This window comes from Lactuca saligna, chromosome 4 (assembly GCF_052625555.1).
Source record: "Lactuca saligna cultivar CGN05327 chromosome 4, ASM5262555v1, whole genome shotgun sequence".
In the NCBI taxonomy this organism is placed as follows: domain Eukaryota; kingdom Viridiplantae; phylum Streptophyta; class Magnoliopsida; order Asterales; family Asteraceae; genus Lactuca; species Lactuca saligna.
This window is the reverse complement of record NC_136420.1, coordinates 225,908,008-225,980,096: the sequence shown is the minus strand read 5'-3', so window position 1 is coordinate 225,980,096 and position 72,089 is coordinate 225,908,008. Positions and strand designations below refer to the sequence as shown.

General features: G+C 35.1%; 4 protein-coding genes across 4 annotated transcripts; 2 read left to right on the top strand and 2 right to left on the bottom strand.

Annotated features, from left to right (window-relative positions):
• The first annotated feature begins 8,663 nt into the window (after positions 1 to 8,663).
• On the top strand, positions 8,664 to 10,644 carry LOC145039033 (uncharacterized). The gene is made up of 3 exons (XM_078987182.1): positions 8,664 to 8,901; positions 9,119 to 9,393; positions 9,491 to 10,644. Exons 1-3 carry the CDS (start codon positions 8,742 to 8,744, stop codon positions 10,637 to 10,639), a joined length of 1,584 nt encoding a protein of 527 aa, XP_078843308.1. The 5' UTR covers positions 8,664 to 8,741; the 3' UTR covers positions 10,640 to 10,644.
• An 18,302-nt stretch (positions 10,645 to 28,946) lies between these two features.
• On the bottom strand, positions 28,947 to 32,609 carry LOC145040506 (uncharacterized). Its single transcript, XM_078988421.1, has 4 exons — positions 32,547 to 32,609; positions 32,337 to 32,404; positions 29,022 to 30,289; positions 28,947 to 28,951 (listed from the first exon to the last, which is right to left on the bottom strand). The coding sequence occupies exons 1-4, from the start codon at positions 32,607 to 32,609 to the stop codon at positions 28,947 to 28,949; spliced, it is 1,404 nt and encodes a 467-aa protein (XP_078844547.1).
• A 21-nt stretch (positions 32,610 to 32,630) lies between these two features.
• LOC145040505 (uncharacterized) lies at positions 32,631 to 34,644 on the top strand. The gene is made up of 3 exons (XM_078988420.1): positions 32,631 to 32,867; positions 33,085 to 33,359; positions 33,457 to 34,644. The coding sequence occupies exons 1-3, from the start codon at positions 32,708 to 32,710 to the stop codon at positions 34,642 to 34,644; spliced, it is 1,623 nt and encodes a 540-aa protein (XP_078844546.1). The 5' UTR covers positions 32,631 to 32,707.
• A 27,663-nt stretch (positions 34,645 to 62,307) lies between these two features.
• On the bottom strand, positions 62,308 to 65,688 carry LOC145040503 (uncharacterized). Its single transcript, XM_078988419.1, has 3 exons — positions 65,596 to 65,688; positions 62,719 to 62,897; positions 62,308 to 62,614 (listed from the first exon to the last, which is right to left on the bottom strand). The coding sequence occupies exons 1-3, from the start codon at positions 65,686 to 65,688 to the stop codon at positions 62,308 to 62,310; spliced, it is 579 nt and encodes a 192-aa protein (XP_078844545.1).
• Positions 65,689 to 72,089: the final 6,401 nt, after the last annotated feature.

Genomic DNA, 72,089 nt, shown 5'->3' with positions numbered 1-72,089 from the left:
CAAGTCACCATTCAAGAAAATCACATAACAGTTTAACACACCAGATAACAAAACGAAGATTTTATTATTTCTTGAAACTATTACATAGGTGTTGAAATTCACCCTAGACTATGACTCTAATAGGCTACATCATATGGTTCTATCTCTTTGGCTACCTCATAGCTTGATCTTTGGGTATGAATTCCTCATCCTTGGTTCCTCGCATTGTTTTCTGCTTCGTCGAGGATCATGTGGAATGCCCTTGGCCTTGGTGGCGTTTCTGGTCTTGCTACTTTATTTTTCTTTGGGCAATTCCTTGAAAGATGCCCCCCTTCTTTACAATCATAACACAACCTCTTGTTGGATGTACACTCATTGGCGTAATGCCCAGACTTTCCACACTTGAAACATGTCACCTCTTCACCGCATTTTCCAAAGTGTTTCTTCTTGCATTTATCACACCATCTTGCTTCACCTCCTCCTCCAGGCTTCGAGAATTTTCTCTCCTTGTTTGACCTTGAAGATCTTTCAAACTTCTGCTTCTCTCCTGCCTTATCTTTTTCTAGACCATTTTCCCTTATCTGGGCCTCTACATCCTTAGCTGCCCTAACAGTTGCTTTCAAGGTAGTTGCCATTTTGACCATTGGGCTAAAGTCAGTGGGTAATCCGTTAGCAAACCTATCAATCTTGGAGAGTTCAGTAGGCACCAAGTAGGGGAATAGCTTCATCCTCTCGGTGAATGTGGTGGCATACTCATCAACACTCATCTTCCCTTTCTTCAGGTTCTGAAACTCGTTGTTTAGGTCTATCAGATCTATCTCTGAGTAGTACTGCATTTTCAACTGTTCCAAGAACTCTTCCAATGACATCCTTAAGGCTTCTCCTCGTGGCATCGTATCTGCCAATAGCTTCCACCAGCTCAAAACTCTAGTTTTCAGTTGTCTTACAGCGAAGACGGTCTTCTGTTTCTTGCTACAGTCACAGCTCTCAAACACCATCTCCATCTCGGAGATCCAATCCATAATCTCAACAGGCTTTGGGCTTCCTGAGAGACTTGGTGGTTTCGCACCCAAGAAATTCTTGTACATTCGCTCATACTTGTTGTTTCTCCTGTCTGGGCCATCCCTTTGATCACCTTGAGTCCCCACTTGACTCACTTGGCGGCTGTAGTTCCCTTCCTCCGATTGCTCAGGAATCAGCTCGGGTTGCTTAGTGGGAATAGTAGGTTCGTACCTATTCAACATCCGCCTCATTTCTTCCCTTTGTTCAGCTAGCATAACCCGAATCATGGCTTGAACTCCAGCCATGGTGACTGGATCTTGTGCAACTTCTTCTACAACAGGTATTTGCTGAACCACTGGGGGTTGGTTCCTATTCTCATTTGCATTCACGTTTCAGCCACGGGTCCTTGCCATCTTGATCTATACACCGAATAAGGTGAATCTAGACCCTTACATAGGATTGACGTTTAAATCATCCTTATCGCTCCGAAACGTTTATATGCTACTTCTAATATCGTATTCGTACATTTAGAATCCTAAACACATAAGGTTTCCAGATCTGGTCGGCAACATACCATAGATCCGATCAAACTATAGCATAACAAATCATTTAGCACATAAAAGTAATTTAGGCATCATTCCTAAATTAAGCTAGTGCTCACACCTCACAATCATCGCTTAGCATTTTAAGTTTAAGTCTAGAAATAAATCCATATTCCTAGTTCGCTTAAACTAATGCTCTGATACCAACTGTGACATCCCCATTTTTACGGCCAGAAAAGACCGATTTTGTTTATGCTTTATAAAAATCAGAGTTCTTATTTTAATAAAAATGTTGCGGAATTTGTTCCCAGAAAAACATGATAAATACGTTATTAAAACATTTCCGAAGAAACGTACTTTATTCATTTTAAAACGTTTGGGATGTCATTGTCAATACAGGAACATAAGCATAAACAGAACTTACATTTATTTACACCAGTGATCTACATCTCTTTAAATCTCTCAGTGTAAAGTGACTTCGTATCAACACCTGTGATATAAATAAACTGAATGGGTCAGGTTGGGAAACCTGGTGAGTACATAGGGTTTTCAACCCACAATAATATAATTATTATATTTAAACAATCAAACAATCAACCTAATTACCTATCCCCATTATCTTCTTTAGTCTTAAGGATCTACCCTAAGAATCAGCTATTCCTCGTTTATTTATTCCTAAGGATCATCCTAAGGAATCGACACGAAGTCCATCATTACCAAGGCTTATAGAATATATCTGGTGAACACGTAGTCCGAAACATATGGTAAACACTTAGTTCAAAAGTAACTAGTGAACACACTTAGTTCAAAATACCTAGTGAACACACTCAGTTCAAAGATACGTAGTGAACACACTCAGTTCAAAAATACCTAATGAGCACCTAGTTCAAAAATACCTACATGTTACGAACCTGCTATCGTTCCACTGGACCGTCTATTATCGTCCATAGTCATCATCTATACTCCACTAGATGACTGGATCACTGACAACACTGATGTCTCCCATCGTGTTATCACAAAACAACTATTACATCTACCCATGTTTTACCCAACACATTTGGTAGATATAAAATACATATACAGTTTAAATCATTTAAAACATGTATAAAAATCTTTCACCCAGCATAGACAACAAGTATTCAGACAATATGCACACACAACACGTAATTTATATTAAAATACTTCATAACTATGTGCAAGATGAAAGGGAACTATGCACTCACAACACGTAAATTATATAGTAAATACTTCATATATATATGTGTAAGATGAAAAGGACCATGCACTCACCTGAGAAGGTGGCGACTCGGTACTCGGACAGCGCTTCGTTTACTTTAAAATAATATCCTTCGACGAAACCTAGTATTATCACCAATAGATTTTAGTGTATTATTCGCCGAGACTAATTAATAGTCTAGCTATTATTACTATTATATAAGCGTTAAAAAAATACTTATATAACCCATAATAATAGCCCATGTATTTATAATATGTTCTTAATAACGTTAATATAATTAAATAAAAACTATATTAAAAATAGCGTAGGCGTAGCTCACTTACAGAGGGTTTTATAGAAAACCAAGATTTGCTTGGAGCATCGTTTCCGAGCCGAAAAGCTCTTCTTCTTGGAGCCGTCGAGCACTCCGGGGCTTCCGCCTCGTGCTAGGGAGGTTCCCTAGGCTTTTCGGGGGATTTCGGGGCTAGAGAGAGGTTCTAGAGAGAGAGAGAGAGTAAAGAGAAAAAAGAATGGGAAAGGTGTGAAGAAAATAAGGGTGGGAGAGGTGGTATTTATAGGGTGAAAATGGCTGAACCTGGTGCCACATGTCACCATCTAGTGGCAAGACTTGGGGAGAAAGCAATGGCCAAGATTGTGCCACATCACCCATTTTCGCACATCACACTTCCGACTTCTAAAATCCGTAACTTTCACATACGACCTCCATTTTTGATGTTCTTTATATCCACGCGTAGGTAAAAATAATGTCTACAACTTTCATTTTGACTCCGTCGGCTAATTCTCGACCGATCTTAAGTTTAACAGTACGAGGCGTTTAGACTGTTAAATGACCGCGAAGAATTCGTAACTCCTTCATATGGACTCCGTTTTCGTCTATCTTTTTACCGTTGAGTTCCTATTAATGATATCTTCAACTCTCATTTAGGTCGCATAAGCCAAAAACCGCTCGAACTAAAATTCGAGTTTCAGGCTGTATACTGCTAAGCCGAATCTTAGAAAAATCATAACTTCTTCATACGAAGTCAGATTTGGGCGTTCTTTTTATGGATTTTCTCGGTTTAACATATTCTACGACTTTCGTTTAGATCACTAAGGCTAAATCTCGCTCTATCGTAAATTCACTTTTTACGCTTCCCGGTGCCGTGCCGGTTTTATCGCGAAACTTCAACGAGTCATAACTTCTTCGTTATAACTCGGATTTCGGCGTTCTTTATATGTATGGACACCTTATGACATATAATACAACTTGGTTCAAATTATTTATTCTAAATAATATTTTGTCGAAAATTCATTTTCGACCACTATTATCTCTAAATTGACTAGCCCGAATCTGCGGGCGTTACATCATTCAATTAGCATGATTGCACTTACAAAATCTGATTGGATTAATAGCACATCTAAAAGAAATCATTCAATTATCTTCTCAAGTCTCTAAAGAATCATTCAATTAGCATGATTGCATTTACAAAATCTGATTGGATTGATAGCACATCTAAAAGAAATCAGAGAAGAAAAGGGATGGGATATTGATTTTTTTATTTTTTCATACTCAAGGCTTGATTATGAAAATCGAAGGTAGCCTTGAGTCCTTGTCTTCTCTACCCTACTAGGCCGATATCAATTTATGTATTTTAGTTTACAGCCAAACGACTATATACTACGTGCCTCGAGTGAATTCTGTCACACCCCCAAACCAAGGATGGCGGAAACGTCCGGGGGTGGAGGACTTCATGTATAGTATCACAACAACGTATATAATAGTTCTCAAAGTAAATACAACCATCATAAATATAATTGAAAAAGTTACACCAATGTATATGTTTACATGTTTCAAATCAATTACATTATGATGACAAAATGAATTGTTTGACGGTTTATCGTCCCATCCGCAAAACGCTGTTTAATTCCTGTTTCACTGAATTCCTGAGAATACAAGTAGTTTGAAAAAGTGTCAACACAAAAGTTGGTGAGTTCATAAGAGATTTTGTTAGAGAAGTAAACCGTTTTCCTTGCAAAAGCGATAGAGTATGTATCCAGAAAATCTAATATTTTCTTTATAAAAGTTATGTGGTCCTAAATCCCAAGACCGAGAGATAAAAAGTATTTGCCATACTTAAAGATATAAAAGTGGTTTTAAATCGGCATAAAACCCTTTTTGATTTGAAGGAAAGTCCCATAACGAATGATATGTAGTTTTAAATACCAAGAACGAAGGTGTACAGTAATATCCGTACTTATTGATATAAAAAGTGATTTTAAATCGACATAAAACCCCTTTTGTTTTATAAAAATCCCGTAAACTTTATGTATTGTTAGCTCCCTATGTGAGTCGCTATAACCATACTATAACTAGAGGTAACCTGCACAACGTCTTTTAGACGCCCCGATCCTATGACTCTTGTCACCCGCAGACCTGCCGGTCCGGCTGTAGCTAGCAGTGAGGTGTGGGATGTCAACTCCAATATAGATCTACACACAATTATCACGCTATCCCTACAAGAGATTTTGGTTATAACTTATAGGAATTTAGATCCCGTACTCGGACGTATGGGGAGAGATAGTGTCACATCCCGAGTTAACAAGTTTTCGTGTAGTGTGCGTGAGTGTAGAACCTTTTTGTATTAATGTACCCTTTTTATATGAGTGTGTTATGTGATGAATCATAAACCATACCTATTATAGTTTATCCAAAATGTTTGTAATGTATAAGAACTCTTTTATGAGAATTCATTAGTGTTAAGAATCCATAAACTATGCTTATTATAGCTTAATATACATGTTCTAAATGAATGAATAATCTTATCATGAATGACTAAGTTTCAGTTTATGATGATAAACTAACAACGAAACACATTTAATATTTAGAACTTATTTTTATACACTTTGCTCAACATAATACAAAGTGTTATGAAATTTATATGATGTTCAGTAAATTGAACCTTTCTGTGCTATTTTAGAAAAGTCATAGAAAAATCATACGAAGTCAAAAACTAAATCCGTAAATTCTGAGAGTTCCCAAAATATGTCTACTTCACTCATAATTTTTATCATGATTTTTAATGACCTCCAACTTGGGTGAAAGGGTCCATAATCACAAATTGGTCCGGATTGGTGTTTGAAATGATAGACAGTTTTGTAAAAATCACCATAAATTGTAGAAAAATTGTATGGAGATGTGCAGGTACTCATTTTAAAGCCAAGAACTGGAACTAACTACACCTAAAACAGTTTTGAATAAAAAAATGTTTAAGTTTCCCAAAACAGTCCGTGAATGGAGTTGAAATTTTCTGATAAAGGCTGTTAGAAAATTTTAGTTATGTTCTTGGTGTTTTAACTTGTATTCCCCCCCCCCCCCCCCCCACCTAAAAACTTGAGAAATCATGAAACTGTAGGGGTATGAACTCACTTTATGTGATTTCAGAAGATGAGTGTTGGAGATGAGAAGTGTTCAACTCAAGAACACTTGAAGATTGCTTGAAGATTCAAAAATCTAGCACAATTTATGATGGAAATTTGTGTAAGAATCAATGATTTGAGTAGAAGGAAATGTATTAATCATGAGAAAGGTGATAAATCTTACCACAAATGAGAGAAAACTTGATGATCAACCCTTAAATTTCGAATTTGAGGGAGAGAATTTGAGAGAAAAGTGGGTTTGATCTTTGTTAGAAATAAGAGAAGTGAGTGAGAATGAGGAGAAAGAGAGAGAGAGAGAGAGAGAGAGAGAGAGTTGTTCCAGCTCTAAAATGTGGGAGAGGCTGAAAATTGAGTGGGAGAGGACTATGAAGTGACTAGGGATGGTGGGGAGGTGTGTGGGTTAGTCATGGAGTGGGTGTGGTGGTTGCTTGTGTCATAAATCAAAGATAAGTCAACACTCCACCTTAAATATTCACCCACTAGATTTTATTCTTAAATAAATATTTTCATAAAAAAATGATTAAATTATGAATATTTAGGGTCTTATATGTTAAAATATAATTTTTGGAGAAAATGCGGCGTTAAAATAATTAAAAACGGGCTTAAAACGGAGAATTGATCGAAAACCGAGTGAAAAATGGTGAAATCCGAAGTCAGCAGGGGGCCTCGGTCTCAGCAGCTTTAGAACCGGATGGAGGGCTTGGTCGCTGAAGTGAATCTAAAGGGAAGGGACTGAGGTCCAAAGAGAAACTCGCTGCGCGAGGGGGGGGGGGGGCTTGGTTCCGGATTTGCCGCTGCGACTCGCTGACTGCGCTCTCCTTGGCTGCAGCTTCGGATGGCTACTCATGGGGACTCCGGTCCTCCCCATTTGACCTCTGTTCTAGAAGGGTATGGCCCTTATAGAGAGGCTTCGGCCCTAAGAGGCTTATTTCCAATGAATCTTCCCTTTTTAAGTGGTTTTTCACCAAGTCGAGTGTCGAAATGCCCCAGAAGCGCATAAAAAGTTCAAGAGAGATTCGGAGAGAGATTTTGGAGAGATTTTACAATCTTGGAGAGCTTTCTCATACAAAAAGAGATTTCGGAGAGATTTCACATATGGAGAGAGATTTGGGAGAGATTCCACATTCTTCGAGAGATTTCTCATACAAAGAGAGATTTGGGAGAGATTTCACATATGGAGAGAGATTTGGGAGAGATTCCACATTCTTGGAGTGGTTTCTCACACAAAGAGATAGAGTGAAAACAATTGAGAGAGGCTTCATGAGTGACAATTGTGAGTGTCCGGCTTCGCAAAGCAAGGTCCGTAAACCCCGTTAAGCCTTGTTTTGAGGATCTTACACACTCTCGATGAGTAAGAAACATTGTTTTATCGATTTGGTTTGTCACTTACTACCGTTTTAGGTTAAGGAGATCTAGATGTACGTACTATTCGATTTATGATCTCTCATTAGAATAGCGAGTTGTTTAGTAATTATATAACGCAAGCCCTAGTTCACAAGGGTTAGTTGAGTCGATCGGTTTGACTTGTTGACTTTAGTTGACTTTGACTTGACCGGAAATTAACGGTTGTAACAAATTCAATCAATGCTCAAGAACCGAAGCGATTCTCGTCTAGCGTGCATCCATCTCTCAAATCTAGCGCCCACCCTGAAATGATAAAAAGCTTTGGGGCACGTTTTAGTTTGCTTTAAGATATATACATACTACAAGTAACAGGCCCAAATTGATGCCCTTTCCCATGTTGCTGCCTTGGGCCTCCGCCCAACTCGCCCATGTGTTGGGTCGGGCTGTTTGGCCGCACTATCCGAGTGTGGCTAATAAGTGTCACATTTGTTATGTTTAAGCATAACTAATGGTTTCAACTATGTTTCAAATGGTCATTAAATTCAACTTAAAATGTGGCTAAAACAATGGCAAGAGTTTAGCAAGAACCTTTAGTGGTGTTTGGCAAAAGTGTGGCCATAGGTGATTTTTATACTATTGTAAATTTTATAATCAACTAAAACAACAAACGCCTGTTTTGCAAAAAAGAAATATTGCTAGCCACGTCAAGTTTGGCAATAATAGAATGTGAAAATTATAGCTATTTTAGTTCCTTTTCATTTATTGACTATTAATTTGTTTAAAAGAAGAAGTCTAAAACTATAATGGTAATTTTCATTATCTGTAATCATTTTATATATTGTATAAAGATGATAAACTTTAATTTGTAAAATTAAGAAAGTTAGATTAATTAAATATATTATTTTTAATCATCATGTCCTAAAAATAAGCGAGTTTTGAGTTGTATACGTAGGTTATAGTTTTTCCTTTCTATTTCTATCATCTTTTAACTGAATAAACAGAAATCCCCATTAGATTTCATTCTAGCGAACCTTTCGGGTCAATCAACAGAGGATATACCTTTCCTTTTTTTTTCCCCTTCACAGCACTATATAAATAGACTTGCCCAGTACTCATACTCATCTAATTCATTCTGAGTTTGACACTAGTACTTGTGCTCAATTCTATCGATCTCAAAAAATACTTTTCCTTTCTATTGTAACGGAGGTAAGCAAGTTGCCATGGATTTTGCTGATCAGCTTCCCTCCTACTATCGATTCTGTCCCACAGATTCAGAGCTCATCGTAGACTGCCTGAACGCCAAGATCGAATCAAGAGAGGCCGCCAAGTGCCGGTTACACGAGGTCAATATTTACAACCACACGCCGGAAGAACTCGCAGGTTAGTACGTTATCAACTAACTAACTAATAAAAGATACATGCATGCATGAGTCTTGTTGAATGAATAATAATGGTTTCTTTCTTGAGTTAGTTCTGAATATTCTAAATAGTTGATACTTGTGTTTAGTACGTACGTAAAGATGCATTCATGCTTTCTTTCTTGAATGACTTGATGCTAATATATATCATATCTTGTGTTTTAATTGGTTGCATGCAGAAACATATCGGTCCCACGAGAATAAATGGTATTTTCTGACTTCTCGGGATCGAAAGTACCCAAGAGGGAATCGACCTAATAGACATATACTCGGAAAACATGGGTACTGGAAGACTACTCAAGTACAAAAGCCGGTGTATGATGCCACGTCTGGAGAAATGGTTGGCTACAAGGGAACTCTTGCGTTTTTTGATGAGAATGACGACAAAACTATGTGGCTAATGCATGAGTATACAACCAACGAACCCAATCTACCATTCGAAAACGGAGACAAGGTATGTAGTAGAAATTAATTATCAGAAATACTGTTGTTATTATCATATAATCCTCAATGTTGTATGCTTAAGTAATATATATCCGGTCTTCTTGTAGTTGAACGAATGGGTGCTGTGCAAGATTTATCGGAATCCAAAAGAGGTGATGGAAGAACCCAACATACCACTGCCCAAGAGACGAAGAGTATTAAAAAAGAATGAAATGAGCTTTTCAAATCACCAACCTGAACAAGTTGACGTTCAAGAAACTAATATCTATTCAGATACCTCTGTTGATCAGATGGTGGCACCTTCCCACGATCAGTCTGCTCACATATGGGTTAACAATGGCAACACCGTTGGCCAAATCAGAATGAACTCCAGCCCCTATCCAATTCCAATGCAACCGATGACTACCTTTCAGGATTGGAGTTATTTGATACAAGCAACAACACCGTGCAATCAGAATCAGTTTACTTCGAATGCAAGCAACGGTTGTCAAATTTCTTATCATAGTGCTTCAAATTCTGTTTCTAATATTGGACCAGCTGCTTCCTCCTCACAACCACTTGATGATGGTGCCTACAAAACGCCTACTACTGAGCATGGTTTGAATTCAATACAACCGGTGCAAATAAGGGAGTCATGTTATCAGAAGAATAGGCTTTCATCGACTAATGCATGCCACGATTTTCTGTTTTCAAACGGTGCTTCGAATTCTTCTTCTATGGAACCACTTGATTGCAGTGGCTACCCACCAGTCTTGGTTCAAAGTTCTTATGACAATGCGCCAACCATTCTCGACGTGCAAAATGTTTGGGACCAATCCGCTCAAGGTGACGCTGCTGCTGACGATTTTCATTTTCATCATCATGGTTATGAGGTAACCACAATATCTGCTCCTGTTGATGAAGTTGAATTGAGCTCGAAAAGTCTGGACAGTTTTATAGAACAATGCATGGGGAAGGCTCAAGATGCTGAAGATTTTCATTTTCGTGATAGTTGCGAGGCAACGATATCCGCACCTGTTGAAGTTGAATGGAGCTTGGAGAGTATGGACAGATATATAAAACAATGTATGGGGGTGTCTCAAGATGACGATGCTGAAGATCCGAAAACCCAACTCAATGTGCAAACTGGTTCGAATCATTACATGGTGGACGTATGTCACAACGATACTGCTGATCACCCTATGCCCCAACCTCTTGATGATGCAGATAAATGGATCTTGAATACCGTTTCTTTTGATTTTGAACAATCCATTTAATGTAGTCCCACTAAACTTGATATCAACTAGTGAATTTCATACATTACAAAATGTAACTAATGTTTTATATTCATTACCTCACGGTAGATGTAAATAAAAGTATCAAAATAGTAACATGTTAATTCTTCAATTTTTTAACTAAAGTAAAATAGTTTTTTTTTTGGTTAATTAGGATTACTTCTATTATTCAAGAAGTTATAAGAGACTAATAGTAATTTCTTGTTGCTATGTGTTGCTATTAGAATGATAATTAAAAGAGAAATTAAATATCCTCCTATTTTTTGTTCCTACATATCTTACTACCTAATGAAAGGGTGACATGTGTAACATTTAATGCTCATTTAATGAGATTTAATTATATTTTAGGATACTAATATCGCACATGCCATCAATTAAATGGGTAGGAAGATTTATAGGATTAAAAGGTAGGAGGATATTTAATTTCTCTAATTAGAATATAGCATCTAATATGGTGATCAACCTTTAGTAATAGGAAACCAAATATCGTTCGTGTCATTGTTGAGATTTGGCTATAATATTTACGATTTAGTATGCAAGGGTTATAGACCAATTTTCATTAAACCGGCGTGGTGGTTCCTCTAATGTCGAAAACCGGCTATACATTAAGTTATTAAAGCTTGGTATATTAAGGGATACTTGTACCTGGTAGCAAATCTTGAAAGATATATAGTTACAAATAAAGTAATTAATCATTACAAAACATGAACTGATCTCTAATTACAAAATAAAATAATTAACCATAACATGAACAACAAATTAAATTAACTATTACAAACATAAAAAGGCAATGTACATATAGAAAAGTTAAATAATAGCAGGGTCGGCCTAGGCCATGGGTGAACTTAGCCATCACCCAGGGTACAACATGCGGGGCGTAAATTTTAGAACAATTACTTTTGTAGTGATGTTATTTTAGGTCTAACTCTATTCCAAATATCACTAAAGATCCGGATGAGAACGGTGATGTCAAAGGTGTTTGGCGACAACCTAAATTCAAGGTGGTGAAACGAAAAATCAAGAATCAACCTTGTCGCATAAACGACAAAGAGATCTTTGACCCTTTCTAGGATTTAATTGATAATCATAAACGTTTGTGAGACTACAACAATCTTAAAATATGTAATTTTTACCAGCTCAAAGTCAAAGTAGATGTGCATGATGCTACCCCCAAATTGCAAGTATAACTTAAGATTATAGATCACTAATTATGGAATTGCATCTATGTTTATGTGTCATTATTTCTGTTTCCCACCATCTCCGTATAGACTAGTTAACTGCACGAAGGGATCAACTCTCAATGATCTCTCCCATATATTGTATAGTCGTTTAATCTAACTAGTGTTAGTTCTTTTTAATAAATCATCAAAATAAATAATTAGTAAATAATAATACCGATTGACTAAGGCTCGTGTTTGACAAATTCTCTTAAATAGAATCGTCGTGTTACAGGTACAACAACATAAGCTGTATTTTTTATATATAATAATTATATTTTATAATTAAGAATTAAGTCAATAGAAAAAATATAATGATCTAAAATTTTGATTGAACAAAAACCTGTTTTAATTTAATGTATTATGATACAAAATGATATTATTCAAAAATCAAATGATCCAAAGTACTATGATTCAAAATGATGTGATCCAAAATGAAAGGAGCCGAAAATATTATGATAAAAAATATTGTGATGCTTAATATCTTATAATTTGAAATTTTTATAATTGATAAACATAAAAAACTTGAACTGATATTTAGTTAAAAAATATAAAAAGTATAAAAAAAATTCAAATAAATCAAAAAAAAAAAAACAAAAACAAAAACACAAGTTTTCTGATAAAAAAAAAAACCATTACATTCATGACCATTAAAATAGTCACTAACATACCATTCATACATTTAAATACTCAAAATACCATTACAAAACCAAGAACTAGTCAATAACATAACATTAATTTAATGTTCTAAAACAAAAACTAAGAACTACTTGGTGGATTACGGGGCAGATTGATTTGTTTCATAAAGGCCCCCAATTGTCGTTGCACTTGCAATTCCATTTCATTTCTCATTTGTTGCATTTGCAAATTCATTTCACTTTGCTTTTCATCCATGGCTTGTTGCATGTTTGACATTTGTTGTTTCACCTTATTTACCAAAATATAGCAAGACAAACACATGCAGTTAGTAAATGTAATTCAACTTTAAACCATGATAGCAATGCACTTTACATTTAATTCAATATAAAAACACACTATTCATAATAACAATGTACATGGTTTTTAATATCCATAATAATAACCTTTTTAATATGCATAATAATAACATACTATATTTTTATCCATTATACCATTGTACTTTACATTTCCAATCCATAATATCAATGTTCTTCAATTATTATCAATAACAACAATTTACTTTACCAAATATCAATAATAGCAACATACTATAATTTTCACCCATTATAGCATTATGTTTTACCTAATTTAATAATAGCAACATAGTATCATTTTCAACTATAATAACAATGCACTTTACCTAATATTAATAATGGCAACATATTTCAATTTTCACCCGTAACAACAATGTACCTTACCAATATGAACATATTTTTTTCAGCCATATTAGGTACCTCTTTGCTTGACTTTTTTTTCTCTATAATATATTATGTAAATAATAGTACCTCCTGCTGTGACTTTGCAAAGTCAGCAGAAGTTGAAGTTGACTCATAAGCCCGTCATCAGAAAGTGAAGATCCGAGTATCCTACCCCATAGATAGGACCTTTTTGTTTTCCGCCTGTTGTAAGCAATTGTGTTTGGGTCCACAATTCAGGATTATTCACATTCTTTTGAGTCGGATCATCACCATATTTTTTAGATAGAGCTTTGTTATATGATTCCTACAATATACCAAAAGAAAGCTTTTGTTATTTTACTAAAAAGTAAAAACTAATATTATTAAATATATAAAAAGATGAAGACAACTTACGATCGCCACCCTAGATGTCTCATTCATGAAATTCAATGACGCCTCTTCATCTCCCCCAAAATATATTTTCTTTGATTCGGCGATAAGGTGTGTCCGATAATAAAGATAAATGAATGAGGGGTCTTCACCCGTCAACTGTTTCTGTATAAACCGCACAACATAATTGATGTAATCAGTGTTGAAAGAAAAATGTATCACTTAAATCTATAATTATGATTAATTACCAATTTAAGACGGTGCTCCTCAAATCCAATGCTACCACCCGTATGTCTGGCTGCCCCCCCCCCCCCCCCCCCGAATCAGTGTTACGGTTTTTCTGCTTTTGGACAACTTTTTCCACTCATTCGTGTCCCATTACTATAAACACACACATATATATATATATATATATATATATATATATATATATATAATACAAAATTAAAAACAACAAAATAAGCAATAATATAGTGGATTCATTTCCCTGCACAAACGTTGCCAAACATCTGTATGTATTTTAGCAAGATTGTAATTTGCAAGAATCTCAAAGTTATCATTAATCTTTGCGATAATGTGGCCAGATTTTCTTGCAGAATTTGCCGATGCTTCCCTAGCATCCCTCATTCTACCCCTGTAGCAATCTTTCAGTGTATTCTCAAAACCTTCAAGAATTATCCCTTCTTCATTTGGATCCCACCGGTATTGAGTCTGTAAAAAAATAAAAAGTAAAAGTTTAAAATGCAAAATAAGAGTGAATGAAAAATAGATATTAAATATAAATAAGTAATATATTACCATGAAACTCTCAAACATTTGAGTGACAACTTCCTTCAGAATTTTTCTATAAGTAATGCAAGGTTCATTTATAGACTGCCAAAATATCTTTAAGATCGCCCAATGAATACGTTGTCTCCCAAACCTACAAAATTGAAATAACCATATAAGGATAATTATAACATCAAAAATTGTAAATTTATATTAATTAAAAAAAGACTTACTTGTACCCCTTTCGTGTGATAAATGGCCTACGAGAGCCATTCGAATCTGCATCATTTGATCCACCATGTGTACCCGAATAATGGGGCGTCTGAACCATTGGTGACTCAGGCTCATGCACAGACTCATACCCACAGAGTTTTTTGCAAAAAGGGGGAAGTTTTCAAAAAGCCTTGTACAAATGGAACTCTTTTAATTGTGTTTGTAGAAATAGGGTTCCTACCTTCAATACGTAAATGAAAGGAGCCCTCACAAAATTACAACATTGGTCCTTTATCTTTTAAAATATGTTAAAATTTTATCCTTCAATATTTTTTTTCTACATTTACCTAATATATATATAATATTATCTAGCTTAAATATGTTATTAAATTTTATAGATAACATTTAATTGTTTTTATGACACAAACGATCTCATTTATATTCCAAAATTTTGTAATATTAAATATTAAATATTATTTTATTTATACAAATACAATTAACATATAAATATTTTTAGAATCATATAAATAATAAATAAATAATTATTTATATTTATATATAAATTATCCAATCAAATAGTTGAACTTGTAAAAGCTAACACTCTATCCAAAACAAAAATGTCATTGTTTATTCAAAACTCTTAAAATAAAGCTGCCTGAATTGTCATATTTAAATTTTTTTAGTTGAATTTATTTTACTTTTAGATGCTATAAATTTGATCTTACGAGCTAAGGTTCTTCATCACTCTTTTAAAATTGTTTCCACTCAATCACACATTTCTCAGTTCTTTCATGTGTGACAACCCGAAATTTAATCCGTCATATTTAACCCCTCCTTCCGTTAATAAGCCTTGTTTTATTAAACCATCCGTTAGCCTTTTCGAAAGAGGTTAATTAATTTGGGACTTTTATAATGACTAGGTAAGGATTGAAAACAAATTTGAAACACCCTCATTAATTCCTCGAAAAGTTATAGTTTCAACCAAGTCGAAATACGACCACTTAATCGGGTGCGACCAAAAGCCCCGTTTAGCGACAGTATCGGGTAGATTTCCACTGAGCCCCAACTCAAGCACCTATATAAGGGAGATTAAACTTCATTTACACTCTTTTCACTCTCTATCTACACTCTCTCTCTACAACTTGTTTTCGAGCCAAAAACGCCCGTTTCGAGCCCCAAACTAGTAAGAACTCTATCCTAACTTGTTGTATAGCTTAGTTAACATGAAAATTCGTGTTTAAGACATCAAATAGGGGAAAAATGATGTGTTTACGGCCCAAGAACACTCTTGGACCGTGAACACCCTTAAGTGGGGTTTTTAAGCCCCAAAACCCCTCCAAACTACCCCTAAGGCTTAGATATGGCTAAATGACTTATGGGAATGGAATTAGAACACCTTGAACTTAACTTTTGGGGAGTAAACTTGAGTTTACTGCCCAAGAACATGCTTGGGCCGTAAACTCCTCTTCATGGGGAGTAAACTCAAGTTCAAGTGTTAGAAATGCCCTCAAACACCTCCTATGGCCTTGGAAAATGTCTAGAAGCAACCACCATTGAAGTAAAGGCATTAAACATCAATAAAACCAAGGAAATAGGAGTTTACAGCCGTAAACCCCCCTAGGATTGGTCCATGGGCCGTAAACTCCCAAATGGTCCAATTAAAGCTTTAAACCCCTTCATATGCATTATATTTGGACATAGCCTAATTCTATGAGTGAGATAAGACCATTTAGCACCCTAGAACACCCTCACCATGAGCTTACGGCCGTAAACTCATGGGGAGTTGGTCTTAGGGCCGTGAACCCTATAAAGAGTTTACTCTTGAAGAGTAAACTCCCTATCTAGGCCATGCATACCCATAGATGTTACCCGAGACACCCCTAGCACTTAACCAAAGTGTTTTCCACTCTTTAGGATATGTATACGTGTTTAATTAGTATTATATTTACTAATTGTATGTAAACATATATCATCATATGTTAATTGGTCACTAAGTGTGTTAAAGTCTTTACTTGACACCGAGCACCCAACTGGCACCTTCGTTCGATCCACTTACAACAGGTGAGTTCATACCCCTGAATTAACCTTTTAAATGTTTTTACATGTTTTTATGGGCGGGGGGGGGGGGGGGGGGGAATACATGTTAAACATGCCAGTTATCATATTAATCACATGTGATTGATAACCCGCATGCACAAGGATTTATTACACTGTTAACTGTTTTACCAAGTATGATATTGTAAATGATTTTCTAAATCGTCTTTACTTGTTCAAAGCTTTTCTCAAATTGACTCTCGTGTTGTATGTTTTATTTCATATTTAGTTACAGCAGTATTTTAAACAAAGAATTTCTTTACCTATAATGCTTTTTCAAAGCTTCATTTTAAATTTGTTTATGAAGGGATCTCTAAAGGTTTTCAGACTTATTCCACCAAAGAATACTAGGTCAGGATTTTCTTAAATGTTATGGTTTTCCAAAGTTTCCATCAAAGTTTTCGTCCACGTGTTTATACTCCTACTTTGTTAGATACTACTGCTCCGTTATACTTCTACCTAATTAATGCTCTTACTTAGTTAAATACTACTACTTTGTTAACGTTTCTACTTCACAATACGCTTCTACTTGTTAATGCGTCTACTTCACGATACGTTTCCACTCATTAACACTCCTACTTTATTAATGCTACTACTTCACGAACCACTCCTACTTTATTAATGCTACTACTTCACGAACCACTCCTACTTTATTAATGCTACTACCTCGTAAACGCTTATACTTTATTACCACTTCTACTTTGAGAAACGATTCTACTTCATGAAATACTTCTTCTTTGTTAACGCGTCTACTTAGTTAAATGTATTCCTGTGCTTGTATAGTTATATAAATAATGTTTAAAGAACTTAGGAAGGCTAGTTCGCCCTATTTCCTTTTCTTCGTTGAGATGTGGTCTGGTGGGATCGGATATCCGTCCGAAGGTCGTTTGATCATTAGTTATACATTATGTATACAAGCATAGACATATAGGTTTACATCGGTCAGTTCAGTTGTGAGTCTCTATCACTTGTCCAGTATTTTACATTAGATCTCACTATTCGAGATGCATCTTCAAGACACGGCCTTCTCCGTTGTCTAGTTGGTAACCAGAGTCTCCTGTAGGGAGAGCGGGCATTATGTGTATAGATCTATATGAGATTGACACCCCCGTACCCAGACTGCTAGCTACAGTCCACGGCCTACCAAGCCCAAGGGGTGATAGATGTCACATTATTTCCGACGCTTGCAGGGCGTCAAGTTCTCTAGTGTCTATCAGTATGGTTACCAGTGTCTCAGGGTTACCTTATAATTCATGGCCTTAAGGTAATAGGAATTAACACTGTATTCACTGTTTTTTGACCTTGCTAGACTTATCATTCATTTGATAGTGTCTGGGGTCTGTATTCACTATTTTTAGACCTTGCTAGACGTATCATTCATTTGATACTGTCTGGGGTTTGGTTCTTCTCTCGTTAGACTGAGTCAAGCGCGTCGTTCATTCGATACTCCCCTGGAGTCTATGATTTCTTTTGCCTTAGTCAACAATTTTCACTGCTGAGGCATATGTTATTTTCCCTGATATTCTCCTACTTTCTTTAAAATCAATACCATATTATGATAATGATAGTGTTAAGGGAAAAACTACTTTTTACAACATAATTCCGTCCAGTCTTGGTAAAAGACTGCTTTTAAATCATAAAATATAGGATTTTATGGAAAGGACTCTAATTCACTGTGTACTCTGAAACTACTACTTGTATAAAGTTATTTGGATAAAATGACACTAAATACTTATGAACTCACCAGCATTTGTAAAAATGCTGATACACGCTTTCAAATAACTTGTATTCTCAGGTTAGCAATAGACAGGTACATCTCAAGCGCTTTTGGTGAAGACCGTTTAGTACCAAGCTACATCTACATTATTACTTGTATTACTTTGAAGTTTCTATGTAATGTAAACCATGTAAAACTATTGCTATTAATGCAATGGTTGTTGTACTTTGATTACTATACTGCATATGTTGTGATACTTGACATGAGGTCATCCACCCCATAACGTTTCCGCCGTTCCGGTTTTGGGGTGTGACATCATGCTTCCATATTATTCATATAATTAGTTCCTTCATATATTTAATATAAGGTATGTATAGTTTCTAAATATTTTGCATCTATTTTGTATGAAACTCTCTCTCTCTCTCTCTCTCTCTCTCTGTATATATATATATATATATATATATATATATATATATAATACTAATTTCGATATGTTATCATACGATTTGTCTTGCAGTTACATTTATGGCTCTAAGTCGTCCATTTATGATTAGTTTCTATTGGGGTGGTAATGTTGAATATTAGAATGGAATCATCAAGGGAGACGAATCAACTGTGTCTGCTTCAGACATTATTAGGCAAAAAAAATACGGTACAAACAATTTCAAGATTTGGTTTATGCACTTGTTGGAGTTGAAAAATCTTCATATATGTTGAATATGTCATTATGTTACCAATATGTCGGGAGATCTAATATTTCACCACTTATAAATGATTCAACCTTAGACATGTTGTATTATTTAGCAGAGACTGATGAAAATTATTGGGGTCAACTTTGTGTTAAATTTAATAAAATAGTGCCACCTGCAAATACTAGTTTGGTAGATCTCCTTTGTAATTTTGAAGTACCATTTCCTTTGCCGAGCGATGATAAATTTGAGCCAAATAATGATTATGGATTTGATGATCCCAACTCAAAATCCAACAGTGAGTCATTAAGCCATATTGACGAAGACTCTGATGATGTGAGTGGCAATCCAGTTGTAGACTTTATGAACGATGTTGGAAATATAGGAGATGATGTCATAGAAAATTTAGAGGAAAACATTCATATAGATGTTTGGAAGGAAACAAAAAACAAAATCAGGTTGGGAATGCAATTTGAAAGTTAGCAGCATGTTAAAATGCAATAATACTTTGGTCTATCAGTTAAAATAGAGAGTTTAAAGTGTATGAAAGTAAACATAACAAATAGGTTGCAAAATGTAAGACTGATGTGGGTAAAGGAGAAAGCTCTAGTTCTATGCACCATACAAAACATTGTTAATTGTATATCCGTGCAATTAAGACGAAAAATAATCATATGTGGCAGATTACACATTGGGTGGATGCACATAATTGTTTTGGATCTTGTACCGGCAATACTAATAGAAATTTAAACTCTAGAGTTATTGCCTCATACATTCTCCATTCCATTCAAAAATATGTTGCTTATCCGGTGAAACATGTACAAGCAGATATAAAATATCATTTTCATGTCGACGTTACTTATCGGAAGGCATCGCATGGAAGAAGAAAGGCCATAAAGACTATTTATGGAACTTGGGAGAGTAACTTTGTCAAGTTGCCCAAGTACGTACAAACAACAATACAATTTTGGGGTTGTACCACTTCCTCATGCTGATTATTGGTTGGATTCAAACTGGACGATTGGAGCAGATTACTCAAAACTTTCCGTTCATTGAGGACGAAGGCGTACAAATCGAATTCGTAATGAGATGGACATTCGTCATATTGATGAACCTCGCAGATGTACACTATGCCACCAACCAGGTCATAATAGAAGAAATTGTTCAAATTCTCAATGAAGATTCAATGAGTAGTAAACTATGTTTTTCGTTGATTGTGTTGTAATTTCATGTTTAGTTGATCTTATATTTTTTTGTGTGATTTTGTACTATGATTTCTGAATTTATGTAATGTAATATCAATTATGTGTTTTGTTATTTCCTATTATTACAATATTAAATATTAGTATTCATGGAAATGTATAAATGAGATATATATTGCATTGAAAACCAATAAGCGTCAGTTATAATTTAAATAATATATTTATGCTAAATATTATTAAAATTAAGTAAATGTACAAAGTACAAATAAAAAATATAGTAGGATTTAGTAGTAATATATTTCATAAAATAAGGGTCAATATTGAATATTTTTATGAACTATTTTGGAAATTTAAAGTTTACGTAAATTTAATAAGATGTAGTAGTAACATATTTTACAAAAGATTATAATTATATCATATTTTTATAAGACAAAGGACCAATGTTGTACGTTATAAGGGATTATAAGTGTTGATATTATATAAATTAGGTAAATGTAGAAGAAAATAAATATAAAAGGATAAAATTTTAACATATTTTAAAAGACAAAGGACTAATGTTGTAAGCTTGTGAGGGCTCCTTTCATTTACGTATTGAGTTTGTGGCTAGGAACCCTATTTTTACAAACATAATTAAATGAGATCCATTTCTACAAAGCTTTATAAAAAATGACCCAATTTTACAAAAAACTCCATGCCCATGCTCAGGCTCATGTTCAAGCTAAGCCCATTATAGAAAAAACCATTAGCAGGCTCTTCATTGTTCCCTGTCAGCCAAAATTCACAGAAAATTACTCAAATGCATGAACGTTTTTGGAAAGTGAACTTCCCTAATGAGGGTTTCTGGACCAGCTTTCGCGCACCGACTAATCATCTGCTGCAAACATAAAGCTTTGCCTCATGCCCTGGAGTCACTGCAGGCAAACCTCCATGGCCACAAGGGTTGAGTGGTGCCAGGATTTGAACATTGATCAATAGGTTATCCACCATATCTTCCACATGATATCATAATAGAAGCTAGAATAATAAAATGATGTTATAATGACAAATACTTTTGCTTTAATGATATTGTGCTTGCAAAACTTTTGATCATTTGATTTATGCTACTATGATTGTAATTTTAAGGATTATCAGTACAATGATAATGATATTATATATTTAATGGCACTGTAAGTAGAAGTTGTGAAGTCTAGCTATCTAAGAACCAGACGTATTCTGTTATAAAGGACCTGTTATCTATGTATTATTATACATAATGATATTATATATTTGCTTGGTTTCTTGGAAAGAAATAAGTTTCTATAAAGGCTCTATTTATCTTATATGACCCGCTTTAAAACTGGTCTTTATTAGTTCTTTCACATATGACCCATCTTTATTATATCCCAACCTAATGTATAATTATCAACATGTTAACGAACTAATATGAGTAATATTTTCCATTCACTTAATTTTCATGTACTACTCATGTGCAAATAACCCAGAGACAAAATTACTAGCAGATTTAAAACACCCAAAAGAACAAAAAGAAGCCAAATAATCTTACAATAGTTTAATAGTGAGCTACATGTTCTGAACTTGAAAAATAGATGTTTTTGGTCAAAACTCCTTGCAATATCTTGATGCAGCAGTATGTTTTTTGTTTAGTCAAGATCAAAATAAACCAACATTTACAATATACACGTTATGCAACCTTAATTGAAGATATATACATCACACAACTTATTTAACATAGAATTTATCAAAAATCAAGATTAACATTATATGTTATACATAAACTAGATTTTTGAAAATTTGAAGTCTTGTGAAAGTGTGAGCAAATGAAAGTGAAATACATACCTGGGGTGTTGCAGATGGTGCAACGATGGTGGTGGAACGCGGCAACGCCGACAGATGTGTGATGCAGCAGGATTTGGAAATCGCCGGTGAAAGCTAGGGTTTTTTTAGGATATGTTTGATCAATAAGCGCTGGATGATCACTGGAGCGGGAAATTAGGTTTGTAGGAGGCGTAACAATTTGGAAGGTATAAGCGACGCGTAGGTATTTCGTAGGTATCTATAAATTGGGAAATTATACTTCAATATCATTTAAAAATTATCTATATGCTAGGTTTTTTTACAATAAAATTAATATAGTATATATACCTAACTACTTTTTTGGAAAATAATAGGTTTCACATAATTTCCGAAATAGGTTTTAACAAAACTATTGAATCTAGACTTTATAAGCAAAATTAGTTTCTCAATAATTTTGGAAGATATCTTGCTTTGCAACACGGTGTCAATTGTGTTATGTATAAATCGGTCAAAACAAAGCAATCAAAGTGTAATTAAATTATGAAAAAAATAAAACAAAAAAAACGACATTTGGCCGTTGAAAAATATAAAAATAAAAAAAAAGACCGTAGGTAATCTGTAGGTAAATACCTACAAATTACCTACAGATAAAGGTAATTTGTAGATAATGCGTAGGTATTTACCTACATATTACCTACAATATTTTGACAATTTTCTATTTTCAAAGGTCAAATATCATTTTTTTCGTTTCATTTTTTTCACAACTTAAGTATATTTTGATTGCTTTGTTTTCACCAAGTTATATGCATCATTAGAACTCATTATTATATATATATATATATATATATATATATATATATATATATATATATATATATATATATATATATATAATAAACAAAAAACTATCTATGTTTGTTCTTAAGCAACAATTAACATCATTCAAACAAATACATGATATACTAAACATAATATATACATATGGTGTGTATGTAAATATGTGTACTTATTTGTATTTGTGCTTAGAAAATAACAATGATTTAAAAAAAAAAAAAAAAAAAAAAAAAAAAAAAAAAAAGAAAACTTTTTAATGAATAATGGGTTCTAATGGTGCATACGTTTGTATGTAAGTTTATATTATGTGTAACTCGGTCAAAACAAAGCTATTAAAGTATAATTAAGTTGTGGAAAAAAAAACAAAAAATTAACATTTGATCGTTGAAAAATAGAAAAATAAAAAAAGACCGTAAGTAATTTGTAGGTAAATACCTACAAATTACCTATCGATAAAGGTAATATGTAGCTAATCCGTAAGTATTTACCTACAGATTAACTACCATATTTTTTTAGTTTTTCTATTTTTCAAAGATCAAATATCATTTTTTTCGTTTTTTTTTTTTTTAACAATTTAATTATACTTTGATTGTTTTGTTTTAACCAAATTATACATAACATAAACTTACAAACAAATGTATGCATGATTAGATCCCATTACTATATACATAATAAGCAAAAAGTTGTATATATTTGTTCTTAAGGCACACTTAACATCATTAAACAAATACATGATATACTAAACATAAAACATACATATGGTGTGTAAGTAAATGTTTGTACTTATTTGTATTTGTGTTTAGAAAATAACATTGATTTAAGAAAAAAAACTTCTAAATGAGTAATGGGTTCTAATGGTGCATACATATGCATGTAAGTATATGTTATGTATAACTCTGTCAAAACAAAGCAATGAAAGTAAAATTTGTTGGATTAGTGTCTAAGTCCATAACTATTTTGGTATGTACCTGACCCGATGGTGCGTGGTCCTTTTAGGTTGCCTTCACCAAAGCAACATGATAGGATGAATTATGGAGAGAAAAGATTAAATATGATTTATTAATATATTATGAGAATAATATATTAAAGGAGAAATCATATTGGTTAATTAATATTAGTAAATAATTAATTGGTAATAAGTTTTGTGACTAAAAGAGATTAATTAAACTTAAGGGACTGGAATTGTAATTATAAGATAATTGCAATTTGGGCTATGGATTGTCTTATATTAAGGGGTGGACGAATTCTATGGGGAAACCCATGAGAAATCGTCCAAGGCCTTAAGGAAAGGAGTCCATGGGTTGCTTAGGGCTTAAGCATCCAAATTAGAGTTTCCTTGTTAGATAACCTTTAGCCTCACTATATATAGACCCTTTAAGGACCAAAACCGTGGCTAAGCTTTGTTCTAGGGTTTCACACGTTTTTGGGCAGCCTCCATACTCTCTCCTCTTCATCCTCTTGCTTATGGTGTTTGTGAACCATTAGAGGAGTGATATTTGTGACTCTAAGCTTTCTAAAGTCAATACAAGGAGGAATTGGGATTGTTATTGCTACATAACAATCAATGTATGATCTAAACCCTAATTATATGTCATATTGATTATCATATGTTAGATCTAGGGTTTATAGTCTTGGATAACTTGCATGTACAATAGAGAAACCTAGATCCAAGCATTAGGGTTTGTATGAGCACATAGGATGTTCTTATGACCAAAACCCATCAAAATTAACCTATGAAAAAAAAAATGAAAAAAAAAACAACATTTGACCGTTGAAAAATATAAATATAAACAAAGTTCGTAGGTAATCTGTAGGTGATACCTACGGAAGACCTACAGATAAAGGTAATCTGTAGATAATCCGTAGGTATTTACGTACCAATTATCTACAATATTTTTTAATTTTTCTATTTTCAAAGGTTAAATATCGTTTTTTTCGTTTAATTTTTTTCACAACTTAAGTATACTTTGATTGCTTTGTTTTCACCAAGTTATATGGATCATTAGAACTCATTACCATATATATAATAAACAAAAAACTATCTATGTTTGTTCTTAAGCAACAATTAACATCATTAAATAAATACATGATATACTAAATATAATACATAAATATGTGTGTATGTAAATATGTGTACTTCAATTGTATTTATGTTTAGAAAATAACATTGATTTAAAAAAAAAAAAAAAAAAAAAAAAAAAAAAAAACTTTTAAATGAGTAATGGGTCCTAATGGTGTATACATTTGTATGTAAGTTTATATTATGTATAACTCGGTCAAAACAAAACTATCAAAGTATAATTAAGTTGTAAACAAATTAAAACGAAAAAAAATAACATTTGACCCTTGAAAAATCGAAAAAAAACCGTAGTTAATCTTTAGATAAATACCTACTAATTATCTACAAATAAAAGTAATACGTAGGTAAACCGTACGTATTTACCTACAGATTACCTACCATATTTTTTAATTTTTCTAATTTTCAAATGACAAATATCATTTTTTTCGTTTCGTTTTTTTAACAACTTAATTATACATTGATTGCTTTGTTTTAACCAAGTTAGATATAACATAAACTTACAAACAAACATATACATTATTAGAACCTATTACTATATACATAAGAAACAAAAAATTATCTATGTTTGTTCTTAAGCTACAATTAACATCATTAAACAAATACATGATATACTAAACATAATAAATATATATGGTGTGTATGTAAATGTTTGTATTTATTTGTATTCGTGTTTAGAAAATAACATTGATTTAAGAAAAAAAACTTCTAAATGACTAATGGTATCTAATGTAACTTTGTCAAAACAAAGCAATCAAAGTAAAATTAAGTTGTGAAAAAAATAAAATGAAAAAATCACGACATTTGACTCCTTGAAAAATAGAAAAATAAAAAAGACCGTAGGTAATCTGTAGGTAAATACCTACGGATTTCCTACAGATAAAGGTAATCTATAGGTAGTCCGTAGGTATTTACCTACAAATTACCTACGATATTTTTTTAATTTTTCTATTTTCAAAGGTTAAATATCGTTTTTTCGTTTCATTTAATTTACAACTTAATTATATTTTGATTGCTTTGTTTTAACCAATTTATACATAACATAAACTTACAAACAAACATATGCATTATTATAACCTAGTACTATATATACATAATAAACAAAAATGTATTTATGTTTTTCCTTAAGCCACAATTAACATCATTAAATAAATACATGATATACTAAACATAATACATTACATATGATGTGTATGTACATGTGTGTACTTATTTGTATTTGTGTTTAGAAAATAACTTTGATTTTAAAAAAAAAAACTTCTAAATGAGTAATGGGTTCTAATGGTGCATACGTTTGTATGTAAGTTTATGTTATCTATAACTCGGTCAAAATAAAGCAATCAAAATATAATTAAGTTGTGAAAAAAATAAAACGAAAAAAACGACATTTAACCCTTGAAAAATAAAAAATAAAAAGTCCGTAGGTAATATGGAGGAAAATACCTACGGATTACCTACAGATAAAGGTAATCGGTAGGTAATCCGTAATCCGTAGGTATTACCTACATATTACCTACAATCTTTTTTTTTTCTATTTTTTAAGGGTCAAATGTTTTTTTTTTTCATTTTATTTTTTTCACAACTTTATCATATGTTGATTGTTTTGTTTTAACCAGGTTATATATAACATAAACTCACATACAAACCTATGCATCATTAGAACCCATTACTATATACATAATAAATAAAAAGTTATCTATGTTTGTTCTTAAGGCATAATTAACATCATTAAACAAATACATGATATACTAAATATTATTATTTTTAATTGTAACGATCAAAAAGTTAGTTGTAAGACTCAAATAATGAAACATAATAATAATAATAATAATAATAATAATTATTATTATTATTATAATATAAATTTATTTCGTAGCTATTCTGTAGTTATTCTCTTCCGTTGATAGTCCATAGCTAATCTGTAGCGAATTACCTACGGAATATCTATGAATTTAGTTTCGTTGCTATTCCGTAGCATTTTTGTAGCTAATTACTAATGGAGTACCTACGGATTTTCGTCTGTAACTATTTTGTAGCGATTCCGTTACTAAATTATGGTTTCCTATTCGGTAGTTATTCCGTAGGTATTGTGTAGGTTATTTCCGATGAAAATTTTTGGTAGCTATTTTCCTGTACAAAAGTCTTTGTTGTCTAGTAGTGTTTCAAAGCCCATTGTAAATTCTCGTCGTAACTTTTCTGTAAACAACTAATGCAAAACGACCTTGTTTTGCAAAAAATAAATATTGCATTCCACGCCAAAATAGAATGCGAAAGTTTTGGCTATTTTAGGCCTTTTTCATTTGTCGACTATTATTTGTGGAAAACATTGGAAAGAAAGAAAAAAACTATAATGGTCATTTTCTCAATCTTTAATCGTTTTATATATATTGTATAAAGAAGATAAACTTTAATATAGTAATTTGATTACATTCTAAAAATAAAGAAGGTTAGATTCATTAAATATATATTTTTTTAATTATCCTCACTACAAGAAGATTGGGCAATAGCGGCGACACGCGTCGCCGCTAAAGGTTACGCATGTCGCCGCTAATACCTTTAGCGGCGACGCGTCGCTGCAAATACGTCGCCGGTATAGATTCGTCGCTAATACGCTCATTGTCGCCGCAAATACTTGGTGTCGCCGCTAAAACTCCTGTCGCCGCTAATGCGTCCCGTCGCCGCTAATATGTTGTCGCCGCTAATATGACGCCGTCGCCACTATTACCGTCGCTGCTAATGCTCTTTTGATTTATTTTTATTTTTTTTGTTTATTTATTTCACATTGAATTTATAATCAATCCAAATCCAAATATTAATCTGATAATTTTATATAGAAATATTAATACATAAAATCAATCCAAAATGTTAATACATAAAATCAATCCAAAATATTAATACATATATATATATATACCACATTTAGTATTGTTTCGAATTACAAAACGTTTCATTAAATCCTAAAATAACTACTCGTCCTCATCATCATCTTCATTATTTTGTGACGGCAATGAGCGAAACCACTCTTCCAATGCTGCAGAACAAGCCGGGTCCTGTAGTATTGTTTGCAGCATTTGCAACTATAAAAAAAACAAAATATATTAACAATATATCAGAATAACATTATAATTAATTATACCAATCCATTATAGCATTTACTAACAATTACCTGTGATTGTGGTTCTTGTTGTGTCATTGGTTGTTGCTGATCGTACATAGACACAACGGTAGGGGGTTTACGCCCAATGCCTCTGATATGTCCGCGTCGAACACCCAATATTCTTTCAAAACAATCTTTTATATCAGTTGGTGCTAGACCGTTTGCCTCAGAAGTAGACTGGGTTCGTTGGTTTATCTCTTGGAGTAAAGCATTCTGTATTTTTTAAAAACAATAAAAATCATAAAAATTAGATTACTAAATACCTTTGACAATATAAACACTTATATGAAAAATACAAATTAACCACTTACGTATTCTTGCTCTACTGCCGGACTATAAAATACCCCTTGGCGATTGGAATTAGCTTTACGAAAACCTTCGATTCGACTGATATCCTATTTAACATTAAAATTTAGATTAGTTATACTTTAAATAAATATTTAAATATATCATAACTTACCTCTTTAAAACATGCATTGCTATATGAGCTCGACCCCCCTCTATTTACAACTACTTGTTTTGCACGACATTCCTTGTTTGACGCCGAACGCCTTAAAAATTCTGGCGTTTGAAAGTGTTCGACTGCCTTCGCCCAATTTTCATGTGACATTCCGTTAGGGGGGTTGTTTAATGCAGCTTGGATATCTGCAGGCCCCCCGATTTCCTTAAAATAAGCATGAGCTTTACTTTTTCGACCTCTGTAAACTTTTGCAAGACTTGAATCAATGCTCCGCAACAATTGAGCACGCTCCGGATCCATGTTAACCTTATCCAAATCAAATTTATTCTGCAAAACACAAAAAGTTTAGTTAATTAAATAACAATCACAACTAAAATTAAAATTGTATCCAAGTTACCTTTAGATGAACAACTACTACGAGCTGGAAAGTCGTTTATTGTCCATAACAACATAGCTTTCATCGTGAAGAATGTGTTTGTCGCTGCGTCTTTAATGCGTATGCCTGATTGCCATAAAAACTTAAGCTCTTCCACTAACGGCCTAAGGAAAACATCTATGTCCTTTCCAGGCGCTTTAGGGCCGGGAATCAACAAGGCCAACATGAATGATGACTCTTTCATACAAAGCCATGGTGGCAGATTGTAAGTGGTGAGTACAACCGGCCACGTACTATGCGGATTACACATGTTACCAAATGGATTAAAGCCATCAGCTGCCAGCCCTAATCGTACGTTGCGAGGTTCACTCGAGAAGTCAGGGAAATCTTCATCAAATTTTTGCCAAGACTCTCCATCAACGGGATGACGCATCACACCATCTTCTGATCTCCCAGTACTATGCCATATCATATTTTTGGAAGTGTATCGTGAACAATACAAACGGCGTAGTCTAGGGGCCACTGGAAAGTACCGTAACACCTTATGAGCCACTTTCTTGCCCTTGGTGTTTTTATCAATCCACCGACTCTCTTTACAAACAGGACAAACTTGCAATGACTTGTGTTCCTTCCAGAAGAGAAAACAATCATTTTTGCACACATGAATTGACTCGTACCCCAAACCTAACTTCTTCAGTTTCTTTTTTGCTAAATAATATGAACGGGGAACCTTGTTGCCCGGTGGAAATGCGGAATGCAACAACTCAAGGAGTTGATCAAATGAAGTATCAGTCCATTTGTTGTTGACCTTCATATGCATCAGCTTTGCTAAAAAATCAAGGAATGAAAACGAACAACCAGGATATAACTTGGTTTCGACTGCCTCTAACAACTCTTCAAAATCATCATCGACACCACTACCCCCTGTATTCGAGGTTCCTTCATCGAGGTTTATGTTATTTTCTCTCGACTCCCACATAACATCGTCAATAACATCAGCCATCTCGTTGCTTGGCGATACAACATCTACAACTGGAGGGATTAAAGGTTCACCGTGATATATCCATGTTTTGTATGATTGACTGAAACCATATATACGAACATGACGTCTCATTGCTTTCGGATTCATGAAGTAACGATTATCACATTTCTCACACGGACATCTAGTTTCACCTTTACAATCTAGATGTAACATGGATCTCTCGACAAAAGTGTCGAGCCCTAGCTGGAACTCGGGAGATTGACGATGTGGATTAGTAGTCCAACTTTTATCAATAGACATGATGCAACTGAAACATAATTTAGTGTTTAAGGTTTACTTTATAGGAAACAAAAATCAAGTAGAGTATTCATAAAGTTGACGATTCAAAAAGTATTCAACTGAAACATAATTTAATTTTATTCTATTTAAATTAAAATCACAAGAAGTACGTTGCTATTAAGTTAGTTTTATAATTAATATAATTTGATTTTACAAATGTAACTTAATTTGATTCTAAAAGTAAATTAATTAGATTTTATAATTAATTTAATATTTTCTTTTTTGTTATTAGTTTAATTTATTTATTAAACTAATTTTATTTTATTTTAATATTAACATTAACTTGATTTTAAAACTACTTTAAGTTGATTTTACAATTAATTTATTATTTTTTAATGTTTTTTTTTAAATTAATTTAATTTTATTCTATTTAAATTAAAATCACAAGAAGTACGTTGCTATTAAGTTAGTTTTATAATTAATATAATTTGATTTTACAAATGTAACTTAATTTGATTCTAAAAGTAAATTAAATAGATTTTATAATTAATTTAATATTTTCTTTTTTGTTATTAGTTTAATTTATTTATTAAACTAATTTTATTTTATTTTAATATTAACATTAACTTGATTTTAAAACTACTTTAAGTTGATTTTACAATTAATTTATTATTTTTTAATGTTTTTTTTTTAAATTAATTTAATTTTATTCTATTTAAATTAAAATCACAAGAAGTACGTTGCTATTAAGCTAATTTTATTTTATTTTAATATTAACACTAAAAGTATGTTCCTATTAGGTTGGCCAAACATTAAGTCACTAATAAATTAAACACTTTGAAACCATATACAATACATTACTAGAAGTAGGTTGCTATTAATAACCTAATTAAGCCAAATGTATACATCCAATTTGCATATTTCAATTTCATCCAATTTCATATAATTAAGTCAAATGTATATATCCAATTTCATACAATTTGCATATTCCAATTTAATCCAATTTGCATATTCCAATTTCATACACTTAAGTCAAATGTATACATCTAATTTGCATATTCCAATTTCATACAAATATAAACATCTAACTTTCATTTTAAGGCAATGTGGTATAAACATAAATTTCAATCCAACAAATGTATATATTCATGTCATTTTTTTATACATCAATCTAATGTAAACATAAATATCAAAATATACACAAAATGCATAATTAAATTCCTACAAATCTGGAAAAAAAAATATTTCAACAAAACATATACAATCAAACAAAATATTTCACATTTTATTTCAACAAAATATATACAATCAAACAAAATATTTCACATTTTATTTCAACAAAATATTCATGTCATTTTTTTTATACATCAATATAATCTAAACATTTTATTTCAACAAAATATATACAATCAAACAAAATATATACAATCAAACAAAATATTTCACATTCCTATCAAAATACACACACAAACCAACAAAATATTTCAACAAAATATATACAATCAAACAAAATATTTCAACAAAACACACACAAACCAACAAAACACTCACATTTTATCATCTTAAGTAACACAAAAACAGAAAAATCATAGCAAAAAGATGAGAAATTCGACCTTGTGGAAGGAGGGGCAATTTCGGAATTTGCAAAAATATCACCGGTTTATGGCTGTCTTGGGGGAATGAGAGGCAAGCACCGGTCCAAGAAGCAATTCCAACTCCACAAACTAGTAAAAAAACCGAGATATTGCAGAAAGAAGAAGAGGAGAACGAGAGAATTGGAGGTAGAGAGAAAATGGCAGAAAGGGAACCTGTGAAGGGGGGTAATCTGCGTCAGGTATTAGCGGCGACGGGTATTAGCGGCGACATTAGGGCAACAGCGGCGACATAAGGGCATTAGCGGCGACATGTGGAGGGAAAAAATAACGCGCGTCTCCGCTTTACTCTACAGCCGTTAGATCAAATTGAAATCGGACGGATGGGGTCAAAACGACGCGGATCGCTAAATGGACGCATTAGCGGCGACGCCTATAGCGGCGACGCATAGCAATAGCGGCGACACGTAACGCGTCATTTACGTGTCGCCGCTATTGCTCTGCGTCGCCGCTATAGGCGTCGCCGCTAATGCGTTTATTTCTTGTAGTGCCTGTCCAAAAATAAGGAAGTTTGTACACGTAGGTTATAGTTTTTCCTTTCTATTTTTATTATCTTTTAACTGAATAAACAGAAATCCCTATTAGATTTCATTCAAATAGCGAACCTTTCGGGTCAATCAACAGAGGATATACCTTTCCTTTTTTTTTCCCCTTCACAGCACTATATAAATAGACTTGCCCAGTACTCATACTCATCTAATTCATTCTGAGTTTGACACTAGTACTTGTGCTCAATTCTATCGATCTCAAAAAATACTTTTCCTTTCTATTGTAACGGAGGTAAGCAAGTTGCCATGGATTTTGCTGATCAGCTTCCCTCCTACTATCGATTCTGTCCCACAGATTCAGAGCTCATCGTAGACTGCCTGAACGCCAAGATCGAATCAAGAGAGGCCGCCAAGTGCCGGTTACACGAGGTCAATATTTACAACCACACGCCGGAAGAACTCGCAGGTTAGTACGTTATCAACTAACTAACTAATAAAAGATACATGCATGCATGAGTCTTGTTGAATGAATAATAATGGTTTCTTTCTTGAGTTAGTTCTGAATATTCTAAATAGTTAATACTTGTGTTTAGTACGTACGTAAAGATACATTTATGCTTTCTTTCTTGAATGACTTGATGCTAATATATATCATATCTTGTGTTTTAATTGGTTGCATGCAGAAACATATCGGTCCCACGAGAATAAAGGGTATTTTCTGACTTCTCGGGATCGAAAGTACCCAAGAGGGAATCGACCTAATAGACATGTACTCGGAAAACATGGGTACTGGAAGACTACTCAAGTACAAAAGCCGGTGTATGATGCCACGTCTGGAGAAATGGTTGGCTACAAGGGAACTCTTGCGTTTTTTGATGAGAATGACGACAAAACTATGTGGCTAATGCATGAGTATACAACCAACGAACCCAATCTACCATTCGAAAACGGAGACAAGGTATGTAGTAGAAATTAATTATCAGAAATACTGTTGTTATTATCATATAATCCTCAATGTTGTATGCTTAAGTAATATATATCCGGTCTTCTTGTAGTTGAACGAATGGGTGCTGTGCAAGATTTATCGGAATCCAAAAGAGGTGATGGAAGAACCCAACATACCACTGCCCAAGAGACGAAGAGTATTAAAAAAGAATGAAATGAGCTTTTCAAATCACCAACCCGAACAAGTTGACGTTCATGAAACTAATATCTATTCAGATACCTCTGTTGATCAGATGGTGGCACCTTCCCACGATCAGTCTGCTCACATATGGGTTAACAATGGCAACACCGTTGGCCAAATCAGAATGAACTCCAGCCCCTATCCAATTCCAATGCAACCGATGACTACCTTTCAAGATTGGAGTTATTTGATACAAGCAACAACACCGTGCAATCAGAATCAGTTTACTTCGAATGCAAGCAACGGTTGTCAAATTTCTGATCATAGTGCTTCAAATTCTGTTTCTAATATTGGACCAGTTGCTTCCTCCTCACAACCACTTGATGATGGTGCCTACAAAACGCCTACTACTGAGCATGGTTTGAATTCAATACAACCAGTGCAAATAAGGGAGTCATGTTATCAGAAGAATAGGCTTTCATCGACTAATGCATGCCACGATTTTCTGTTTTCAAACGGTGCTTCGAATTCTTCTTCTATGGAACCACTTGATTGCAGTGGCTACCCACCGGTCTTGGTTCAAAGTTCTTATGACAATGCGCCAACCATTCTCGACGTGCAACATGTTTGGGACCAATCCGCTCAAGGTGATGCTGCTGCTGACGATTTTCATTTTCATCATCATGGTTATGAGGTAACCACAATATCTGCTCCTGTTGATGAAGTTGAATTGAGCTCGGAAAGTCTGGACAGTTTTATAGAACAATCCATGGGGAAGGGTCAAGATGCTGCTGCTGTTGAAGATTTTCATTTTCGTGATAGTTGCGAGGCAACGATATCCGCACCTGTTGAAGTTGAATGGAGCTCCGAGAGTATGGAAAGATATATAAAACAATGTATGGGGGTGTCACAAGATGGCAATGCTGAAGATCCAAAAACCCAACTCAACGTGCAAACTGGTTCGAATCATTACATGGTGGACGTACGTCACAACGATACTGCTGATCACCCTATCCCCCAGCCATATGGTAATTACAATGCAAATATATGCCATCTTAATGATGTTGATAAATGGATTTTGAGTACTGTTTCTTTTGATTTTGAAGAATCCATTTAATGTAGTCTCACTAAACTTGATATGAGCTAGTGAATTTCATACATTACAAGATGTAACTACTGTTTTATATTGGTTATCTCACGGTAGATGTAAATAAAAGTACGAAAATAGTAACATATGAATTCTTCAATTCTTTAACTAAAGTAAAATAGTTTTTTTTGGTTAATTAGGATTCCTTTTATTATTCAAGAATTTATAAGATAATAACATTAATTTCTTGTTAGTGTGAGAATGATAATTAAAATATAGCATCTAATATTGTGATCAACCTTCGGTTAGAGAAAACCAAATAAATTGTTGTATCATTGTTGAGATATGAGTGTGATATTTAGGATTCAACATAGATGAATTATGGGCCAATTTTCTACAAAATGGTCGGTTGATACTTGTACCGTGATCCAAGTAGCATGGTCTTGCAAATTTTTAAATATAAAGTAAGACCATCTCCAATGCATTGAACTCATATGAATTCAATGCATTGACACATATACATTCCACTCACTATACAACTTTACCCATTAAACTCTACACTCCATTAAACTCTATACAATTTAATGGATTGTCACATCATTTATCATTTTATTTTTATTTATTGTTATTTTTAAAAATATTAATTAGCATCAAATTAAAAATTAAAAACTACAATTAAAATTAACACTAATTTAAAATAAAAATAATATATATATATATATATATATATATATATATATATGTGTGTGTGTGTGTGTGTGTGAGAGAGAGAGAGGGAGAATATAGAGTTCAATGGGGATTCAACTCCCCATTCCATTGAATCCTAGTCATTTTCCTATAATAGGGATTTTGGGTTTAATGAGATTCAACTACCCATTAAACTCCCCATTGAACTCCCATTGGAGATGGCCTAATTAACCATTAGAAAACATGAACCTTAATTTGAATGAAATTTGATTAAAAAATAAAATAAATAACGATAACATGAACAACAAAATAAACTAATGATTACAACCAATATAAAGCAAAGTACATATTAAAAAGTTTGCGATTATCAAGACCGGTCCATGCCATGGATGTACTAGAAAACCATACTAGTAGACGAGGAGATCTTTGAGAATGAAGTGGTCACAGATGCTTGGCGGCAACCTAAATTCAAGGCGGTAAAACGAAAAATCAACAATCACGCTTGTTGCATAGAAGATGTGGAGATCTTTGACCCTTTATAGGATTTAGTTGATAATCAGATATGCTCGAGAGGCTGCAACGATTTTCAAATCTACAATTTTGATTCCTTAAAGTCAAAAAAGATGTGCATCATGCTATCCCCAAATTGAAAGTATAACTCAAGAATATTGATTACTAATTATTGAATTATATCTTTGTTTATATAGTTGTCTTTCTATTTCTCACTATCACTATGTCGACTAGTTAACTACATGGGCGAATGGATCAACTCTCAAGGATCTATCATCTGTTGTGTATCTTCGTTTAAGGTAGTATTAAGTAATAAGGTCGAGTGATCATGGCTCGTCTTTGACAAGATTCTTTAAATAGATTTGTCGTTTGTTCATAGGGTATACCAGCCTAACCAATATATTTTATAATCAGTAATTAAATGATGCAAAAAATATAATGAGCCAAAATTTGTTATCAACAAAAACTTGTTTAAATTTAATAGATTACGATACAAAGTGATATTATTCAAAAATAAAATGATCAAAATTACTATGATTCAAAATGATATGATCGAAACTTTTATGATAAAAATGAAAGGATCCAAAAATATTATGTTAAAACAAATATTATTATGATTAATATCTTAGGATTAGAAAATTTTATAATTGTTAAACATTAAAAAAAAAAAACTCAAACCTGTATTTAGTTAAAAAAAAAAAAAAGTATAAAAAAATGAAAAATAATCAAAAGGTCAAAACAAATAACAAAAGTGACAAATAAGTTCATATTTATTAATTTTTATAGAAATAAAAAATTTTAAAAAATCAAAATATTAAATGACATTTCGTAGACATTCACCGCACATAATTATATCTTCGAGATTGTATTACTTTCAATGGAGTACATCACATTTGAACATGTCATGCCCAAAAACTATAGCAACAACTATTGTAATTTTTTGATATATTGGGATGTGATCATAACATTAATATTTGTTGTGTTCGATATTAATATGTTTAATCAATGATTAATCTTATTATAATAAAATTTCATAGTTGGTCAAAATTTTGGGAGCAATTATGAATTAATACTGTTATGAATTGGATTGATTGACTCACATTAAATGAAAGCATGCAAGTGGTTGTAACCAAGATTCATAGGTACTTATCTGAGAACTGGCCCGCATCATTATGCAAACTTTAGAATAGTTAAATATAATTTTTAATTATAATTGGATTGTGACCAAGATTCATAGGTAGTCATTAACTTTAGAATTTGATCCCGTCGATTATATAAATTTGGATTTTATAAAAGAATATTGTTAAAATGTGATTTTAAATAAAAATATAACATGGTTTATTGGATGCATTCAATAACCATGTAACGTCCCAAAAAATTCAGTTTAAATTGCCATTTTTAAAACAATAAACCTTAAAAATGAGTTGTTCCAAAACAAATCAAAATCATTACGTCATTTAAATCATTAGAGTAAAAAATCAGAAGTATTCAAAGTAAAAACTCGGGGGGGGGGGGGGGGGGGGGTGTTTTGTAGTCACGTCGAGCTCTTTCCTTTAGAATCGGAAGTACCTGAAACCGTAAACATAAAACCATAAGCACAAAGCTTAATGAGCTCCCCAAAATACCACATACCACACATAGAATTAAGATTGATATATGTCAACCATAGTCTAATAATTTCCATTATGCCATGATCCGTATCATGGTATTTCATTGCAAGTCGGGGACCAAAACCCGAGTCTTACAAACAAGTGTCAAGAGCCACCTTCATGCAAGTATCATAAAGACAACTAGCATCCTATATATAACTGCTAGGTTCCAGACCCTAGTCTTGCATAAAAATTGTTGGAAGCCACCTCCACGTCTTTCATGCATTTTCTATGGGCCACCACTGGGCTTCTCTATATATCATAATCCAGCAAAACGACATTGGTGACTTCGACATTGACGTTGTATTGGCTTTCGGCCTTTTAACCAAGACTCAATCAATTGAGAATGTCAGTGCTTCTTGTTTCAATAAACGCCTTGTCATGGGTAAAAAAATGTTTATTTTTCTCTTTTTGGTTATGTAAACCAAGATGGTGGGGGGAAATTCAAGTTTTTGGGAAAAAATTGAATTTCAAGAATTGAAGTATTTTAAGAAGTACTAAATACTAAATGATTATAAAGTGATAAATATGTTAAAATAACATTATAAAATTAAAATATCTCATATATTAAAATAAGTTATATAACAAATTAAATGAAATTTATTTGTAGTTTAATTGGGGTAGAGTTTTTTTTATTCCATTTAAAATGTGGGATGTAAAGGCCGGAAAGCAAGGAAAACTCTTAGAATATACATGTTAATTCCTCTGTTTTTTTATTAGTTTAATTCATTTTTAGTGAATAATTATTGTTTTTGAATTTAGGGTTTGGAGTTTATGATGTATAATTTAGGGTTAAGGCTCTAGTGAGGTGTCAAAAATATCCGAACCTTATCATATTATGATTATCTATATGTTAAACACACCATTAAATGGCATACCATGAAATGCACATAACCAAAAAGTTGATGATTGTCGTTAAAAACAACTTATTGCCCTTTTTTAGCATAACCCGACGAATTCGAATCTATTAACCCGAAACCCGATTGACCCTAACCCGACTAACTCATAGCTTAATAGGGTCAGGTTTCGGTGGAATTTTTAATTATTAAAATCTGACTAACCTGAACCCGATTAACCCAATAGTCGATCGAGTTGACCCGATTAACCCTCAGATGTGTTTATGAGCTAAGCCATTATGTTTTACACCGTGAACCCTAATCCACATGCCTTTGGCCTTAAGCCCTAAGTCACAAACCATGAGCCTTATGACTTGTTGCTGGGAGGGGCTAATATTGCCACTTTTGGATTGGTGGGGTGGAGCTACGTATGCTAGGCGTACAACGTGAAGTCCCAAACCCAGATATTTAGGGTTTGGACCCAATTTGTTCTTATTTAAGTCTCAACCTTCGTTCCTTTGATCACCATCTGTCCTCTCAAAACGTCTTTGCAAACCTTAATCGACCTTGTGACCAATTTGGAGCGTTTGTGTGGTTGTTTTGTGCCTTTGGATTAATATCATGGTTTACCGTATGTTGCTATGTTGTAGTGATATGTTAGATATGTATATTATTTATAGGATTTTGCTATGTGGTAGTGATATCTAGATCTGCATGTTTGCCTGTTGATGGATTGTATGTTTATATGTTATGTATATGTCGACATATTGTGTTGGGTTGAGGTTATACTACTCTGTGTTGTAACTAACAAATCTGGGAGCATTCCAGATATATGTTGAGGGCTGATCAGCATGCCAGACTCATACTAACAAACCTAGGAGCATTCCAGATATAAGTTGAGGGCTGATCAGCATGCAAGACTCATACTAATAAACCCGGGAGCATTCCAGATATGTAACATCCAGGATTACTAAGGTACTTATTATATTATTATTAGCTTAATGAATGGAATTGGTTTAGGCTTGGACCATTGGATCCTTATGATTGAGCTAAGAAGTGTCGTATGTGTGGCGTACTATGCTAAGTACGCTCAACGTACTCAAAAGATTGGAACGCGGAAGCCATGTACGTACGCCCAACGTAGCAAAGGGTACGCGTAGCTTACATATGCAGATTCTAAAACCCTAAACTTTAGGGTTTGATCCCTATATAAAGGACCTTATGCCTTTGGTCCATCCTCCTTCTCACTCTTAGATAGCCACCACGAAAACCGTAGCCCATATGTGTGTGTTCTTGTGATTTGGGAGCTACTTGAGAGCATTTTAGTGTTGTTTTGGTGTTTTGGAAGAGAAAGAAGTTTGAAGAAGGAGAAAGGTTTCAAAGGGAACTTGTAGATCAAGGAGATTAGCATCATTTATGACTCATTTTTAGGTGCCAATTTTCAAACTTGATCATTTCATGCTTAGATTTGATTTTAGGGTGTTTTATGTCACTTTTGGACTCCATTTTTGAGGTCGCTTGAATCTTAATAGTTTCAGACCATAAGATCTGTCCATTTGAGCTCTTAGAAGCACTTAGAGTCATAAAAATTGGAACTTGATGGTTAACCCAGAACCATTCAAGTGTTTGAAGGCCACAAAGTTTGGTTAAGGACCAAAATCATATTTTAACCCCCAACCACACATGCAAGCACATAAAGTTTGTGACTTTATGAACTAGGATGTCTTAAAGGAATTGGATCTAACATTATGGACGTCTGGACTTAATGGATTAAGTCACAAATGGAGCCCCAAGGAAGCTTGTTGGTACGTCAGGCGTACACCATGGTACGTTGCGCGTAATGGTCTACTTCCTACTTTTGGTCAAGGCCAGCATACGTTGGGCGTACGTGCCAGGTACGCCATGCGTATGCATGCAGAGTGGCGAACTTGGGCTTTTGGGAGTTAGAAGTTTTGGACTGGAATGTTGGACCCCATGGCCCACTATGGAGCATAATTTATTGTCCAAGAGCTGAGACTTAGAGTATTGAGCCTTTTGGGCCATATTGGGCCACTTGAAATTATTTATTTTGGGCTAAGGATTTATTAGGCTTGTGATAAGGCCTATTTGAGGAGTTGGGCCCAATTTAGAAAATTGGATCATTAGTGCGCTGGGAAAGATAAAATGGAATTACGCCTTAGGTATGGTCCAATTTAGACTAAGGACTAAAATGGTCATTTTACCTTAAGAAGTATTATGGATTTTGACTAAGTGTTGTTATGATAATGATAGTTGGGGAGTCATCAAAGCAGCTATTAGAGATTCCTTTCAGTGATATTCGACATTCAACTTTACGAGGTGAATTACCTTCCAATAGAATTGGGTCGAAGGCACCAATGTAGGCCCACTAGTAAGTGTTATAGTAGAGATGATTGTCTTTGTGATAATTATTTGGTATGCCACTATCTGTTATGCTTTATGTGCTAGTATGCTATGATATTATGTGAAAGTAGTAGGAGGGGTAAGATGTGCCCTAGTAACGGTCGAAATGACTGAAGGGGTAGGCCAACACCCTGATACGTTAGGCAGCTTGTGACTTATGTGATTATCCACTAGGAGATTACATGGTAGAAGTAGGGCATGAAATAGTCACCGGTACCGGTCAAAAGGATCGAAGGGGTAGGCCAACACCCTGATATGCTAGGAAATTTACCGGTTGAAAGAGACAGAATGAGTAGATGAGCACCCTGATATGCTTCACAAGTTACCGGTTGAAAGAGACTGAAGGGGTAGGCCAGTACTTAGACATGTTAGACAGTATTCTTATTGTATGGTATGTGGTATGATGGGGGAAATCACTATGATTTGTGCTTACGGTTTATAGTTTTTGTTTCAGGTCCTTCTTCTTTGAAGGGAAATGAGTGGGCACGATAGCAACACATCAAACCATGATTTGCCGCACTATGATGTTTTAGGAATTTTGTACTCTGGCATTATTATATTATGGCATGTTTTGAGACATATGACTTATGGGTTTTTATGATATGAGATAACTTCATGATGTTTTTGTTGGATTAGGTGTCTAAGCCCATAACTATTTTGGTATGTATTTGACACGATTATGAGCATGGTCCTTTTGGGTTGCCTTCACCATAGCAACTCATAGGATGAATTGAGGAGGTAGAGGATTTATTATGATTTAGTAGTATATTATATGAATAATATATTAAAAGGGAAATCATCTTGTTTAATTAGTATTGATCAAAAATTAATTTATAATTAATGTTGTGGTCAAAAGAAATTAACTAAATTAAGGGGACTGATATTGTAATTATAAGATAGTTATAAAGTTGGGCTTAAGATCCATAAGGAAGCAATAGACGAATTCTATATGATAGTTCATATAGAAATCGTCCAAGGGGCCTTCTGGAGGGATCTTTGGGCTGCTTAAGGACTAAGCAACTGGATTAGGGTTTCCAAGCTGATAACCCTAGAAGCCTAACTATAAAAGGAACCCTCTCGGCCACCAAATTCATCCCTAACCTTCTAAAAGATTCCTTGGAAAATTTTTTGTGCCTCCTCCCCCCCTCTCGAAAGTCATCTTGTTGCTAGTGGTGTTTGTGACTCCGTTAGAGGTGCAACACTTGGGGCACTAAGCTTTAAGAAGTCAGGATCAAGGAGGATTGTCATTGTTATTGCTACATAACAATAAAGGTAAGATCTAAACCCTAATTATATGTTAATTTCGATTATAGTATGCTAGATATAGGGTTTATGAGCATTGGATGATTATTGCATGTACACTAGACAAACTAGATCCAAATTTGTAGGGTTTGCATGTGCACCATAGGATTGATGTAATGCTCAAAACCCATCTGTGGTATCAGAGACTAGGTTGTTTATCTAATGTATTTGATGCTAATGTGAATTCTTTAAAGCTAAAAAAGTTTCGTTTTTGGTTTCTGCCTATTCACCACAAGGTGGTGTAGGGTCAGATGGCAGATTTTTGGATGTTTGGCCTTAATTAGGTTCGGATAATTACCATAAATTGTTTTAACTGATTAAAATCATTTTTTTAATATGGTCGTGAATATCCTCATCTAATTGAAGGATCATTGTCAAATTTTAAGAAAATTACAAGATTATATGATATATTAGTTATTTGTAAATTTTGATTTGTTTTATCTTGCCAAATTAAATTGAATTAGACCAAATTTAGATAATCACTAATTATTTGATTAGTTAAACTATTTGTAATTTGATCTAGAAGGTTTTGAAAAGTTTCAAAACTTGTCCTTAAGTTTTGGAATTTGAATATTTGATTAAAAGTTTAATTTTGAAATATTAAATTCTAAAACCCTAGTATTTTGAAAAAGTTCAAATTAGAACCTTATGGTTTTATTAAATTAAGTAAAATTTTAATTAAAATAGAGAATTAATAAATCCATAATTTTATGGCTTAAGATTAATCAATTAAAAGTCTAATTCATTAATAGTTTAAATCACTTAGTATTTTAAAAGTATAAAATACACCCTTATACTATATAGAATTAAAATTTTAATATATATATATATATATATATATATATATATATATATATATATATATATATATATATGTATATCAGTCTTACCGTTAGTAGGCCTCATTCATGAAGCTGGTCTCTAAGGGGTGTTTAAGGAAATTGCCTATAAAATGGCGATTGAATGGGTGTCCACTCTCACCCACCACACTCTTGACTAGTGGATGGTCGTTAGCCGAACCGGTAGAATAGGAGACACCCTTCCATTATAAGTATAATGAAATACGAAGTAACTAAACACTTTTATAAATTCCCAAATCTTAGTTACTTTAGGAAAAATGTGGAGTTCGTTCTACTTCGTGAAATTTCACATTGCATCTTATTGGTCGTTTGTGGAGCGTGTGTGGTTAACCGACAAACTAATATGGGACCAATGAAGCATAGCAATGGGTAACTCGTAGATTATCATAGGACAATGGAGCGTGTGTGGCTAACCGACACATTGTTTAGGTCATAAACATCTTCGAGAGTACCAAGCTAATTTGCATGGTTATCTACACCTTGTTTGTGTTCCTCGGCATCCCAGTCATAAACTTGAAGGGCATAATCGAGATTAAACATTCCATTGAAAAGTTCAATGAATCTAAAAAGATCTAGGAGTATCAATTCATTTAAAACTTAAATTTCCTTTTCGATTTTCATGGTGGAAATTGGTAAATCGTCAATTACCTACATTCAAATGTTCTGCAACTAGATTACGATATCCAACTTCCGAGTTGTAGAATATTGTGTTGGGTCCTAACCTTAATATCTCATTTGGGTGTTTTATTAAGGACTCAATCCACTAACTTGAATATCTCCCATTTTGTAGATGTCAAAATCTAACAACTATGGTCTTCCCGAATCCTTTGGAAAAGTTTTTCCACATGAAGATGATGTTTCACGATTGGATTGTGGAAATGAAAATCACGTTTCACTTCCTCCCCCTCCTCCAATAATTATCTCTGAACCATGTGTTCGAAGACTTGAAAAGTTCAAAGTCACTCAAGCCATATTGGCAAAAGAAACGAAGATGGAAAGTTTGTGTGTGTACACATCTTAGAGATGAAGTCACACATTGACAGGTTGAGGATGTTAGGTGTAGATGTCTCAAGTAAGTTGGTTGTTAAGTTAATTGGGTTCTTCATTCACTTCCTGACTCATATAATGAGTTCATTAGAGGGTACTATATGATGGACGACGACGTAACCGTCATTGATCTTACCTATTTGCTTATTGCTGCTGAATCAACAATGATTTGGCGGATTGTTCAAGCAAATTTGTCAGGTAAATCAATGTCCCAACCTTCCATTAACAATGGCAACATTGGAAGTCCAGAAAGGTTTTCTCTATGCAAGAGAAAGGCTAAGTTTGAGATTGTCCTGTGTACCATTACAAAAGAGTCCATTTGTTTCTACTTCCAAGAGAATGGGCATTAGATACCAAGCTACCATCTTTACCTGAAAGATCGGTTGGATAGGTGAGTCAAGTTGTATGACTCTGCTTCAGGTAAAATCCACTATCTAACTCTATTAAGTTCCTATTTTTAAATTCAAAATACATGATGTAATAAGATTGCATTTTGATGTTTTGTAGGATCGAAGAAAGGAAAGGAGGCTTAAAGGAAAGAGTAAGCTGAGTCTAATTGCGAAGAAATGGATTTCGATCGCATGGTTTGATGATCAGATTTTTGAATTGGTGCTTAGAAGTTAGATAGATTTCTTAGAGACATTTAGTAACATAATTTTCATTTGTAATTGCATTGTAAGGACAAGTTTCTCCGTGTTTTCACAAATAAATAAATTTTATTTTTTGTCTTATTTATATATCCTTGCAATGACTTTTGTGAAAATTGATGTTTCTACGTTTCTATTGCTAGCAATATTGAAAATGGATGTGATTCTTAGTTATGTTATTTGTTGTAATGTAAAAAATTTACCAAATAAGGAAAGATTCTTATCACCCAAGTTTCAATTGGACAAAAACCTCGAATCGTGGGACTTGTATTGTATGATGAATTAAGACTAATTCCTTGTTCACATAAGTATGTGAGTCAAGTGAAGGACTAAAGGATCTAGTATGCATTGTTGTGCACTAGGTCAAGTCCACCATAAATAACGATAAAAATATTTCTCATGATTTGATAAAAATCAAGTAAATATGGTTATGCTTACAAGATTAAGTGTAATTTTGAATCATTGAAAAGTTTCAATGTATGGCATAACAAATAGGAAGAAATCAACTAAGTAGAAAGATAAAAGTTTCTCCAATCTAAAAAGAAGGGAGAGTACTTATGTATCGTGTTTTATGATTAACTTAGTAATTATGAAACTGTGTTACAATTGATGATCTAAGGACACCTTAGTACACTAGTATGGCTAAGAAGAGGAATCAGGAATTGTTGAAGTGGTTAAATCAAAAGGTGAATCATACTTCGTTTCAAAATCAAGTCTTAGAATCATACTCCAAGATTGTGATATTGAGTAACACATCTTCAGTAAGTTTAAAACAATCATCAAGTGTGGAGTAGGAAAGGTTTTCTTATTCATTCACATTTGAAATTGGTAAGTTGTGATGTCTTGGATAAGACAAAGACCAAGTAAGAGCAATTGTATGATGTGTTGTCTTGATAAGAATCTGCACTAACTCTTGAGTATTTGATTGTCAAGAAATGTTTCTTGACAATAGAATCTTATATGTCAAGAGGTCAGTGGGAGTCTAAATGATCTTGAAAAGTTTCAAGAACTGATCAAGAGTAAACCTATTAATAAACACTAGCACACGACCTGAGGTTTGTAACCTATCGTGTTGACATATTCCTATTTATGTGTCATTCCAGATGAGTTGACTATGCATGTGAGTTCTAGGATGCATAAAGGCAAAAACACCTTAATCATTGAAAGTTCATTGACATGTATGGGTGAGCTGCTTAACTACTTGGAACACATGGTAGGCCCTTGTGCTGCCAAATGGCAAGAAATAAAGATTGAACAAGTTCAGTCCATATGAGTTTGGATTTGTCACAAACCTTGTGTTATGATTATGGTTATGACAAATTCACATGGATAGGAACACATACACCATAAAATCTAAGTGTCATAAGGTTTCTCTTCTTCATGAAAATGATTGTGAGGAAACGCTTTCACTAAGAGAGATTTTAAGGAGATAGCAATTGTCATATTTGATTTCTCAAATTCGATTATGATTACGACATCCATATTCATTGTTCGAGTTGTGAGATTTGACAATTAGTTTGAACAGTTCTAAATGGTTTAGACACACATATGAAAATTTGTTTTGCTATATTTAAGGGAGAGGAACTTATACTTTATTTCAAAGGCTTAGATCGAGAAATTTTAATCAAATTTACTCAAAAGACATATATGAATGATATGTTGAAATGATTCAACATAAGGAAATTCTATATATGACAATATTATAACGAAAGACTGGTAAAAGTGTCATGTCATTATGTAAGACATTATGTATTGTATCATATATGCTTCGGGTATAGGATCGATTGTATATGTTGTAATATTCATCCGTTCTGATTTTCCAAATGCCTAGGGCATTAAGAGGGAAAAAGGACCAGAACCGGATATAACTGAAATTAATTAAACAACTATCAAGGACAATCTAAGGTTCACGAAGGATTGGTCACTTGTGGACAGTTAGAAGTATAATATTGGATGGAACATATTGACATTATTATGAATATATTGGACTCTATTTAGAATGAGTTGTCATATGGAAAATATGGAAATGTTTCCACAATTAGGAGTGGGATATCAAGAATCTATGTCTAGATTAGAAACTTTTATGCAAAAAGGATGTTCAAAGGAATGTACTTTGAATGTGAGACTTCATATTTATGGAATTTCCTTGTAACGATCTCCAATAGAGCACTTTGTAATATCATTGGCAAAGTCTTGGTGGGTTTGGTGCTATGACATTACGAAAGGATCGTTGCATAAAATGTTAGAATCTAACATATTCTAGTAGTAGCAAGAATTTAGTATTATCACACTTATAATAGGGATTAGAAGTTGTGAAATGAGTTTCATTGGAAATGTGTTCAACTGATCTATTTCACAAAGTAATGACCATAGGTAAACATAGTGTGCATGCTTAGAGCATGGGAAAACTATTGTTATAATTCAAGTGATAAGTTGATTATCCAAAACATTATACAATGGATAATGTGTAATCAATATGGTGACTAAATAAAAGGTGTTTTATTTATACTCAAAATTTTAGGGCCATATTGGGTTCGATTATTCTTGTGTTTCACTTTGCATGTTTTGACTTCCCGAATAATAATATTATTCAAACTATCCACAGCGGATCATAATTTGGAAGTAGGTAATCAAGTAAGATTGTCATAAATCTGACTGTGGATCGTCTAAAGTGTGTTAGTCATAGCAAAAGCTTGTTGCAGTGTTCATGAGTGCTCCTTAAATAAGATTTGAGTATTGGATTAAACCCACCCTCACTTGAATCACTTCATGGATTTTATCCGTTCTTTTTTACCCTAAGAGGTATAAAAGCAATATATGTGGGCCCCTCATTGATTTAGTGATGACACCCTAAACACTTGGCCAAGCCTGGACTAAGTTGATGTGTTTAATTCTAGTCTATTGTCAGTCGTCATAAATCAGAAATCAGGAAACAACACATGAACATAGCGTATGATTAAATCCATGTCTCAATTTATACGATATCTATAATGGAGGAATATATGATCCCTTATCTAAAGGACGCGTTACTGATAAGATCAGAGTTGACAACGACTTTTGAAAGCTACGACTGCTAATTAGGTTCTGAAGTCGTACTTGCAAAATAGTTATTAGACTTATCCAAGTGGGAGACTGTTGGATTAGGTGTCTAGGCCCATAACTATTTTGGTATGTACCACATCAACTAAGAGGATGAATTAAGGAGGAAGAGGATTTATTATGATTTATTAATACATTATATGAATAGTATATTAAAAGAGAAATCATATTGTTTAGTTAATATTGATTAATAATTAATTTAGAATTAATTTTTTGGTCAAAAGAGATTAATTAAATTAAGGGGACTATTATTGTAATTATAAGATAGTTACAAAGTTGGGCTTAAGATCCATAAGGAAGCAACGGACAAATTCTATATGAGAGTCCATATAGAAATCGTCCAAGGGGCCTTCTAGAAGGATCTTTGTGCTGCTTAAGGACTAAGCAACCGGATTAGGGTTTCCAAGTTGATAACCCTAGAAGCCTAACTATAAAAGGAACCATCTAGGCCATTAAATTTGTTCCTAACCTTCTAAGAGAGCCCTTCAACGAATTTTGTGCCTCCTCCCCCCTCTCGAAAGTCATCTTGTTGCTAGCGGTGTTTGTGACTCCGTTAGAGGTGCAACACTTGGGGCACTAAGTTTTCAGAAGTGAAAATCAAGGAGGATTGTGATCGTTATTGCTACATAACAATCAAGGTAATATATAAACCCTAATCACATGTTAATTTCAACTATAGTATGCTAGATCTAGGGTTTATGATCTTTAGACGATTATTGCATGTACACTTGAAAAACTACATTCAAAGCTTTAGGGTTTGCATGTGCACCATAGTATTGATGTAATGTTCAAAACCCATCAGTTTTCAATAATCTGGTTTATGAATTATTAAATTAAAAATGAATTTTTTGGTCTTGAATTTGGGATGTTACAAGTTGGTATCAGAGCCTTGGTTTGAGGGATTCGAACACACCTTCGGGGTGTCTAGACTTTAATCGAGGATTTGAAAGATTTCTACAAGAAAAATAATTTTTCAAAAATTAAAATTAATAGTTTAGAGAAAGAACAAGGTGTGTGATGCGTGCAATCGACCGAGCTCAAATAAGTTTTCCCCAAGATACCAATACATGCTTGCTATGATATATGAGATGATTATGAGAACTGCATGCTAGATTAGGGCTAAGGATCTAGGAAGATGCCTTATGTGCCTATTTTATGTGCTTATTGACTTGCATGATAGTACTGACTAGTCAGTGATATGTTAGACTGATTAGGATATTTTTGGTTTAGGTTACTCAATGCTTGAATGTTGCTTGCTTTTTTCTTTTAGGAGTTCTAGTTATCTTTAACTAGCTAATAAAAGAATATGTTAAGTTACATATTACAAGGACTAAATATTTTCAAAAGGTTAGGTTTAGCCCTATTTTGCAGTTGTTGTATGAGTCCAACTAGTGTAGGGGGGGACCTCTCATTCGAAGAATTATCTGGTCTGAGTAATATGTAATGGTATTCACGAGCTAGTTAGGGAGAGGTAGCAGGGACTTCTTATGTAGTTGATGGCGGAAAGTGGGTTGGAGGTTACCCTAGGGTAAGCCCACGATGAGATTAGTGTAGCGAGAAATAGTAGTGAAAGGGACTTGGTGAAGTCAAGGAAATCCTTGAGGAAAGTACAGATATATGTGCAAGATAGTATGGACTCGTACTACTGAAAGTAGAGGATCCGTACTCGAGTCAAGGAAGGAATAGATAGAACCACGAAACTTGTATAGTGTGTGAGAGCTCTCAAGATTATGTATGACCCTGATGATTACATGTTTTGTTTTAGAAATGTGGTGACACATCATGGAGACGGACGGTCAGGGTGTGGATCAGGTTCAGGTCTAGGTTCGGGTGTAGGTTCCACGTTGGTTGATGATGGATTACGCGAATGCATCGCATCTGAGATTATCAGAGGCATCCATGAGGAGACCCCAGTGATTTTCGGGTCCATCAAGGAAGAGATCATTGAGCTGGTGGAGGATCCCTCAGGGCATTCCGGAGTGACATGGTGTCCAGCCAGCTAGGGATGCACACACTCTCCTTTAAGGAATTCAGGGTATGTGGTGCGTCAGACTTTCACAGGGTGAAGGACCCCATTTTGGCTAGGAGATGGATTGCAGACATCAAGTCTGCATAGTTGACGAGCTTCTACCCTGAGGTGTTAAAGGTCTGGTATTCTGTGGGATGTTTGAGAGACAGAGCTAGAGACTGGTGGGACGTAGTCAATGATTCCTTGGGAGCCCCATCAATTGAGGCTATGACCTGGTCAAAATTTTTGACCATGTTTAGGGTTGAGTTTGCGCCCGTGGAGATTCAACAGCTAGCCAGGGAGTTTCTTGATATGAGACTACGACTGAGTCAGTGGCGGAGATTACCGCCAAGTTCAGAGAGAGGGTCATTGGTACCCCAGTACGTGGGTGATGAGGAGATGAGCAAGACCCTATACTATGATATGTTGAGAGCTGACATCAAAAAACATGTTAGCTACTCAGCATGCCCGACTTCATAGGATATGATAGCCAAGGAGAGAGACAGAGAGAGAGAGGGGGGGGGGGGAGATTGATATAGAGCACATCCAGAAAAGGAAGGTAAAGATTGGGCAGATGACTACGGTTTCAGGGAAGAAACCCAAGGGATCTAACTCTAGGTCAAAGAGCCAGAAGGGTCAGAGCTGTTGTGGCAAATGCGGCAAGATGCATGAGGGAGTTTGTAGATTATGGACATCAGGATGTTATAAGTGCGACAAGCTTGCGCACTTTGGCTGGGATTGTACTGCATCTACCCATACCCTCTAGACATCAGACCTAATTTGCTTTCATTGTAATCAGAAGCGCCATAAAAAGGCTAATTGCCCGAGAATGACATCAGGAGCGCCAGTGGCGGTGCCAGCTCCAGCGAACCTGCGGATCACAGATGGCCAACATGAAAAGACATATGTTCCAGTGGTGAGGAGCCGAGTCTTCCAACTAACCACCGAGGAGGCACATGCCACACCGGATGTGGTGACGGGTATGTTTTCTTCTCTATAACTCTTATTACATGTCGATCATAATATTTATGTTCTCTGTTTTATGTGTTTTGTTTAGGATCATTCCATATGAATGGTATCACATTACATGTGTTATTCGACTCGGGGGCTACCTAATCATTTGTCTCTCTTCTAGTTAGCAAGAGGTTCTCTGAGTTTTTGGGCATGTTGGAAAGTCCTTTAGAGGTCGAGATTGCTGACGACTGATATGTACGAGCATCAGAGGTCTACAGAGATTGTGTTTTGAGGATGTATGATGAGCGTTACTTCATGGATTTGGTTTACATTCCTTTGTTTAGGAACAAGTTCATCATACGCATGGATTGGTTGACCCCGAATGGGCCGGTGATCGACTGTGCGTAGCAGTTGGTATGTGTTAGGATCCAAGTGGGGAAGAGTTGGTGATTCAGGGTGAGAGGCCGCAGTGTGGACCAGCTTTGTGCTCAGCAGCGAGGGCTAGGCGCTACCTTCAGTAGGGTTACGCAGGGTATGTCGCCTATGTTATGGATACCCAGGAGGCGAGTAAGGCGACTGTGAGTGATGTACAGGTGGTGCGAGAGTACTCAGACGTATCACCATAGGAGTTACCTAGGGTACCTACGGAGAGACAAGCGAAGTTCAGGATTGATCTAGTACCTGGTGCGGCTCCAATTGCCAAGGTACCATATCATTTGGCTCCTCCCAAGATGCAGGATTTGTCTACACAGCTGCAGGAGCTGTTAAACAAGGGATTCATTAGGCCCAACAGCTCGCCTTGAGGATCCCCGATCCTGTTTGTGTATAAGAAGGATGGATCGCATAAGATGTGTACAAACTACTGGGAGCTTAACAAGGTAACAGTGAAGAACCGTTACCCACTCCCAAGGATTGATAATGTCTTCGACCAGCTACTTGGGGCATCTTGGTTTTCCAAGATATATTTGCGTTCGGGCTACCACCAAATGCGACTCAGAGATGAGGATGTACAGAAGACTGCTTTCCACAGTCGCTATGGCCACTACAAGTTCGTGGTGATGCCTTTGTGTTCACCAATGCCCCTACCACGTTCATGTACCTCGTGAACCGTGTATGAAGACCGATGTTGGATCGGTCTATGATAGTCTTTGTTGATGATATCTTGGTTTACTCCAAGATGCAAGAGCAGCACGAGGAGAACTTGCGGGAGGTGTTGGATACCCTGTGGAGGGAGAGCTTGTATGCCAAGTTCTCCAAGTGTAAGTTCTGGTTGCACGAGGTACAGTTTCGGAGGCACCTTGTCAACCAGAACGATATTTTGGTCGACCCACTCAAAGTGGAGGCCGTGATGAGATGAGAGGTTCCGAAGTCTTATCTGAGATTCAAAGTTTCCTCGGGTTAGAAGGATATTACCGGAGATTCATACAGGACTTCTCCAATATAGCAGTACCTTTGACCCGACTCACGAAGAAGGCCTTTGTATTTTACTGGGGATTTGAGCAACATGTAGCGTTCGAGACGTTGAGGGCTTGAGGCAGAGGTTGTGCGAGGCACCAGTTTTAGCCCTACCATAGGGCATTGAAGATTTTGTAAAATACTGTGATGCGTCCATCTCGGGTTTGGGGGAAATGTTGATGTAGAGCGGGCAAGTCTGCGCCTACGCCTCGAGGCAGCTGAAGCCTCACGAGGCGAACAACCTGACGCACGACCTAGAGTTGGGGGAGGTTGTTTTCTCCCTCAATATTTGGCAACACTACCTCTATGGTGTTCATTGTACCATTTACAATGACCAAAAGAGCTTGAGGTACCTCATGGGTCAGACGAATCCGAACATGAGGCAGCGCCGGTGGTTAGATATGGTGAAGGATTACGACTATGAGTTCCTCTACCACCCGGGGAAGGCCAATGTAGTGGCAGATGCACTTAGCCGCAAGGCATTCGTGGCCCCGATCAGAGACATTTTTCGGAGGATGAAAGTAGTGACTCCGCTTCTAGAGAGGATCCAGGATCCCCAGCAGGAGGCTATGAAGGAGGAACACCAAAAGAGTGAGTGTATAATGGGCAGATTTCCTCCTTCGACTATGATAGTCATGGGTTGTTGAAAACTCATCGCATAATGTGGGTTCCATATGCAGGCGGTGTGCACCACATCCTGATGGAGGAGGTGTAAAAGTCCAGATTTTTTCATCGCTCCCAAGGAAACGAAGATGTATAGAGATCTTCGTCTTGATTACTGGTAGCCCTGCATGATGCGAGATGTAGCCTGTTATGTTGAGAGGTTCTTGACTTACAGTAAGGCCAAGGTTGAGCACCAGAGGCCTCATGACAATACGCAACCATTGGACATCCCTATGTGGAAATGGGAGGATATTACTATGGATTTCATCACAAAAATTCCCAAGACCGCACGAGGAGTGGATTCGATTTTGGGTCATCGTGGATCAGTTTACCAAGAGCGCCCATTTCATCCCAATCCAGGAGAGCATTTTGGCTGAGAAGTTGAACGACATCTAAATCAGGGAGGTAGTGGCTCGACATGGAGTGCTAGTTTCTATGACTTCTGAGCGAGATGTATGGTTTACTTACAGATTCTGGAAGAAATTTCTTCACGAGTTGGGTACTCGTCTGCATTTTGGCATGACATTTCTCCCCCAGACGGATCGTCAGAGTGATCCGACCATCCAAACCTTGGAGGACATGTTGTGGGAATGCGTATAAGACTTTGGTGGTAGCTGGAATACCTACCTTCCCTTGGCAGAGTTCTACTACAATAATAGTTACCGTGCGAGCATCAATCGTCCTCCCTTCAAGATGTTATATGAGATAAAGTGAAGAAACACTATATGTTGGGGTGAGGTTGGATAGAGGGTTGTGGGGAGTACCAAAATGGTACTCAAGACAACAGAGAGGATCAAGCAGGTCCGAAGTAGACTCTAGAAGACCTAGAGTCAACAGAAGAGCTACGCCGACAGACAATGACTAGACCTGGAGTTTCAGGTAGGAGATATGGTCCTCCTGAAGGTGTCACCTTGGAAAGGTTTCTTCTGGTTTAGGAAGTGGGGAAATTTGTTCCCCAAATACATTGGACCGTTTAGCATAGTGGCTTGGGTGGGCCGGGTTGCGTATTAACCTGGATCTGCCAGCTGAGGTTAGTCGGATCCACAACACCTACCAAATCCCAGTTGCAAAACTGTTTGGTCGATGACTCTGTAGTGGTGCCTCTAGAGGATATTCATGTGGCCAACAACCTGAACTACATGGAGTGACCAGTAGCCATTCTCGATAGGAAGACGAAGGCGCTGAGAAACAAGGAAGTAGAGATGGTGAACGTGCAGTAGCAGCACCGTAAGGGCTCGGAATAGACGTGGGAGCCAGAGGACGAGATGAGGGAACATTACCCGGAGTTATTCCCAACAGCACCAGCAGACTTCGAGGACGAAGTCTAATTCAAGTGGGAGTGATTTGTAACATCCGGGATTAATAAGGTGCTAGTTATATTATTATTAGCTTAATGAATGAAATTGGTTTGGGCTAGGACCATTGGATCCTTATTATTGGGCTGAGAAGTGCCGTACCCAGGGTGTACTATGCCTAGTGAGCTCAGCGTACTCAAGAGATTGGAACACGGAAGCCATGCACGTACGCCCAACGTACCAAATGGTGTTTTGATTTAGTAGACACTTGAGAGCATTTTAGTGTTGTTTTAGAAGAGAAAGAAGTTTGAAGAAGTAGCAAGGATTCAAAGGGAGCTTGTAGATTTAGGAGATTAGCACCATTTGTAACTCATTTGAGGTATCAAGCTTCAAACTTCATCATTGCATGTTTAGATTTGATTTGAAGGTGTTTTATGTGACTTTAGGACTCCATTGTTGAGGTTGCTTGAATCTTGATATTTTCAAACCATACGAGTTGTCCTTTTGAGCTCTTAGAAGCACTTAGAGTCATAAAAATCAAACCTTGATGGTTAAGCCACAACCATGCAAGTGTTTGATGGCCAAAAAGTTTGGTTATTGACCAAAATCATGTTTTGACGACCAACTATGCATGTAAGCACATAAAGTTTGTGGCTCTATGGACTAGGATGCCACAATCTATTATGCTTTATGTGCTAGTATGCTATGATATTATGTAAAAGTAGTAGGAGGGGTAGAATAGGCTCCAATATGGGTCGAAAGGACTAAAGGGGTAGGCTAGCACCTTGATATTTTAAGCAGTATGTGATGTATGTGCTTATGTACTAAGTGATTACATGGTAGAAGTACGGGTGAAATAGTTCATGGTACCGGTCAAAAGGTCCAAAGGGGTAGGCTAGCACCCTGCTATGCTAGGCAAAGTACTGGTTGAAAGGGCCGAAGGGGTAGGCCAACACCATGATATGCTAGGCAAAGTACCAGTTGAAAGGGCCGAAGGTGTATTCCAACACCCTGATATGCTAAGAAAGTTACCAGTTGAAAGAAACCGAAGAGGTAGGCCAACACCCTGATATGCTAGGCAAGTTACCGGTTGAAAGACACCGAAGGGGTAGGCCAATACCAGGACATGTTAGATACTATCCTTATTGTATGATATGTGGTATAATGGGGGAAATCACTAAGATTTTTGCTTACAGTTTTCAGTTTTTGTTTCAAGTCCTTCTTCTTCAAAGGGAAAGGGTCTGACGCGATTGCAACACATCACACCACGATTTTCCGCACTATGATGTTCTTGGGATTTTTTACTCTGACATTATTATATTATGGCATGTTTTGAGACATATGACTTATGAGTTTTTATGATATGAGACGACTTCATGATGTGTTTCAATAATATGTTTTATGAATTATTAAATTAAAAATGAAATTTTTGGTCTTGATTTTGGGATGTTACAAGATACGGGCTGAGGGCTGATTGGTATGCTAGACTTGTACTAAGGGCCCGAGGGTATTCTAGTCCGATGACTGAGTGGACCCGTTGTATATTCGCATTCTAGTCTAATGATTGATTAGGCTAGGGGTAATCCAGACCGATGGTTGTGCAGCCGGGGGTATTCCAGTTCGATGACTGATTGGACCTAACCTGTTTGTTTGTTTATGTTATGTATTTTGTGTGGTTGTACTATAGGGGAAACTCAATAAGCGTTGACTTACAGTTTTTGGTTATGGTTTCAGGTACTTTCGATGATCGTGAGAAGGAGAAGGCTTGACCATCCACATCCTAATTTTATGTTGTTGATCTTGGGAAAGTTTATTCTCAATTATGTTTTGAAAAGAATGATTTTTGTAAACACTTTTATTAGCAAATAGGTTGATTTTAGAAGTTAAAAATGGTTGTGATTTTTGGAATGTTACAATTTTGTCAGGTGAAACATCCATCTTATGTTGTCACATAAAACAAATCCAAAACAAACAATTGGATGGAGTAGCATTCGAACTAAAGGGTGGTCATCACAGTAGACTTGGAAATTTCACCCATGACTTGACTAACACGATACATACAAGATATGTGTTCTACATGTATGCCTTTGAGAAATTTGTATCTTAAAGACTTCAATTTTTTTTAATAAAAATTTAATTAAAACTAATTCACGTATAAATGACTTTGGATTGTAAAATTACAAATTCCTTACAACATGATTAAAAGTAAATGTGCACAATATATATATATATATATATATATATATATATATATATATATATATATATATATATATATATAGAATTATGTTAGGCCTATTTGCTAAACATGATTACCGACGAGCCAGTGCTCCAGCAAGCCGACAAGATGGTATTCCCTGACGGCTCTCTCTAACAACATTTTCTGACAGCTCAGCCTAACCATTGGTTGGTTGGGCCAAATTCCCTTAACTTAATGATCCCTATTAATAGAATGCTTCATTCTCCTTGAGGAAGCAGCTTCGAGACTCCCGACCACAACCATCAACCTCCATGTCCATACATTTTCCCTACACCAAGGTGGTTCTTTCCGACCATTAGAAACTACTCATCTTACACACCGCTCTGACTTGATCGTCGGAGCCTGCTCCAGGGGCACAGTCTCTGCGGCAGTTCTTATGACTTTATTGCGATCTCCGCTCGAAGCCTCGTAGAAATATCACTTGTGGCACCACCTCCATATCTCCGATCCAGATCAAACACCAAGACCCAACGGTCTAAGTTGACATTTCATATATATATATATATATATATATATATATATATATATATATATATATATATATATATATATATATATATATATATCAATAGGTTTTTTTTCACATAAATTTACTCCTAACTTCAGTTCAAAATTTTTCTAAACTACTTTAACTTTCCCTTTAAAATTTTATCTTGAGTTGCCCCGTATACTTTCCCGCCTCCCTTCAAAATCCCTAATATTGTTTCTCACCTAAAATTAGCGATGATAATGTGATCAATTCTCCGACCTCTCCACACACAACATAACTCGTCGCCAGCATCTCCATCATACAACCTCCTGTCACCACTTTTCAGCATATTGCAACATGCATGTCGGTCAATATCGAAGCCATCAATTACCTTTAATGCCCTTGTACCCCTTTCCGACGACTGATGGTTGACACCACCATTCTCACCTTGACGCCGCTCCTACTCACCCCCACATGATGCTCATCACCCTCACCCTCGCCAGATGCCTTGTTTCCCCTCCTCCTCCCTTTGTCACCTACCTTTCCATCAAGAACCATATGACTGTTCTAAACTGGATTGGAGCTGTAGATTGCAATCGGTTCGTGCATATTCGATTGTTACAGACATCGTATTCACAACATGACAATTAAATAATCGTCTCCTTACATCCTCAGTTCCTGCCTTTTCATGCAGCTATTGGCAAGCCCCATTTGTCTTCCCGCTTCTACACCACGACACATCTATATAATGCACAATCTTTACCGATCACAAGAGCCTTCAACACATCCTCAATCAAAAGGAACTCAACATGAGGCAAAGACGATGGGTTGAACTATCGAATGACTACGAATGTGAGATTCGTTATCATCCAAGAAAAGCAAATGTGGAGGCTAATGCTCTTAGTCGAAAGGAAAACTCGGGCCGCCGAGTGAAATCCTTAACCATGACGATCCATTCATACATGTCCATGCAAATCAAGGAAGATTAGAGGGAATCCTTGAAATCAGAGAATGTGACAGGTGAACCATTAAGGGGAATGGATAATAATCTTGAAATCAAGGGTGATAGAGTTCGTTACTTCATAGATCCGATCTAGACGCTGAAGTTTGGTGGATTCAGAGACGTAGTCATGAATGAGGCTCATAAGACTCGATACTCCGTGTATCCATGTTTGGACAAGATGTATCTGGACCTCAAGAAACTATATTGGTGGCCGAACATGAAAGCAGAGATTGCAACCTATGTGCGTAAGTGTCTGACTTGCGCCAAAGTCAAGGTTGAGTACCAAAAGCCCTCAGGATTACTACAACAGCCTGAAATACCCGAGTGGAAGTGGAAGCGGATAACCATGGATTTCATAACCAAAGTACCCAAGACAACGGGTGGGCTTGACACGATCTGGGTGATCGTCGATAGATTGACAAGATTTGCACACTTACTACTAATAAAGGAAACCGACAAGATGGAGAAGCTAGCTCAAACATACATCTGAGAGATTGTATGACTACATGGAGTACCAATATCCATTATCTCCAATAGAGATATTAGATTCACCTCGTGATTCTGTCAGTCACTGCAAAAATCTCTAGGAACGGGACTAGACATGAGTACCGCTTACCATCCACAAACTGACGGTTAAAGTGAGAGGAATATACAAACCTTGGAAGATATGCTAAGAGCTTGTGTAATAGATTTTTGTAAAGTATGGGATACCCATTTACCACTAGTTGAATTCTCGTATAACAAGATCTATCACTCAAACATTAAATTTCCTCCATTCGAAGCCCTCTATGGCCGCAAGTGCAGATCACCATTGTGTTGGGCTGAAGTGGGTGACACGCAACTAACCAAGGGACAAATACCTGACAACACTCTCACCAACTTGGAAATTATAAGAGAAACAACTGAGAAGATTGTACAAATTTGAGAACGACTACAGGCTTCAAGAGAAAGACAAAAGAGTTATGCGGACAAAAGACGGAAGCCCTTGGAATTTCAGGTTGGGGACCGAGTGCTATTGAAAGTCTCGCCCTAGAAAGGGTTAATACGTTTCGGAAAACATGGGAAACTAAACCCAAGGTATATCGGACCATTCGAGATCCTTGCAAGGATCGGCCTGGTAGCTTACAAACTCCGACTACCGCAGGAACTCAATAACGTACATCCTACCTTTCATGTGTCAAACTTGAAGAAATGTTTGTCAGATGAGACCCGTGTCATCCCTCTAGACAAAATCAAAATCAACGAGAGTCTCCACTTTATAGAAGAACCAATTGAGGTCATGGATAGGAAATTAAAAGAACAAAACAAAGTCGCATACCCATTGTCAAGGTCCGCTGGAATGCAAAACAGGGACCTGAATACACTTGGGAGCGCGAAGATCAGATGAAGCAAAAGTATCCACATCTCTTTTCTTAATCCACATATATTTTCCTTACATTAAGTTTCAGGATGAAATTCCCTCTAACGGGGGGATGATGTGACAACCTGGTATTTCGAATAACTGTAATGACCTAAAAAGTCAAGAATTGTAATCTCTTTTGATATAATAAAATTAGTGTCAAAAATAAAATGTTCAAAAGTCTCTATTAGGTTACCTAAAATGATAGTAATCGTGTCAAGGTTTTCGGAAATATAAAGAACACTAAAATCTGAGTTATAATGAAGAAGATTTGACCAATCAAAAATTCGTGTCAAAACCAATAAAACACTGGCAAACGTAAAAATTGAAATTTCAATAAAATATTTTTTAGCCTCATAAACAAAAGTCGTAGATTATACTACACCATGAGCGTGCATAAAAAGAACGTCAAAATCCGACTTCGTATCAGGAAGTTATATTTTTCTAAGTTTCGGGATAGCGGTAGATAGCAAAAAATTCAAAATAGAGATCGATGGATTTTTGGCTGAAACAACCTAAATGAGAATCAAAGATCTTAACAATAGTAGCGCAATAGTAAAAAGTCTGTCGAAAACGGACACCGGATGAAGAAGTTATGGATTTTTAATAGATTTTTCCTGTGCCGGCCTGTTAAAAATATAATATTTTTAATAAAGTCAAAATTAGCCGACGAAGTCTAAACGAGATTTATAGAGCATAATCTCGCCTACACGTAGATATAAAGAACGTCAAAAATGGAGCTCGTACGCGGAAGTTGCGGATTTTACAAGTTCGGGACACAAAACTCGAGGCTGTCAACCAGCTAACGACGTGAGCCAACCATACTCACGACGTGAACCTGTGACTTATGGGTTCCAGATCCTATCAATGATTTGTCAAGTCTAGGAGAGGAGTCAGGTCGAGTTCACAGCTTGACCCACCCAAACTCATGATGTGAACCTCAGATTTCACCCCTATAAATAGAAATTGATGGTTTAGGGTTTAGGTGCTCAATTCTCTTCTCTCTAGTGCAAAAGTTCTGCGTTTTAACCCCCGAATCCATCCTGAAGCCCCGGTCTTCACATCCAAGTTCCAAGAAAGGTTTTACACTCCCGAGATTCCCGAGAATCCTGAGAAATCCGTTTTCTCCTGTCGAAGTTCTGCTCGGTTTTCTTCTCACCTTCTTCAATCTATCAAGTGAGTTCATACCCCTATAACTACGTTTCAAATGCTTTGTAAATGCTTTTATACACTTTTAAGGGGGGAATACAAGTAAACACACGATTATCCTCGTGTGAATAACATAAATCTTTTGCTATACATTTTGTTATAATCAATCATATATGATTTGTAACTATCATAAGAAAACGTTCTCATGCAACATATCACGATAACACTTTGTCCATTTTGAAATGAAACATGTTGTTATATAAATATCAAACATTTTATTTATATTTTGAGTATAAATGTTCAATGATGTTATTACAAATGTTATACTTTACGTACAAAGTTGACACTACACTAAGGTTTACCATACAAACAAAATACACTTTTGGAAAAACTATAATAGGTATAGTTTACAGGGAAATCATGAGATTTTACATACTACAGGTACTATATCAAGGAAATACTTTCATATACAACAACAAATGGACTTTTCATACGTAAATCTATTTGATACTAAGTTTTGTGAGACATTCCACTTCACGTACTTTTAAGTATGCCGTTAAAGTGTTGTATTATATACCATAATCCATTGTAGGGAGAGTGTCATACTTGTGTATAGATCTATACGGGATTGACAATCCCGCACCTAAACTGTTAGGTATATTTAGACCAGCAGGTTTGGGGTGACAAACGTCATAACATTCCAACACCTGAAGAACGTTGTTACAGACACCCTAGGTTAATAGCATGGTTATAAAACTCACATGAAGTATTAAAAACACAATGATTTACGAGGTTATAAAATGTCTTAGTGATTTTATACATACATAAATCTATTATTCTTGGCATGACAACTACTAATGCATTACAGTTTTGGAACTTCTAAACTACCACACACTCATGGAAAAATATTGGATTTTTCAGAAATAAACTCAGTGATTTATACCAAACTTACAAATTTTTATACATAAACTCTTATTAACTCACCAACTTTATTGTTGGCTCTCTTGAAAAACTACTTGTATTTATCAAGGATTCAATAATACAGGTAGACTTTAGCTTTTGGAGAAGCGACGCTAAGTCGTCAGTTAAAACTCATTTTGTCATCATATTGTAATTTGTTTTGAACAAGTATCATTCAAAAATGTAACATTTAAAATATATATATGATGGTTGTTTTACTTTCTTTACTATGTATTCAATTGTTACGATACTACATCAAGTAATCCGCCCTCGAACGATTCCGCCGTTCTGATTTGGGGGTGTGACAAAAAATAACATAGAAATTAAATTACACATAACATCCAAATTAAAAAAAAAAAAGAATAAATAAATACAACGTTATTCGTTACCATAGAAGATATAATCCGCCAAGTCCTCTCAAAGTTGTCTGTGTTTATTTGCGTCATGAATTTCAACAACTCGATGCAAATACTCAGTTGTTCCTGGTTAAAACTGAACATGTCTGGGCTCCGTTGGGATATAGTGTGCAATATTTCTCCCTTTATCTTCTACTACCATGTTATGCATTAAGATACATGCATACGTGATATATCGTACAATTTCTAAATCGAATGGTCGTGTTGCATGTTCAACTATATGTTACTTCGCCTTCAGCACTCCAAAAGCACGTTCCACATCCTTACGTGCTCCTTCTTATCTTCTTTTAAAAAATTTGTCTCGCTCTTCAACAGGGTGACAGAATGTCTTCACGAATGTGGAATACTGAGGATATATTCCATCTGTAAGGTGTATTCGTTTCCATTCACCGTGAAAGGAGCATCTGAGGCCTTTTCATTCAAAAGATCATCAAATATTGGCGACTGATCAAGAACGTTGACGTCGTTGTTGGAACTCGCAACGCCAAAAAATGAATGCTAAATCCATAAATCTTGAAACAACAGCCTCTAAAACCAATGAAGGTGATCCATGATAACCACTTGCCTATTTCCCTTTCCATGCTACCGGACACTTTTTCCACTTCTAGTGTGTGCAATCAATGCTTCCGATCATTCCGGGAAACCCACGGCATTCTTCATGTGCCACATACAATTCTTGCAAATCATGGAACGAATGTTTCCGCAAATACACGTCTCCAAATGTTTCAACAACACCCCTTAACAATGTATACAAACTATCCCTTGTGGTTCTTTCAGACATTCCCATATAGTCGTCCATTGTGTCGGGTGACTCCCTCATAACCATCAAACGTGTAGCCGCAACACATTTCTCCGACGTTGTAAAAACTCGTCTACCTCTAGCATCATATTTCAATTGAAAAAATTCATACCTAAAATAAATTATTTTAAATTATATTGCATATGTTGTAAAATTAAAGAAACGTGTACTAGATTTTTATTTATTTTGTATAAAAGTATAGTGTAGAAGTGATACCGGCTATACAAGGCATTGGCGATCCGTAGGAACACATTTCTACTCAAACGAAATCTTCTTTTGAAGTCCTTCGATCCGTATACACAATTATCCGCAAAGTAATCGCGATATAGGGGAGAAGCGATACCGGCTATCCAAGATGGAGGTGGGTCTGGTTGTAGCAGCGCGTTAGCATAATACTGATACATCATCATGAAGATTATATCATCATCAGAATCATCATGAAGATTATATCGTCATCGGAATCATCGGATGATTTGAAAGGATCCATAATTATTTTTGAAGATAATTGAGATTATATAGAGAGAAAGAGAGAAGTTTGTGTAAAAAATATAGGAAAAGAATTAATTTTAAAGTTTTTTTATTAAATTAACCGTATTCAAACGGTTTGAAGTTATAACGGTCGTTTTTTTCTTGTTTCATCCGGTGAAGACGGTAACGAAATACGAGATAGAGGGCAATGTTCATCTCGTCGTGACGCCGTTATCCCCTTCCACGTCGGCAATAACGAAATGAAAAATGCCCCACACTGTATGCTCTTACTTTCTTTTTTATGTAAAATCATATTTTTATTTTTTATTTTCGTTTTAGGTTTGTGTGTAGTCCCATGTTTCAGAGAGGCGTCAAGAAGTTGCGCAAAGTTGTAAGTGGTTTATATGTACCCTTTAAGTTGTCGTTAAAAAGTATTTAAGACAAATATTTTTCACTTTAGAAGTCACTCTTTATTAGTGTTGATAAAGTCTTTCCGATCTATATGATTGTCAACTATTATTTTTCATTGTAGAGACTACTGTCAACGAAGTAGACCTTTGGTATGGATTTGGAAGCTATTTAGAAGCACATACATCATGTATGAATATGTGTACTCATGAGTGTTGATGATCCTCATTGATTTTTGTTATGACTTTTGATGAGTAACCTCAACTTAAAGGTCCATCGAGTTTCACTTCTTGGTTTGTATTTTTATACAACTATTTGTTAGTCAATTCTCTTATTTATAATATTTTTTATTATTTATATGAACATGACATGCGCTGAGGTGTGCTAGGAAGCGACCCTCCAATTTTGTTGCTAGTAAATCGAAAAGATTTAGTATAAAATTGTAAATTTAAGATTTTAATGTCTCTTAAAAAATATTTTGTAAAATTTCCCTCTTTTTTTTAAATTTCTAGGTCCGAAACTACTAACATTTGTATTTTTTTTCTATGTGTTCCTTTGATAAGGAGAAAACAAAAGAGGTGGCTTTTATAGTTATTAATTTGGAAAAATCCGAGTTGTTATATACACTTGAGGAAGAGCATGACAAACAAGAAGAAACTCAAACAAAGTATGGAGAATTTGGAAAAAAAAAACTCATCATTGATGATCTCGATGTTCCTTGATTTGAAAGCATAGTACACCAATTTGATAAAGATAGAGAGCATATACATGATAATATAATACTTCTCTTGGAAATGAAATCATAGAGAAAAACTATTCATTGAATTTGTTATTTTCTCATGTATGATTTAGTTATTAGTGGTTTGTTTATTATTCTTTTCTTGTTTATTGTTTTAAATTTTAGAAATGACAATGTCATTACTATTATCTAAGTTTTTTCTTGTTTTATTTTATGAGTAACATTATATTAGTAGCTATAAAAACTATTTGGGAACTCAAATATTGCATAAAATGATTATTAGAAATAAAATTTGGTCTTTAAGATTGAAATTTTGTCTAAAACACATATATTATAGATTGAATGGTATTAAGGACAAATATAACATAAAATCGTTGACTTAAGAAAATCATATTAGAGACTTAATGAGATTGTATTAAGAAAATTTTTCATTTTCAACACGTATAAGAAATACACTGTGACCATGAAATACTAATACTCATACTTTTTTAACCACGACAACTGTTTATTTTTAGTAATATAAAAACTTAAAGTGTAACCATAAAACATTTTTAGTTTAACGTTTTTTCATGTATAGTATTTATAATTTTTGTTTTCCCCTTAAATCGCGACCACAGAATAGTAAAGGTCACATTCTTATTCAACTATTATTAATATTTTTACATTAGATGTACATGAAATGAATAAATATATATATATATATATATATATATATATATATATATATATATATATATATATATATATATATATATATATATATATATATATATATAGTGCAATTCTATATATATTTTTTCTCTTATCATCACTATTCTTTTCTATTAAACACAAATGATTATGTATTCTTAAAAATAGTAATAAAATACTCAAAGTCACTTGTTTTATATTTAATCATAATTTTTCTGAGTAAATTACACGAATGTTCCTTATGGTTTGTGGTAATATGCACGTTTGGTCGCTAACTTATTTTTTTAACTCGGAAGGTATTTGCCTTAACGTACAAATACTATTTTGCCCTTGATTTTTTAATTTATTTAAATAAAATGAGATAGGTAATGTGAGGTGGAAGTGGGATTGGGTGTGTTTACTTAAATAAATTATAAAATCAAGGGCAAAATAATATTTTTAGGTAAGACAGGAACGAAGCACACAACAAAAATAAACTGTAGGAACCTTCCGAGTTAAAAAAATAAGTTAGGGACCACACATGAAAATTACCACAAACCATACGGACCGTCCCTAGGTTTTGATTTTATTACTTCTTTCATCCGTCGTAGACTTTAAAAGACTATATTACCGTTTGTAGTATTTTTTATTTTTTTATTATCTATTAATTATAAAAATAACTTAAATAAAAAATAAAATATATGATGCCCAATCCCTACCCACCAACCCATCATCATACCTTCATCCTTAAACCTAACTCACTATTTTCTTCTCCATTTCTCAACTCCGGCAGATAAATACGGCAACACCTCCGACTGCGGCGTCAATGGATCCACTGATAACAACCACCGACAGGCGACATATCTAGATTTTTCTCCTCTGTCACCAAAATCCTCTTCCATCGTAACCCCTGAACCTTTGAAACTTAGCCCCCCCCCCCCCCCCCCCCCCGCTACCAGAACTACTAGATTGCTGCCGAAATCCACTAAAAGACCATGGATCTCCAATGAAAGCCACTCCGCCTCGTATCTCCTCTTCGTTCTATCACTACAAACTGTTGTCGTCACCATATATCTCGTCTTCCTCCCTCCTTGGCCATATCATCTTGTTCATCTCCTACCTTAACCATATATGATTGGCGATGGCCAATGGAAACAATGGTGGTTGCTTTTGGTGGCGGTAGTGACAACAGATCTAGATTCGACGGTGGTAGATTCAGGGCACTGTGACAGTGTTGTCTTGATGGCGACGGTGGCATCGTATCTGAATCTTGTGGTGGTGGCTTCAAAGTTTTGGTCTCGTCGGGGATAGTGGTGGTGTGTGGTGTTCTATCATCAGACTTGATAATGGAAAAGAAGAAAAAACTGGAATGGGATCTCACTACAAGGATAAAGGACTTTACCAGCGACAAAAGTCACCAGTAAAGGTTACAAAAGTCACCGGTAATACTAATAGCGGTGACTCATCGCCGGTAATGAGTCGTCGCTACTGCTTCGTCGCTATTGGTGAGTATGTCGCCGCTAATGATAAACGTCGCCGTTATTGACTGTGTCGCCACTAATGAGCTCTGTAGCCGCTAATAAGGTTGTTGCCGGTAATAACACGTGTCACCGGTAAAAGTGTTGCCGGTAATAACATATTTCATTTTTTTAAATAAATGATTTTGGTTGGCGGTGATAATGTCGCCATTAAAGTGTCGTTGGTAATAACAATATTCGATTATTTATCAAAAATAATGGTGTCGACACTAATTACAAATTAATTATTAATAAACATTCGATTAAATATCAAACATAATAGTGTCAATGCAAATTACAAACAAACATCCGATTACAATTAAATATCAAAAGTCATAATATCCGAGTAGCAAAACAACCAAAATTTTACAATCTACCAAGTTGCAAAGCATGACAACATAAGAAAATAAAACGCATCCTTACATACCACCATCTCCGTCCCCATCGTTTCCTTGATTATTGTGGGATTGAAAAAATGAATAAAACTCATCCCTACATGTCGGGTCGCTGAGCATTGCACGAAGATTTTCCAACTACAATATATATATATATATATATATATATATATATATATATATATATATATATATATATATAAACTTATAAGTTAGATTGTTAAACATAAACAAAAACTATCAAAATATATTGCTATTTTTAAACTAAGATAGAAAAAACCTAAGTACATTGCTATTTCTTGTACTTAGGAGAAAAACCAAATTACCAAACTTTTTAGCAAATAATCACCACAAAACCAAAACTACCAATTCAACATGCATTTTACGATGCTAAAGTAGATTGCTATCTTTAAACTAAGATACAACACACCAAAGTACATTGCTATTTCTTGCACTTGGGACAAAAATCAAATTATCGAACTTTTTAGCAAATAATCACCACAAAACCAAAATGACCAATTCAACATGCATTTTACGATGCTAAAGTAGATTGCTATCTTTAAACTAAGATACAACACACTAAAGTACATTGTTATTTCTTTCACTTGGGACAAAAACCAAATTACCAAACTTTTTAGCAAATAATCACCACAAAACCAAAATTACCAATTCAACATGCATTTTACGACGCTAAAGTAGATTGATATCTTTAAACTAAGATACAACACACCAAAGTACATTGCTATTTCTTGCACTTGGGACAAAAACCAAATTACCAAACATTTTAGCAAATAATCACCACAAAACCGAAATTACCAATTTAACATGCATTTTACGATGCTAAAGTAGATTGCTACCTTTAAACTAAGATACAACACACTAAAGTACATTGCTATTTCTTGCACTTGGGACTAAAACCAAATTACCAAACTTTTTAGCAAATAATCACCACAAAATCGAAATTACCAATTCAACATGCATTTTACGATGCTAAAGTAGATTTCTATCTTTAAACTAAGATAGAAAACCAAAGTACATTGCTATTTCTTGCACTTGAGACAAAAACCAAAGTAGATTGTTTTACCTGTGATGGTTGTGATGCTTGTTGTTATGGCCATGAAGGATGTGGATTCGGCGAGAGAGCAGAAGGTTTGCGGCCAATGCCTCTAATATGGCCTCGTCGCTCTCCTAATACTTTCTCGAATGCAGCTATTTCTTGAGCGGGAGTTAACTCACTTTCACCTTGAGTTTGGTCTAACAACTGTTCAACTAACCGATTCTATAACGCCCAAAAGTGAGTAATAATTAAGTACAAGTAAACATTTAATTATATGATAAAATTATAATTAAATACTTACATATTGTTGTTCCGCCTCAACAGTAACAAATACACCATTCTTATCGGTATGAGCTTTGCGAAACGTTCCCACTCTCTTAAGGTTCTGTGTAACATTAAATATTAGATTATATTTTAAAAAAATAATTACATGTATCGTACGGTACCTTCTTATAGCAAGTACTGCTATATGAGCTCGAACCCCCACGATTCACACTTGTTTGCATTTCACAGACTGTTTTGTTCCTTTCTGATGCGATTCTGTGTTCGTCCGTTTGAAAATACTCAACTGCCGTCGCCCAGTTATCAACTAGCATACCCTCCGGAGGATTGGCTAATGCTCCTGGGATATTATCATACCCTCAAACGGACATAAAATATTCTTTTGCGTCAGCTTTACGTTCTCGATAACCTTTTAACAAAGCTGCTTGAAAACTCTCTGTGAACATATTGGCTTGTACATCCTGGTTTAATATATTTAAATAAATAATTACCGCTAAATGGTTTAATACAATATCCTGTATTGAAGGGGAAACTTTTTTCCAAGTCCATTTGTCAAATGGGACCATCTGCCACATTGTTTTTCCAACTTCTCGGGAAAACATGTCTTTCGTCTCTCTGACGGGATCAAATGTGATATCCCTATCATATTGCAAGCTAATTGGTTTCCCCTGGTTCCGTAAGATTTCTTTTTCAAGTTTTATGTTTTTTGTTTTGCCTCGAACTTTCCTTCGGGCACGTTCCTCAACTACAAATATAATTAAAAATTATTAGAAACGATATTTAATTTATAATAAATCAACAAAAATATTAAATAAAAATTTATAATAATATTTACCGTTTTGCTCATGCTGACCGACACCTTTACCACCTGGGAAAGGTGGGTCCTCAACACCATCTCCCCCATGTCCACGACCCATGACAGCAGCCATGGTATACATAAACAAAATCCATATGCTCATAATTTCCTGAAAAACAATAAGATATACAAATACAATTTTTATTATAGATACAAATTACATAAAAATACACATTTCTATTTAAACTAGAAATCCAAATAAAGTTCACATTACAAACACATATTACAAACATATATTACAAATACACATTACATAAGAACTATTCTAATCTGAATCTTCCTTATATCCTTCAGTGTCTTCTTCGGTATCATAATCAGAATCAGTCTCATCGTAATCAGTCTCGCAATCAGAAACATCATTGACTCTACCGGTTGGAGGAGGAACTTCAATTGCGCTTTCTACTTCAACAATGACTCTAGGAATGTTTTGAAAGTACATGATGAAATCAATAAAAAGTGGAGCATCGGATTAAGATATATTTTGAAGTACATCGACATTGTCTACATTTTCGTGTGAGACATTATCAACATTTCGAACAATGTCATTGTTCGATGGTAGATCCCAAATACTTTGATGATTAACATGCTCGACAATACACCGATGAGAATTATTTGGCTCTCTGATGTAGAAAACTTGTTTGGCTTGTGAAGCATATATGAGTTGCTCATCTTTGTATGCTTCGCGTCATGTGTGGATACTGGTGAAATTATCACTAGAAATAACTCTTGTTCGAGTATCAAACCACTTGCAACGAAATAGTACAGTTGAATAATCATGTGTATACCTCAACTCTATAATCTCTTCTAACTGGCCAAAATATTTCTCTCCTTTCTCACCCACTGCTAAAACCCTAGAGTTTTGTGTTGTACGTTGTGTGTCACGACTAAGTACCATAAACCTAACACCATTGACTATGCATGCAGTGTAAGAATAAGCATTCATTTGCGGACCCATTGCAAGAGCCGACAACTCTTTTGTGCAATTCTGGATAGTTTTCTATTTTCATTTGATGAACCTAGAAATTATAAATAATATGTATTATGTATTCGTTAGATCAATGAAACAAATTTATTTATTAATTTATATTACCTATTACGAAATTCTTTCTTTTCATCACTTTGGGGATGCTCAGATTTGAATTTCCTATGTTGATGACCAAAAGATATAGATTTAAAATGATAAAAAAAAAAATTAAGGATGAAAGTTAGAGATAAGATTAATTACTTGATATATTGTCTAACTTCTTCACAGCTATTCAATACAAACCATTCCATGTTATGCGTCTCCATTAAATTAAGAGTTTTGATTTGAGTTGTGCTCGCCGGTCGACATTTAGACTCAAACATCCAAAACTTTGTTTTTTCAATGACAACATCTACATTTCTTTCCGGACGATTCTTTACATCTTGAATGTACATCGAACAAACTGATAAAGCTTCTTCAGCAACATAACCCTCAGCTATAGAACCTTCCGGCAACGCCTTGTTTCTGACATAGTTTTTTTAGTCTTTTCATGTACCTTTCGAAGGGATACATCCATCTCAAACATACCGGGCCTTTGGCAATCGCTTTATCAGGTAAATGCAAAACTAAATGAACCATAATGTCAAAAAAACGCTGGAGGATAAATCAATTCTAGCTTGCACAAGATTGCAATAATGTCTACTTTTGCTTTCCTCATATCCTCCACCTTCAATGTTCTGGAACAAAGTTGCTTGAAAAATGTACAAAGGTCTACAATAGGTGTATACGTATCTTTGTCTAACAACCCTCTTACTCCAATCGGTATCAAATGTTACATAAGAATGTGGTGGTCATGCGATTTCAACCCAATAATGTTAGTATTAGTATCGTTAATTATCTTACGGATGTTAGAACCAAACCCATCCGCCAGTTTAACCACTTTTATAAATTGAAAAAAGAGTTGTCGAGTAGATTTCGTGAAAGAGTATCTTGCTTGGGGTTTATGAAACTTGTCACCATTTTTTTGCAACCATTCATTTCTCCGAATGTTTAGAATTCTCAAGTCCTCTCGTGCATTTGATGTGTCTTTGCTTTTATCGTTCATTAGAAGAGTACCTAACAGACTCTCATCCATATTTTTCTGGACATGCATGAGATCTTGTCGCTTTGGCTCCCCGCCTCCATGCTCAGGATGTTTACCCGGTTTACGAGTTAGTAGGCGACCTAGTTGCTCTTGTATGTCATCATTACTAAAGTTTCTCGGAGCAGGTCTTGTCTCTTCCATCCCGTTAAAGTCCAACCTCTTTCTTAACGGATCATTAGCATCTAGGAAACGATGATGACCGATACAAATGACTTTGTTTGTTGCACGGTACGAAAGAGTGTCTTCATTACAAGTAGCACATGCTCTATACCCTTGCCCACTCCAACCTGATAGACTACTACGAGCTGGCCAATCGTTCATCATCCACGGCAACATAGCTCTCATCGTGAAGAATGTGTTTGTCGCCGAATCTTTAATACGTACGTCTGAGTTCCAAAATGAATCGTGTTCTTTCCAAAAGAGACAACAATCATTTTTGCACACATGTATCGACTCATACCCCAGGCCAATAGACTTTAGTTTCTTTTTGGCTAGATAATGTGAAAGGGGAACCTTGTTGCCTTTGGGAAATGTTAATTGCAACAACTCAAGGAGTTGGTTAAATGAACCATCAGTCCATTTGTTGTTCACCTTGATATGCATTAACTTTGCTAGAAACTCAAGGGAAGAAAAGATACAACCAGGATACAATTGAGTTTCCATTTCTTCCAACAACTGTGCAAAAACATCATCCACACCGCTATCACTTGTATTCGAGGTTCCTTCATCAAGGTTGACATCCTTTTCTTTCAACTCCCACATCACATCGTCGATTAAATCGGCCATTTGGTTACTTGGAACGACGACTGGAGGAATAAAAGATTCATCATGATAGATCCAAATTTTGTACGACTTACTGAGACCATTTATAAATATATGGCATTCAACTGCAGTCGGGTACTTGAAGTAACGGTTATCACATTTTTCACACGCACATCTGATTTTACCATTACTATCAAGGTGTGACTTCGACTGCTCAATAAAAGCTTTGAGTCCTGCTTGGAACTCGGGATGGTTTCGATATGGATTAGTAGTCCAGCTTTTATCAATAGACATGATGTTGCTGAAACATAATTTTGGGTTTAGAG

Excerpts from the sequence above, each read along its gene's own strand:
- LOC145040505 (XM_078988420.1), top strand. The coding sequence starts at position 32,708 with ATGGATTTTGCTGATCAGCTTCCCTCCTACTATCGATTCTGTCCCACA. Across the intron at positions 32,868-33,084 it reads CACGCCGGAAGAACTCGCAG|AAACATATCGGTCCCACGAG; the intron begins GTTAGTACGTTA and ends GGTTGCATGCAG. Across the intron at positions 33,360-33,456 it reads CATTCGAAAACGGAGACAAG|TTGAACGAATGGGTGCTGTG; the intron begins GTATGTAGTAGA and ends GTCTTCTTGTAG.
- LOC145040503 (XM_078988419.1), bottom strand. The coding sequence starts at position 65,688 with ATGGAAGAGGATTTTGGTGACAGAGGAGAAAAATCTAGATATGTCGCC. Across the intron at positions 62,898-65,595 it reads CATTGACGCCGCAGTCGGAG|TATTATGCTAACGCGCTGCT; the intron begins GTGTTGCCGTAT and ends ATGATGTATCAG. Across the intron at positions 62,615-62,718 it reads GCCAATGCCTTGTATAGCCG|GTATGAATTTTTTCAATTGA; the intron begins GTATCACTTCTA and ends AATTTATTTTAG.
- LOC145040506 (XM_078988421.1), bottom strand. The coding sequence starts at position 32,609 with ATGAGTATGAGTACTGGGCAAGTCTATTTATATAGTGCTGTGAAGGGG. Across the intron at positions 32,405-32,546 it reads AGGGGAAAAAAAAAGGAAAG|GCACTACAAGAAATAAACGC; the intron begins GTATATCCTCTG and ends ATTTTTGGACAG. Across the intron at positions 30,290-32,336 it reads CAGAGCAATAGCGGCGACAC|TTGCATCATGTCTATTGATA; the intron begins GTAAATGACGCG and ends ATTATGTTTCAG.
- LOC145039033 (XM_078987182.1), top strand. The coding sequence starts at position 8,742 with ATGGATTTTGCTGATCAGCTTCCCTCCTACTATCGATTCTGTCCCACA. Across the intron at positions 8,902-9,118 it reads CACGCCGGAAGAACTCGCAG|AAACATATCGGTCCCACGAG; the intron begins GTTAGTACGTTA and ends GGTTGCATGCAG. Across the intron at positions 9,394-9,490 it reads CATTCGAAAACGGAGACAAG|TTGAACGAATGGGTGCTGTG; the intron begins GTATGTAGTAGA and ends GTCTTCTTGTAG.